At 45.9% G+C, this 71,799-nt stretch overlaps 1 protein-coding gene across 1 annotated transcript; it reads left to right on the top strand.

Moving 5' to 3' along the window:
- The first annotated feature begins 29,219 nt into the window (after positions 1-29,219).
- Positions 29,220-62,294, top strand: LOC111146938 (solute carrier family 15 member 1). Its single transcript, XM_022502688.1, has 22 exons — positions 29,220-29,234; positions 29,650-29,731; positions 29,830-29,971; positions 30,886-31,005; positions 35,622-35,721; positions 35,946-36,036; positions 37,889-37,972; positions 39,197-39,279; positions 42,260-42,346; positions 42,901-42,990; positions 45,131-45,175; positions 45,329-45,361; positions 45,448-45,536; positions 45,989-46,070; positions 47,818-47,937; positions 48,927-49,070; positions 50,105-50,154; positions 58,588-58,695; positions 58,817-58,928; positions 59,583-59,726; positions 60,823-60,930; positions 61,841-62,294. The coding sequence occupies exons 1-22, from the start codon at positions 29,220-29,222 to the stop codon at positions 62,030-62,032; spliced, it is 2,121 nt and encodes a 706-aa protein (XP_022358396.1). The 3' UTR covers positions 62,033-62,294.
- Positions 62,295-71,799: the final 9,505 nt, after the last annotated feature.

Raw genomic sequence — 71,799 nt, 5'->3', positions numbered from 1 at the left:
ACTTAGGACTTGTGTCCATATTTCTGATTTGTCACAGCAGCAATAAGAAACTAATACAGGACAGTCAATGCTCAGGATTTTTTATATATTCCGTTGCTCTTTCCATTTGTTTGTTTCATGCATTAATTATGAACGTGAAGAATGGATTTGATGCTATCCAAATATGTTTATCTTGTTTGCCATCCTGATTCCTTCTAAGAAAATATTAGCTCATGCTAGCAGGATTCAGTTAAATGTGTTACCCCATTTAACTAGTATTAAGAAATGATCCAGGCTTCTCAATCACCATGGTATAAGGCGATATTCTAGCCTTCTTACTACTCATGGTGGACAGCAAAATGCCCTCCACCAGCACAAAGATGTCCATGTCCAAATCCCCAGAATCTCAGGGAATATGTTATAGTGAATGTCAGAAAGGACTTTACAGGCATGATTAAGTTAAGGATCTTGAGATGGGGGGATTATCCTGGATTATCCAGGTTGGTCCAATGTAAACACAAGGGTCTTTATAAAACGAAGGCAGGAGGTTCAGAATCAGAGAAGGACATATGATGAGAGAAGCAGAGGGGAAGGAGAAAAAGAGTTGAAGGTACCATGCTGCCGGCTTTGAGGATAGAGGAGGGGCCCCAAAACAAGGAATGCAGTTAACCCCTAGAAGCGGGGAAAGAGCAAGGAAACATTCTACTCTAGAGCCTCAGAAAGAGCTGAGTTTTGCCAGCACCTGGCATTTAGCCCCATATGATGACCCTTTTTGGATTTCTGACCTCTGGAACTATAGTAAATTTGTGGGGTTTTTTAGAAGATTTATTTATTTGAGAGGGGGGGGGTGCAGAAGGAGAGGGAGAGAATCTCAAGCAGACTCCCTGCCGAGCACAGAGCCTGACACGGGGCTGGATCTCACAATCCTGAGATCATGACCTGAGCTGAAATCAAGAGTCAGTCACTTAACCGACTGAGCCACCCAGTCTCTCCTAAATTTGTGTTGTTTTAAGTCACTAAGTTGTGGTGATTTGTCACTGCAGCAATAAGAAACTAATACACTGTCGCAGAAAAAAATGATCTGTCCTCTCTTTTTTGGCTAGTGATATAGTTTTGAGTGATATAAGGTTTGAAAGATAAATTCAGTGATGTGTTATAGAAATACCTGAATTTTAAAAATCTGTGCCATCCGTGGCATTTGGAGGGATGATATGTTTTTATGAATTCTAGAAAAGAAGTTTGAATAATTATATATGAGTAAATCACATGTCAAGAGTGTGTATTTACTCACAAGGAATTTCCAGACTCCACCATCTATATATATAGTATTTCAAATGTGTAGTAATTGAATAAAGCAGATCACTAAAGGGGGCACTTTGACAAATTCTGGTTTTGTATAATTAAGCCTGAAGTAGATAAATGGGGTAGTTGTGTCCATATTTCTGATACCAGACGATAAATAAGTTGTCATATTATTGGCACATAAACCAATAATGCTTAAGACAGTACAAGTCTTATGGCTTGGCAGTTTGGGATAATTTCTGAAAGCAACTACTAATGAGTTTCTTTTTTAAAAAAAATGAAGAGAGTACATGAAGAATTGAAAGTATTTCTGCTTCCCTTTTTATTTTGATATGTCCCAGGGATTTTATATTCATTGGAAGAAATTTTTCCAGAATACATCTTTTGAACACTTTCTGAAATAGAGACATTCCAGATAATAAAAAGCTTCCAGCATCTACTGCGGGTACAAGGAATGCTTTTCCATTCTTTTCTAACTGCCTAAGGAAGATAAACTATTTGAGAATGACAAATGTATTATTTAATTATGTCATTTGGTCTCATCACATATGGAGGTGAAGAATCATTTGATGGCCTTTATTCCACCTCCCCAAAAAGTGATATGTTTTTATATCAAAAATAATTTGATCTTTTTTTTGTTGTTGTTGATTTCCTTCTTATTTGAAGGAAGACAGTTGTGTACTCCTTGGGTTGTGACAAAGATAAGACTGTTCAGCATTCCTAGGTAAGTACCAACGTTTTCTCTCTTTGTTGGGCTGAGTGTACCAGTTTGGGATTGTACATCCTCACTTCTCAGGCTATGCTGGTGTCCCTAGGTGCTCTAACTTTCCTCTCAGCAGCTGGTAGAGCAGGCTGTGTAGTGAAGATGAAAGAGGAAGTCAAGGAGAAACTAGGACTTGAGCCACACCTTGGCCACTCCACCCAATGTCATGGGGCCTGCAAATCTTGTGCATATGAGGTGGCTGTTGTGCTATCACCTCCTACATGCAGGGAAGGAACTCTAGCTTCTAAAGACTTCTTCCCTTCTCTGGATTTCGCAGTTAGGGTTTCCTTTTTTTGTTTAAATAGGTGGCTTTCCCCCCACTCTGTTCAAATGCAGATATTCCGAGAAAAATTAACACTAAGGCTTATCAGGCATTTATTTCGTAGCGTGGGTAGGTTTCCAGGTCCCTTCCTGAGAGTAGATTTTGAGGGAGAGGGAGAATATGAAGACTCCAACAGCTGAGGAACAGGAGGCATTTGTGGGAGGAAAACAAAAAGAGCAGGCTGTTCTTAGAGAATCAACATTTCATAGATTATCCAAAAATGGACCTTTTGTTCAAATAGAATGATCTGTTCATTCTTTATCCTTCATCATCTGTAAATATGAATGATGCCTTCTCTACCCCCATGACCACTTTCTCCCTCTTCTTCACATTCCCCAACCCCCGTGCTACCCCCAAGGAAAGGACATAACCCAGTAACTGCTAACACAGATGTCTACACTTGCATTACAATTTGGGGAAATGGAGGAGCCCACCTGGCTCTAAAGAAAACAGGTTGAAGAAATCTTTCAAATGCTTTCATTAACATTAAAATATATTAAATATGTTTAAACTGTTATGTAAATACATGAAAATATATGTAAAGATATTTTAAACTATTAAAAATAAGTAACATCCTTTCAATACCCGTTAGGATGGCTATAATCCAAAAGACAGATGATCACCGGTGTTGGTGAGGATGTGGAGAGATTCAAACCCTAATATACTGGTGGTGGGTCATAAAATGGTGCAGCTGTTTTGGAAAACAGTCTGGCAGTTCCTTACATGATTGAATATAGAGCTCCCATATGACCCAGCAATTCCACTCTGAGGTATGTACCAAAAAGAAATAAGAATACATGTCCACACAAAAATTCATACACATATTTTCATAGTAGCAAAAAATTCATAATTGCAAAAAAGTGGGAAGAACCCAAATGTAAAATAAGAAAGGAAGGAAGCAAGCAAGCAAACAAGGAAGCATGGAGGAAGAAAGGAAAGAAAAAGAGAAAAAAGAACCCAAATGCCCATCAAGGCATCCCTTGATGGGTTAAACAAAATGTGGTCTATCCACACTATGGCATACATTCAGCACACGCTACAACGTGGACAAATCTTGAGGACAAGATGTGGAGTGAAAGAAGCAAAACACAAAGGACCACATGTTGTATAATTCCATTTATATGAAATGTCCAAAGCAGGCAAATCCGTCAAAAGAGAAAGCAGAGTAACGGTTGTCTAGGACCGGGGAGGAGGGTGACTGTTCATGGCATACTGGGATTCTTTTCAGGGATGATGAAAATATTCTAAAATGTAGTGTGGTGATGGCTGCCCAGCTTTGTGAATATACTAAAAGCTGTTGAATTAAACACTTGAAGTGTGTGAACTGTATGGTATGTGATTTAAATCTCAATGGTACTGTTACAAAAAAGGAAAGAGAGAGAGAGAGAGTAACATGACCACAGAGGCTAGAATCTTTCCATGTACCATGTTGAGGAATTTGCAAACCATTTTAATTCCCTCAGGAACTCAGTCAACCCAGAGATGCTGGGCCCTCACTCTCGCCTTCTCCCCCATGGTACCCCAAGATTCTAGGGAATCCCATAAATCCAGGTGGCATCTTGCCCAGGGGCCTGTGACCACCCCCACCCTTAGGTGCAAACGTCATGGACCGCTGGTGTTAGGGCTGTTGCTGAAGATCATCTTGTAAGGTTTTTATTAAAGAGAAAAGTTTGTATTTACAGCTGATACATCTTATAAACTATATATATACATATATACCCACATATTTTTTTAATATACATATATATCCCCCTTTTTTATTAACATATAATGTATTATTTGTTTCAGGGGTACAGGTCTGTGATTCATCAGTCTTAAACAACACACAGCACTCACAACACATACCCTCCCTAGTGTCCATTACCCAGCCTCCCCATTCTCCCACCCCACTCCCCTTCAGCAACCCTCAGTTTGTTTCCTAAGATTAAGAGTCTTTTATGGGGGATGCCTGGGTGGCTCAGTGGGTTAAGCCTCTGCCTTCGGCTCAGGTCATGATCTCAGGGTCCTGGGATTGAGCCCCACATCGGGGTCTCTGCTCGGTGGGGAGTCTGCTCCTCCCTCTCTCTCTGCCTGCCTCTCTGCCTACTTGTGATCTCTCTCTCTCTGTCAGGTGGATAAATAAAATCTTAAAAAAAAAAAAAGAGTCTTTTATGGTTTGTTTCCCTCTCTGGTTTTGTCTTGTTTCATTTTTTCCTCTCTTTCCCTATGATCCTCTGCCTTGTTTCTTAAACTCTGTGTATCAGTGAGGTCATATGATAATTCTCTCTGATTGACTTATTTCTCCTGGTATATTACCCTCTTGTTCCATCCATGTCGTTGCAAATGGCAAGATTTCATTTTTGATGGCTGCATAATATTCCATTGTATATATGTACCACATCTTCTTTATCCATCTGTTGATGGACTTCTGGGCTCTTTCCATAGTTTGGCTATTGTGAACATTGCTGCTCTAAACATTGGGGTGCAGGTGCCTCTTTGGGTCACTACATTTGTATCTTTGGTGTAAATACCCAGTAGTGCTATTTTTGGGTCATAGGGTAGCTCTGTTTTACACGCTTGTATATTTAATATCCACGTATATTTTTTTTAATGTGGAAAGAGGTTGATCCACAACATTGTAAGAATGAGTCTGTCGGTCACATAGCAGATATTTGTTGAGAATTTACTAAGCGCCTGTAGTGGGGGACACAGATGACAAGAAGGCAGCATGAGTATTTCTGACAATGATTCAGATCATAAATAATTACTTTCCAACAGTGACAATAATCTCTCTTTCCCACAATAAACCCAATACCACAATCAGCCTCTACTTTGGAAGAACCTTCGTGAAGAAAATGAACCCAGTTTTAGAGAAGTCTCTCTGGGTGACAAGAGAGGAAAATAAAACCCATCAAGGGAAGGCAACTCACTCAAGGTCACGTGGGTGGCGCCATTGAACCAACAACTTTCTCAAATCAGTTGTGAGGCTCTTAAAACCCTGGGAGTGAACCACTCCCTGACCCAGGGAAGATGCTCAGAGAACATTCTATGTTGTCGTCTAAGCCTTTCTAACTACAACATGAGTCCACCTCCCAACCTCACACTAGGACGTCATCAAAAACTTGGAGTTGCATTGCCCTCTCCGCCGGCTCTCCAGGCTGTGCGCTCACATCCAAGGCGCCCACAACCTGAATCGGGAGTCCATCATTCCCTCACTTTAGGAAAGAGTTTGACCAGATCTAAATACGTCCAGCTAAAGCTGTTCTGGAGCATTTGAAAGAGGGCATGTTAAAGGAGAGGAAATATCCTAGATTTGTATGTATCCCCATGTTGCCCAACAGGTGCTCAGAGCCGGGTGTAGGGCGCTCCTTTCCAGCAGACGGTGACGCAGGCGGGATCTCCAGACAAGCACCTTGGAATGAATTTGGCCCAGTTGCTCGTTGTCTTCTCCAGGCACTTTTGGTCTGAATAGCTTTCCGTACCTGTTCATATTTCAGATTCCTCCTTCCCCTGCCTCTTCCCATTTCTCAGAATCTCTCTTCTCAGATAGATGGATGGCCGTGGGACCCATTTTTGGGTTTTTGTTGTTGTTGTTGTTTTTGCTGGGGTTTTTTGTTTGTTTGTTTGTTTTTTGTTTTTTCTTAGAGTCTGCCCCTTAACCATCAGCATCTCTAGATGCTTGATAGGTAAGGAAACTTCTACTCAATTTTCCTCTGAGGCAGAATTAATTAAAAAGTCTTTACAGCCAAGCAATCTGAGGGATAGAGCTGGAGAAAATGATACTTTATTACTCCATAAAGTTCACAAGCTGCCTTTTGAAGGCAGCATTCTTACTAGAATAGAGTACTACAGAACTTCGTACCATTTAAGTGCTTCGGTAAGTAGAAAATAAGGAAGGGTCTAGGTGTGGATGACTGTCCCTGCTGCCATCTTGTGCTGATCTCATCATTACCACTAACATTCACTTCTCCCCAGAAGTTTCTCATAAGGCCTGTCCTCTGAGGCCAAACCACAGTTCTGTTTCTCTAGGACCAGCTTGCCAATTCTGCATATTCTTAGACGTGGAGCCCGTTGGAGAATGTCGTGGGTTCAATGGTGTCCCCTTCCCCCCAAACGTTCATCCACCTGGAACCTATGAATGGACCCTACTTGGAAAACAGAACTTTGCAGATGGAATAAAACCTCTTGAGATGAGATCATCTCACTTTAGGGTGGGCCTAAATCCAGGGACAGGTACCCTAATAAGAAAAGAGGAGACTCAGGAGCAGGCCATGTGAAGCCAGAGGCAGAGACAGGAGCGATACCTCCACGACCCAAGGAACGTCTGGAACCAAGAGAAGCTGCAAGAAGTGAGGACAGATCCTCCCTGAGAGCCTTCGGAGCGAGCACACTGTCCACACCTTGATTTCAGACCCCTTTGCCTCCAGAATTGGGAGAGGATAACTCTGTTATATATCAGATGTGTGCTAATGTGTTATGGCAACCTTGGGAAAGCAGCCCCCAGGGTACTGAGGGGAAGGGAGAGGTACAGAGGGGCTTGTCCACGAGGCTTCCAAGGCAGGGACTCCCTTAAATACACAAATGCCAACGACTGTCAGGTGAGAAACGTGTGGCCTCCAAGTCCAGCCCATCCCAGAAATTCTAGTGGATACTGGGATTTGCTGATCTACTCAGGATCGGTAGAGCTTGTCTCTGGTACCTCCTCCGTGTTTGTCCTTCATTCATGCTCCTCCGTCTTGAGTAACTTGCCCCTTCACACCCTTCGAGAAGGGAAAGCACTCGAGCTCTGTGGGCGCGGGGCCATTCGCCCAGTGCCAGTGGCTACCGCAGCAGATTGTACCTAGTGGTGATGAACAGCGGCCAAATGAAGGATTCAGTTCACAGGTGGAAGAAATAGCATTTGCCTCACAGCTTCTACAAAGTCACCTGCACCCCATGCCCAGAGTTCCTGATTCAGTAGATCAGGGTTGGGGCCCAAGAATTTGCATTTGTTGCAAGTCCCAGCTGATGCGGAGTCTGCTGGTCCGGGAACCCCACTTTGAGAACCACTAGCCTGGACCAACCGTCGCTTTCCCATGGCTCAGGATTTCAGGCTTTACGAGCTCAACGGAAGTACCACCCCACAGAGAAAACTGTGGTCAAAACCAGCTGTCACAACTTCACCTGACCTGTGGCTTCTCTGGTGACAGGCTAACAACTAGGAATAGACTTCTGACTCCACCGAGCCAGCGTCCTCCCCTCAGTGCAGGCGGCCTTGCTCTCCTTGATGCAGTCGCTTTACCTGCAGCCCCCAGGCCTCCAGGTAACACCACCGGCTGTCCCGCGTGTAGCCATTAAGCCTTCACCTGCAGACACTTCTCCTCCCCGCAGCTCCGGGAAGAAAGCCCGAGAAGCGTGGGGTCCAGCCGCTGCTGGGGAAGCGCTGCAGGGCTTCTCCGCGCGCACCAGTCTTCCAGCCGGCGTGCGGAGGGGACACTGCTGAGACGAGGACCCCAGAGACACGAATGGGCGAACAAGATGCGGTGCGCACACGGCCCGGTGGGGATCCGCTTGCGAGGGGGAGGACGGCCCCACATCTGCGCGACGTGGATGGATCCCGCAGACGTTAGAACAAGGGAAAGGAGCGCCGCGTGATTGCACCTATCGGAGGCGCTTGGAGCGCTCAGATTCGTGGGGAGGGAGAGCAGAATGCTGGTGGCCGGGGCCCGGGAGGGAGGACCGAGAGGAAGAGTTCCGTGGGCAGAGTTTGCGTCTGGAGCGAGGATAAAGCCCCGGGGACGAGCGGTGGTGGCGGCTGCACGGCGACGGGAAGGCACCCGGTGCCACTCACTGTACACTTGGCAGTGACAATGTACGTTTTCCGTGTACTTTGCCATGATTTGAAAAAATAGAAACTCCCTTCATTTTCCCTTGTCATGTTCCCTCTCAGTATTTGCAAAGCACAACCCCGCTTTCCCTCGAGTCAGACCAGGAAACAGAAATGATCAGGAGATCATAGCCCTATTATCATTATCATTTTTGTTCTCGTTATTCTTAAAGGAAGGTGAGGTAGAGTCTTCCAGACACTCTTTGCCGGGTTCACACCCCAGGTAAAGCCCCACACGCGCGCGTGCACACGGACCACGGACCAGGGTTGCACCCAGTTTTGCTTCCTCACACAGAAGTGGTGTTTCCCCAGCCTAGTGGTTTCCAGCGTGGGGTCCCTGGAGCAGCAGGGGCATCCCCTTAGAACTGGTTAGAAATGCAGATTCTCAGGCCGCACCTTGCCCTACCGAGCCAGCCAATCGGCGGGGAGGCCGGGGAACCTGCATCGTCACAAGCCCTCCTGGCGGGGACCCGCTGGACGCCCACGTTGGGGCGTTTCTAGCCCGGGTTTCTGGCCGTTGCTCCTGTCACCGGCGCTGTGCACGCCCCCAAGGGCCTGGGGCGGGACGGGGGAGTCCCGGGGCTGAACCCTGCAGGCTGTCCCCTCGCTGGGGCTCAAGGGGCGCTCACCTCTGCTCCCTGTGGGCCCCCGCCTCCGAGGGTGGAGCCTGGCCGCCCCGCCTGCACACCTCCAGCTGCACAGGTGGATGGGCAGGGCCTGGAAACAAAGTTATAAGAGCAACACCTTAAAAAAAGAGAAAAGTCCTCTCTCCTGGACTGCCCGCTCGCCAGTCGTCCCCGGAGCCCTCGGAGCCGCCACCATGGGTAGGTGGCGCGGCCAGGCGCGGGGTCTCCGGGGAGCGGGGCGGGGGGGGGGGGGGGGGGGGGGGGGGGGAGTGCGGGGGCTGCCCGCTGGGGTCGCTGCACAGGGGGCGCCGCGGGGCTCGGCTCGGCTGCAACGCTGGTCCCCGCTGTCGCCGGCGGCCGGCAGATGTGCGCGCGGAGCCGGGAGGCCTGGAGCCGCGGACGGGTGCACGCCGCGGGGGTGGGAAGCGACCAGGGGTCGGGAGAACCACGTCCCTCGGGCTGCGGGGAAGTCGCCGGCCCCGATCTCGGTCTCTGCGCCAAACCGGGAGAGCCGGAGGCGCCCAGACTCGGAGGTGGGGGAGGAATCGATACCGTCACCTTGACCTGGCCTCCTGCTGGGAATCCCGGTCCCCGTGTTCTCAGCCTGTGGCTGGGATTGGGCTTGAAACTGGACGGGGTCGCGCACGTGATGGCAGGACCCCAGACCCTCTAACCAGCGGGCGGGCGCTTAGTGGCTGCCTTGGCACCTCCCTTGCCCGTGGCTGGCCAGGCGACCCCGCAGCTCCCTGCCTGGCCCCAGGGGAACTGGGGGCCCTCGCTGGCCCTTCTTAACCATCTTGCCACGGTCCTGAGGCTTCAGCAGAAGGCCCTCAAGGAGAGTAGCTAGTCCCCGCGGGCGTGGAGTGTCCGCAGCACCTGGAGGAAAGATCTTAATCCCGCCTGCTTCAGAGCAGACCCCGGGGACAGGATGCAGAAGCAGAGAGCAGAGCCCATCGTCCCAGCCCTCTTCTCCCTTAAAGATGGAGAAAGCAGATCAAGGGACTCCCCCAAAGTCATGCCCGGGATGAGCCCAGGCAGGTCCAATGTGGCCGCATGGCTGAGAGAACCAGGTCCGGCTTTGACCAGCTCGCAATTCTGTTCCCGTCTACCATGTGCTAACGTCTATGATTTGGTGTCAGTAAATTAAACTCTTTGGGCTTCGACTTCCTCAGCCACTAGAAGTATTGGTAGCAACCTCCGTGGTTGTATCAGGCTGTGTACGAGTGTGGAACCAGGGGGTGCACCACTGTGACAAGCTCAAATGTCTCACTGTACCGAGATGCGTCCCAGTTCACACTCGGGGCTTCTAGTGGTGGCCACCTGTGCCTTTTCCAGAAAGATGCTACAGCCGCCCTTGGGGAGGGAGAGGCTGTCAGTGGTGTGTGCTTCACCAGCTGATAAACTCCTGGGCTGGAGTTCTGGATCCTTACGTCCCCCGTCATTTGCTTGTCACTCCATGTGACTTCTCCAGGAGGTGCTCTGAGTAGTTATTCGATTTTTAGATACAAATACCTGAGAAGCATCTGTGCTAAGTTTGGACTTTCCTAAAATACTTCTGATCAGGCTAGCTGTGGGCAGCCTGGTTACCGGTGAATGCACACTGTTAGCTTCTGAAGTGTCGTCCTAAATGAATTCTTTCCAGTTTGCAAATCGGTCCTTCAGTGGTGGCTTTTTTGTTGTTGTTATTCCAACTGAGATTGGCGTAGCGTGTGAGTAGCGTTATACCCACTCACCAGTTTTATGTTTACTCAAGTCCTACAGTTTCAATATCTAAGTTTAGGTAATAAGTAGAACAAAGGATTTTTTTAAAGGATTTTTAAATAAAAGGTAGCAGTAACCTCTCCTCTTGAGAATAGATCTTTGGCACTTGGATTGTGCCAAAGTTGCTTCAGGGCCCCTCCTGACTGAAGAGGGAACACCTGGGACGCTTGGTGAACCCGTCAGGCGGCCGGGGATGGAGTGGGGGAAGCCAGGCAATGGGGCTTAGACACACTTTTGCTTCCAGCTGATTCTGTCCCATGTGAAACTGGAACTAGTTTTCACACCAGGCTCTTTGGCTGACCCCGGGAATGGGGAGCAGAAGTTGGGATGAAGTAGGAAAGTGAGGGGTGCAGTGAGAGTCAGAATTATACCATTTGTTAGACTCAGTAACCCAGTGGCAAGAATCCACAAGAATAAAGTGGGTGAAGAGTCGGTTTGGGCATCTCGATGCAGAGCTAAGGCTGGCTGCGGTCTCCAGTCTCCAGTTAGAATCACGGACTGCAGATCCTTTGCTTTAAAGAGGGGTTGGCAAGCTTTTCCTGCGAAGGGCCAGATAGTAAATGTTTTCAGCTTTAGGAGGTAGCCAGTCTCTGTGGCGACACTCAATTCTGCCCATGAAGTGCGAGATATATATAAACACACGGGCAGAGCCGTGTTCCAATAAAACTTTACTCACGGGCACGAACATTGGAATTTTCTATAATCTTTGTGTGTCACGAGATAGTTTTTAAAAATTGTTCTTCAGTCATTTAAAAACATAGAAGCCATTCTTAGCTCGGGAGCCGTAGAGAAGCAGGTGGCGAGCTGCATTTGGCCCATGAACCATTGTTCGCCTACTCATGCTCTAAAGTCTGGGTGTACTTCTCAGAGCCAGGGATGGAGAGGAGGCCGCCCTCCGAGAGCCGTCTCGTGAAGTTAGGCTTCTGGCTGGCGGAGAACCTCTCAGATGAGGCGTTGTGGGGCTAGGGATGCTTCTGCTGAAGATTTCCCATATCCTTCCCTTCCCCAGAGCTGAGCAGGAGTCTGCACTGAGGTTGCCGCTCTTAACTAACCACTTCCCGTATTTGACTTTGAGAAAATGAAGTATGAAGAGGCTTCAGGTTCTATGAAGGAAGCTCCTGCCAGATCCTCCAGGCCGTTTTGAGGAATTCATTCACTTAATGAAGAATGGTTGGTTATAGTCCCGTCCCCCACCCCTCAGCCTCCTGCTGGCCTTGTGGGATTCTGATGAGCTTTTCCGGTCAGCTTCCTGCCTGGGCATCAAATGGTGGACTGGTTTGTTTGTTTGTTTGTTTTTAAGATTTTATTTATTTATTTGATAGAGATCACAAGTAGGCAGAGAGGAAGGCAGAGAGAGAGGGCGAAGCAGACTCCCCGCTGAGCAGAGAGCCCGATGCGGGGCTCAATCCCAGGACCCCGAGATCATGACCTGAGCCGAAGGCAGAGGCTTAACCCACTGAGCCACCAAGGCACCCCAGTGGACTGGTTTTGAAGGTGCCGCAAACCTGGTCACTTAAAAGTTCTTCCACATTCTTGCTTCTTTCTAGAAGGTCTTGGGTAAACCAAAGAACGGTGCTGAAGTCTCAGGGAGGCTGGCAACCTGCTGTGGGCTGTAAGTGTCCAGCTAGAAGCTGGAGTTGTTCCCAAAGGGGGCCCTGGGCATCGGACCCTTGGGGGAATCATGGGCCCCTCAGACAGCAGGAAGAGAGAATTTCTGACCCGGGGTTCTTTCAGGCTGACATGTCTGTAGGTCAGTGGTCTTCAGTCTTTAGTCTACATCACAATCACCAGAGTGAGGGCTAATTCCAGCATGATGCCGGGCCCCAGCCCTTGAGTCTCTGCTTCTGGGGAGGCGCTCAAGGGTCAGCATCTCTACAAGTTCCCACGTCCTGCTGCTGCTGGTCCCAAGATCCCACAAGGAGAACCACTGCTCAGAACGACTCTCATTGACGGGCTCTGTTTTTCTCAGGCCGCACACATGCCCAGACATCGTTGCTGTGCCCCGCAGCTGAGATCATGGCAATAAGATCTCGTGCAGTAAGTTAGTAGCTAGAATTTGAAGATTAGCTTGTGCAGGCTAAGACTGTAGGGTAGGAAAGAGCAGGAGAGATGAATCCAGTGGCTGCTGGGGGAGGGGGCCGGTGGTGAGCTTGCATCCCCGATGACGCCTGATGAGTTTCTTAAAGAAACTCATAGCCTCGGGGGCAGGAACACAAGCCCAGAAACAAATTTTTCCACACTGTGGGGCTTTACTAGTCAGTGAAAGCAGCAGCTAATGGTGTCTCGTCAAAGCTGGAGGGTGCGCTGTCTTCGTGCTGAATTTTTGCCCAGTCCTTTACACCTCTACAGAATGCCCAGGGTAGAATTATTCCACGTTTGATTTATTTGGATTTTTTGATTAATACTTTTCCTGCTGCCCTTTGAGTTACTGGAGAACCAGGAGCCCGTGAGGGATTCCTTAGCTAGCTAGTTCACTAGCAAGAGGGACCGCCATCTGTTCTCCAGGGTAGGGTTGTGCACGGCAGGAACCAGGGTGGGGCCAGGGTGGGGGTGGGGCATGGGTCACTCAGCTGGTCACCCTCACACCGCTAACACCTCTCTGTGCTGTGGCTGCTCTCTGACCCAACGGCATCTCGATCCTATCCCTGGCAGCAGAGAATGTGGGTGGGTGTCCCAGGTGAGCTGATGAAGGATATAAAAACAAGGGTGGACTCTGAGGAACATTCCACATTCTTGTGTGATGATAGTGAAAGAATAAGAGCAGTATTATCTGCAAACGAGTGAGAACCACTGACTCAGAATCCTGGGTTGCAACATAAAGAACCCGGGAACCTCTGTTTTGTAACGTCGTCTCTTGGTTTCAGAGCCCAGGAATGTATCACCTGGATGATGGGTCATCTCATGGGGTTGCTGCGAAGGGGGCCAGGTCAGATGGGCCATGCTGTGCCTCTGCTCACCCCCATGCCTCTGCTCGCCGCCAAGCCTCAGAACAAGTGCGGCTACCATCTGTAGGTGGTGCAGAGTTAAAGGACAGTCTCAGCAGCTAGAAAGTGGCCCCAAGGGGAAGAGATAGCATCTTCCACAAACTTTCTGGAGAAGGAGGAAGACCTAGTTCCTCTGAGCCTGGACACCAGCCAGGGCCTCCCATGCGGCTCCTGAAAGGAGCCTGTCATTGGAGAGGGTGTAGAGCCATCCAGTTGTTGTGTGGGGACATGTGAAACTGAGCACATACCCCAAGGAAAGCTTGGTTCAAGAATTAGTCTTAAGACTAGAAAATTTGTAGAATGTACTCACATAAGAAGACCCATTGAAAGCTCACAGACCAGGCTCTTGAAACTTCTACATTCTGCTTCAAGGGGCAAGATTTTATTGTAAGCTCTAGCAGGACATATCAGAAAGTCCATTTGAGATGTTCTTGGAAGAGCAAACCTTTTTCCTCAGTTCATCAAAACATGTCCGCTCACACAGTGTACGAGTTTCCTGTGGCTGCTGTAACAAAAGTATCACAAACTGGATTGTTTGAAACAGCAGAAGTGGGGCGCCTGGGTGGCTCAGTCAGTTAAGCAGCTGCCTTCGGCTCAGGTCATGATCCCAGGGTCCTGGGATCGAGCCTTGTGTCGGGCTCCCTGCTTGGCAGAAAGCCTGCTTCTCCCTCTCCTTCTGCCTGCCACTCTGCCTACTTGCGCACTCTCTATCTCTCTGTCAAATAAATAAATAAAATCTTTAAAAATAATAATAGCAGAAATGTAGTCTCACAGTTCTGGAGGCTGGAAATCCAAATTCAAAGTGTCTGCAAGGCTATGTGCTCTCTGAAGGCTATAAAAAAATCTACTCCAGGGGAGGAGTCAAGATGGTGGAGAAGTAGCAGGCTGAGACTACTTCAGGTAGCGGGAGATCAGCTAGATAGCTTATCTAAATATTGCAAACACCTACAAATCCAATGGGATATCGAAGAGAAGAAGAACAGCAACTCTAGAAACAGAAAATCAACCACTTTCTGAAAGCATATTTTCCTGGGGTTGTTGCCACCCTTTTAGTATTTTACTTGCTCCTTCATCTACTCTTATCTGGACAAAATGACAAGGCGGAAAAATTCACCACAAAAAAAAGAACAAGAGGCAGTACCAAAGGCTAGGGACCTAATCAATACAGACATTGGTAATATGTCAGATCTAGAGTTCAGAATGACGATTCTCAAGGTTCTAGCCGGGCTCGAAAAAGGCATGGAAGATATTAGAGAAACCCTCTCGGGAGATATAAAAGCCCTTTCTGGAGAAATAAAAGAACTAAAATCTAACCAAGTTGAAATTAAAAAAGCTATTAATGAGGTGCAATCAAAAATGGAGGCTCTCACTGCTAGGATAAATGAGCAGAAGAAAGAATTAGCGATATAGAAGACCAAATGACAGAGAATAAAGAAGCTGAGCAAAAGAGGGACAAACAGCTACTGGATCATGAGGGGAGAATTCGAGAGATAAGTGACACCATAAGACGAAACAACATTAGAATAATTGGGATTCCAGAAGAAGAGGAAACAGAGAGGGGAGCAGAAGGTATATTGGAGAGAATTATTGGAGAGAATTTCCCCAATATGGCAAAGGGAACAAGCATCAAAATCCAGGAGGGTCAGAGAACCCCCCTCAAAATCAATAAGAATAGGTCCACACCCCGTCACCTAATAGTAAAATTTACAAGTCTTAGTGACAAAGAGAAGATCCTGAAAGCAGCCCGGGAAAAGAAGTCTGTAACGTACAATGGTAAAAATATTAGATTGGCAACAGACTTATCCACAGAGACCTGGCAGGCCAGAAAGAGCTGGCATGATATATTCAGAGTACTAAACGAGAAAAACATGCAGCCAAGAATACTATATCCAGCTAGGCTATCATTGAAAATAGAAGGAGAGCTTAAAAGCTTCCAGGACAAACAAAAACTGAAAGAATTTGCAAATACCAAACCAGCTCTACAGGAAATATTGAAAGGGGTCCTCTAAGCAAAGAGAGACCCTAAAAGTAGTAGATCAGAAAGAAACAGAGACAATATACAATAACAGTCACCTTACAGGCAATACAATGGCACTAAATTCATATCTCTCAATACTTACCCTGAATGTTAATGGGCTAAATGCCCCAATCAAAAGACACAGGGTATCAGAATGGATAAAAAAACAAAACCCATCTATATGTTGCCTACAAGAAACTCATCTTAAACCTGAAGACACCTCCAGATTTAAAGTGAGGGGGTGGAAAAGAATTTACCATGCTAATGGACAACAGAAAAAAGCAGGAGTGGCAATCCTTATATCAGATCAATTAGATTTTAAGCCAAAGACTATAATAAGAGATGAGGAAGGACACTATATCATACTCAAAGGAACTGTCCAACAAGAAGATCTAACAATTTTAAATATCTATGCCCCTAACATGGGAGCAGCCAACTATATAAACCAATTAATAACAAAATCAAAGAAACACATCGACAATAATACAATAATAGTAGGGGACTTTAACACTCCCCTCACTGAAATGGACAGATCATCCAAGCAAAAGATCAACAAGGAAATCAAGGCCTTAAGTGACACACTGGGCCAGATGGACATCACAGATATATTCAGAACATTTCATCCCAAAGCAACAGAATACACATTCTTCTCTAGTGCACATGGAACATTCTCCAGAATAGATCATATTCTCGGTCCTAAATCAGGTCTCAACCGTTATCAAAAGATTGGAATCATTCCCTGCATATTTTCAGACCACAATGCTCTGAAGCTAGAACTCAATCACAAGAGGAAATTTGGAAAGAACCCAAATACATGGAGACTAAACAGCATCCTTCTAAAGAATGAATGGGTCAACCAGGAAATTAAAGAAGAGTTGAGAAAATTCATGGAAACAAATGATAATGAAAACACAACGGTTCAAAATCTGTGGGACACAACAAAGGCAGTCCTGAGAGGAAAATATATAGCGGTACAAGCCTTTCTCAAGAAACAAGGTCTCAGGTACACAACCTAACCCTACACCTAAAAGAGCTAGAGAAAGAACAAGACAGAAACCCTAAACCCAGCAGGAGAAGAGAAATCATAAAGATCAGAGCAGAAATCAATGAAATAGAAACCAAAAAAACAATAGAACAAATCAACGAAACTAGGAGCTGGTTCTTTGAAAGAATTAATAAGATCGATAAACCCCTGGCCAGACTTATCAAAAAGAAAAGAGAAAGGACCCAAATAAATAAAATCATGAATGAAAGAGGAGAGATCACAACTAACACCAAAGAAATACAGACAATTATAAGAACATACTATGAGCAACTCTACACCAACAAATTTGACAATCTGGAAGAAATGGATGCATTCCTAGAGACATAAACTACCACAACTGAACCAGGAAGAAATAGAAAGCCTGAACAGACCCATAACCAGTAAGGAGATTGAAACAGTCATCAAAAATCTCCAAACAAACAAAAGCCCAGGGCCAGATGGCTTCCCGGGGGAATTCTACCAAACATTTAAAGAAGAACTAATTCCTATTCTCCTGAAACTGTTCCAAAAAATAGAAATGGAAGGAAAACTTCCAAGCTCATTTTATGAGGCCAGCATCACCTTGATCCCAAAACCAGACAAGGATCCCATCAAAAAAGAGAACTACAGACCAATATCCTTGATGAACACAGATGCAAAAATTCTCGCCAAAATACTAGCCAATAGGATTCAACAGTACATTAAAAGGATTATTCACCACGACCAAGTGGGATTTATTCCAGGGCTGCAAGGTTGGTTCAACATCCGCAAATCAATCAATGTGATACAACACATTAATAAAAGAAAGAACAAGAACCATATGATACTCTCCATAGATGCTGAAAAAGCATTTGACAAAGTACAGCATCCCTTCCTGATCAAAACTCTTCAAAGTGTAGGGATAGAGGGCACATACCTCAATATTATCAAAGCCATCTATGAAAAACCCACCACAAATACCATTCTCAATGGAGAAAAACTGAAAGCTTTTCCGCTAAGGTCAGGAACACAGCAGGGATGTCCATTATCACTACTGCTATTCAACACAGTACTAGAAGTCCTAGCCTCAGCAATCAGACAACAAAAGGAAATTAAAGGCATCCAAATCGGCAAAGAAGAAGTCAAACTATCACTCTTTGCAGATGATATGATACTATATGTGGAAAACCCAAAAGACTCCACTCCAAAACTGCTAGAACTTGTACAGGAATTCAGGAAAGTGTCAGGATATAAAATCAATGCCCAGAAATCAGTTGCATTTCTCTACACCAACAACAAGACAGAAGAAAGAGAAATTAAGGAGTCAATCCCATTTACAATTGCACCCAAAACTATAAGATACCTAGGAATAAACCTAACCAAAGAGACTAAGAATCTATACACAGAAAACTATAAAGTACTCATGAAAGAAATTGAGGAAGACACAAAGAAATGGAAAAATGTTCCATGCTCCTGGATTGGAAGAATAAATATTGTGAAAATGTCTATGCTACCTAAAACAATCTACACATTTAATGCAATTCCTATCAAAGTACCATCTATTTTTTTCAAAGAAATGGAACAAATAATCCTAAAATTTATATGGAACCAGAAAAGACCTCGAATAGCCAAAGCAACATTGAAAAAGAAAGCCAAAGTTGGTGGCATCACAATTCCGGACTTCAAGCTCTATTACAAAGCTATCATCATCAAGACAGCATGGTACTGGCACAAAAACAGACACATAGATCAATGGAACAGAATAGAGAGCCCAGAAATAGACCCTCAACTCTATGGTCAACTCATCTTCGACAAAGCAGGAAAGAATATCCAATGGAAAAAAGACAGCCTCTTCAACAAATGGTGTTGGGAAAATTGGACAGCCACATGCAGAAAAATGAAATTGGATCATTTCCTTACACCACACATGAAAATAGACTCAAAATGGATGAAGGATCTCAATGTGAGAAAGGAATCCATCAAAATCCTTGAGGAGACCACAGGCAGCAACCTCTTCGACCTCAGCCGCAGCAACATCTTCCTAGGAACATCGCCAAAGGCAAGGGAAGCAAGGGCAAAAATGAACTATTGGGATTTTATCAAGATCAAAAGCTTTTGCACAGCAAAGGAAACAGTTAACAAAACCAAAAGACAACTGACAGAATGGGAGAAGATATTTGCAAATGACATATCGGATAAAGGGCTAGTGTCCAAAATCTATAAAGAACTTAGCAAACTCAACACCCAAAGAACAAATAATCCAATCAAGAAATGGGCAGAGGACATGAACAGACATTTCTGCAAAGAAGACATCCAGATGGCCAAGAGACACATGAAAAAGTGCTCCACATCACTCAGCATCAGGGAAATACAAATCAAAACCACAATGAGATACCACCTCACACCAGTCAGAATGGCTAAAATTAACAAGTCAGGAAATGACAGATGCTGGCGAGGATGCGGAGAAAGGGGAACCCTCCTACACTGTTGGTGGGAATGCAAGCTGGTGCAACCACTCTGGAAAACAGCATGGAGGTTCCTCAAAATGTTGAAAATAGAACTACCCTACGACCCAGCAATTGCACTGCTGGGTATTTACCCTAAAGATACAAATGTAGTGATCCGAAGGGGCACGTGCACCCGAATGTTTATAGCAGCAATGTCTACAACAGCCAAACTATGGAAAGAACCTAGATGTCCATCAACAGACGAATGGATAAAGAAGATGTGGTATATATACACAATGGAATACTATGCAGCCATCAAAAGAAATGAAATCTTGCCATTTGTGACGACGTGGATGGAATTAGAGGGTATCATGCTTAGCGAAATAAGTCAATCGGAGAAAGACAACTATCATATGATCTCCCTGATATGAGGGAGAGGAGATGCAACATGGGGGGTTAAGGGGGTAGGAGAAGAGTAAATGAAACAAGATGGGATTGGGAGGGAGACAAACCATAAGTGACTCTTAATCTCACAAAACAAACTGAGAGTTAATGGGGGGAGGGGGGTTGGGGGGTGTGGGATTATGGACATTGGGGAGGGTATGTGCTATGGTGAGTGCTGTGAAGTGTGTAAACCTGGCGATTCACAGACCTGTACCCCTGGGGATAAAAATATATGTTTATAAAAAATAAAATTAAAAAAAAATTTAAAAAAAAAATCTACTCCATACCTTTCACGTAGCTTTGGTGTTGTCCACAGTTCTTGGTGTTCTTTGGCTTAGAGATGGGTCACTCCAGTCTGTCTTCATCATTACGTGGCCATTTTCCCCCCACGTGTCTTCACGTCACCTCCCCTCTGTGAAGCTGTCTTCACAAGCCTGTCTTCTCTTAAGAACACCAAACATGTGGGGTTAGGGACCCACCTTTTTCCAACATGACCTCATCCCAACTCATTATATCTAGAAAGTTCCTGTTTTCAAAGAAGGTCACAATCTGAGATTCGAGAAAGGACATGAGTTTTGGGGGACACTATTCAACCCTGTGCATGCGGTAATAAAATATTGTTCTGAAAGATGTATGTCACTTATATATGACTTTAGACAGGAAGTATCCTTCATGTGTAAAGAGGACGCCACTGTGGTCTCCATCTTCAGCTAAGGTGCTACATGTAATGACTAGTATCTTTCCTAGCAAGACAGGTGGATTTGGGGGTATAGCGCTGGTCAGTTCTAAACAGCCATTTATTGGGGCATGTGGGTGGCTTAGTCATTTAAGCTTCTGACTCTTGATTTCAGCTCAGGCCATAATCTCAGGGCTGTGAGATCATTGGGCTCCACACCCAGTGGGGAGTCTGCTTCTCTCTCTCTCCCTCTGCCTCTCCCCTCATTCATCTCTCTTTCTAATAAATGAATAAATCTTTAAAATGCACATATTTTACCATTCCAGAAATTTCTTAGAGATATTCTCATGATAGGGATGAAGCCATGTACAGCCTAAATATCACCGGGGATGGGGGGAGTGGAGGTGCTGTAGATCACTTTGTAGCCTAACTTCACACTTCCTGTGATCATAAGCATTTTTTCCAGTCATGAACTAACATCTAAGAGAAAAAAAACAAAAACAAACAACAACAAAAAAACCCACTTTGTGTCTAAGATTTAGGATCTCAAATAAATAAGTAATGCAATTTAGGGCCCCTAACTGAATGGCCTCCAAAACATACCCCCCAAAAGACCAGGAGGTTGGTTCCTTCTGATTTGGTGACACTTGCATGCCTTTGGCGTTGTTCTCACCTGTGACGACACACGGTATTTCAGGGCTGATGCTGCGGACTTGTTTTAGTTACCTGTTGGGCAGTTTGCTGCTGTTTCCTGTGCTTCCCACTCTTGCTTCCGCCTAGAGCCAGCTGGAACTGAGTGACCTCCCCTGCCCACGCCTGAGGCAGAACTTGGGCCTGGCCCTGGGCGCTTTCTGTTTCGCATAACAGCTTACTACACATTAACCTGTGGCACTCTCCGGCCTGGGGGAACTTTTCCTTCAATTGGGAAGTAAACAATCTTTGAACCCGTCAAAAGTCAGGAGGCTCCTGGGGCCCAGAGGGGTCATTTCTTTCTGAAGGAGAATGGGAACAGCCCTCAGGGATGCATGTCTGTAATTCTGGAAACTAGATGCTAAAAGTCACGGGTTATGTATAAAACCACCAGAGGCGGCCACTGTGGCCTCTGAAGCCTATGATTTTAGACAGTCAGTCCTGTGTGGAAATCTTTTTTGAAAGGTAAAAGGGTGCCTGTAACCTACAGCAATGGGTGTGACCTATTTGGAGATGGGGCCTTCACAGATGTAATTAGTTCAGACGAGATCATCCTGGAATACCAGGGGGCCCCCAATCCAATACAACCGGTGTCCTACCAAGGGGACATTCGGACACAGGCACACACACAGGGAGAAGACGGTGTGAGGATGGAAACAGAGGTCTGGGTAGAGCTATCATGAGCCAGAGAACATCTAAGAGGGTCTGTAACCCCTAGAAGCTGGGGAGAGGCCGGGACAGATTCCCCTCACAACCTCAGAAGGAGCCAACCGGCTGACACGTTGGTCTCAGACCCCCGCCTCCTGACTGTGGGAGGACACGTCTCCATCGTGTGAAGCCACTCTGTTTGTAGCTCATTGTCATGGCAGCCCCGGCAAGCTAATGTGCAGACCCAGGGCTGCCTCCCTCTGACCCGACCGCGGGACCCCCAGGCTGAGGGACGAGGTGGTGGAGGCGCGGCGGTCAGCCACGCCCAGGACGACTCAAGGGTGAGGCTTGGCTGCTCATCATCAGAGATCCGAGGCCGACCCGCCAGGGAAGCCCGGTCCCAGCAGTCCCGCTCCCGCAACAAGGGGGCGACACACTTGTGAACCACATACAGCTGAGCAGTTCTCGACTCTGCTCCTATCTTCTCACCGGCTGGGCTCATCATGCCTCTGGCCCGTGTGGCCTGTATGGAAACAGCGACACCAGCGCCCCCAGACTGAGCTGGTCCCCTCAGTGGCACCGTGCCAGCGTCACTTAATGAGACCTATATGCTCCCATCAGCCTGGTTTCCCCGTGTTTAGCTTCATGTAATTCGGGTTTAGTTGACATTCCTAGTTCTCAAAGGAGCAATAACTGAACTGGCATTCTGGAAACCGACATCTGTGTGTCCTGGTGGTGTAGTCGTTTGCTGACGGAGCAGAGGAAAGATAGATTGTCCTTTAGTGGGGAAGACCGTATTTGTGGAAAAGAGTATTTCTACTAAAAACAACAACAAGAACAGAATAGAAGATGGGCAGGACCTGGCCATCGACGTGCAGGCAGTACCCTGTGTGAGGGCCCGTGGGGCTGGAATGCGGCCCGTGCTCCACCCAGGGACACCTTTTCTTGTTGGACCCAAGCCACAGTCCTCCTGCCCAGCCTTGCCTCCCCGGGGCAGTCTCCGGCTTAAATAATCACGGTCCTCTCACAGGCACACAAATGCCAGATGGAGCAGCAGGGGCCCTTAGGGCGGGAAATGAGGCGACGGAGCCAAGTAAGAAAAATAATGATCAAGTCGGGCAAGAAACAACCTCAGGATGGATCACTCCAGAAACCAGGGCCTGGACGACAGGCACAACACTTGTCCTAAAGCTAACCTGACCACGGTCCGGGACTAGCCCATTTCAGAAAAGAAGAGTGCTGCTTCTTAATCAAAGGTGATCGATTTTTGGAAAAAAACCAAGTGTGTCACACAAGGCACTCAGCCCCTTCCTGCCTGCCCCCAGCCCCCATGCCTCCTGTCACCTCAACTCAGGTCCACCGCAGTGACCCTGAGCCTACACCCTGCTGGGATCTTTTTGAAGTGGTGCACACTTGATTTCCACACCGGAAAGGTGGGGAGGGATCTCTGGTATGTAAGGCTCTATGACTTCTGTTGGTTCAGAAGTCAGAACAATGGCGCTCTGTCAGGGCAGTTGTAAAAAGACTAAAGAAATCTAAAAGGGGGTACCTGGGTGGCTCAGTAGGTTAAGCATCTGGCTTTGACTCAGGTCCCGGGATCGAGCCCCGCATCAGGCTCCCTGCTCTGCTTCTCCTTCTCCCTCTTCCCCTCCCTCTTACTTGTGCTTCCACTCTCTCTTTCTTTCTCAGATAAATAAATAAACTCTTTATTTAAGAAAAGAGAAATCTAAAAGGAAGAGAGAGTATCTGGGAGGCCAAGGGGAGGGGTGAGATGCTAACTGCCCTAATGGCAACAGAGGCTCTGAAGGAGCCTGGTGTGGAGAGAGAATGGAAGTCGTGCAGCCTGACGGGCAGGGTGGGGGAAGGTGGAAGTCGGATGCTGGAGGGCTGGTTATGCTGTGCCAAGTGGCAGGTCTGACCTTACAGGCACCAGAGAGCCATCCTGAATCGCTCCGTCTGAGTACGCTCAGGTCCGCTGGGGTGGAAGGGAGACGGGGAAGATTGGGACAAAGCATCTGCTCGTTACAGCCAGAATCACATCAGAGGAGCCAATCGCCTGGCCCCGAGCCACGACATACCTTCACACCGGACCCCTTCCTCGCCTGCTCCCCAGCATCGCTCTGGAGCAATGAGGGGCTCCCAGACCGCGGTGGGCCTGATCCTATACAGATGGTGGGGCCTTCCCCGGGGATTTTCGAATTGGGTAGGTCTGGGATGGACCTGAGAGTGTGCACTCCTGATGGGTTCCCAGGAGCTGCTGCTGCTGGGCCAGAGATCACACTTTAGAACCACGGCAGCGGGGAATTAAACAGCATCCCGAAACCCCTACAGGCACACGCACATGGCACACCGTAGTGCCGCTTGTTCGAAAAAGCAGCTTAATTAAAAATCAGTGGTTGTTCCTGTGGCTTGTGTTTAAGAAGACTGGCTTTCCCCTGTCCACAACCTGCTCATCCCCATGGCCTCGTTTCCCAGGACAGTGTCATAAGGACTGCCTCTTTCTTTGAGGGCCCTTCTCAGCCCTGCCGGGGTCCCCCATCGCAAGGTCTTGCCCATATTTTCATCTTATATCAGTCCCTGCCACACATCTGTCTTTCCAGGATGCCGTGAAGAGCAAAGTTCATTTCATTGCGGCAGATCTGATCTTACCAACCAACTTGCAAAGACGGTGTCAGCATCTCTCGGTGAAGGAATGGCGGGCCAGAGGTTGACCACTTTGAATCCGTAAAGCCACACGATTAGGAAGGGTGTCCCCAAGTGGAGGCTTTCCTCCCACTCCCCACGGCCCATGTCCTTCCACCTAAAAGAATCCAGGCTTGATCAACTTAACTTATTATCCTCCTGGTTTATGAAACCATTTTCAGACCGCCTCCTTCTTTGCAGTGGCCCTGGAAGGCGGCATCGTCTATACGGCCAGCTCCTGGAGAGTAGACCTGCAGATCTTAGAGCAAGGAAGGATGCTACCAGATCCCATTGAACAAGCATGGGATGGGACTCCTGAACCCCCAGACAGAAAATGTAGCTAAGGGAAAGAATTATTTGAAAAAAGAGCACTTTGCAGGCAAATAAGACTTGCTGGAGGTTTGAGTCTTAGTTCTATGTGAACAGTGAGAGATTGAGCGATAAAGACCTCCGTGTACAGAGCTTGCGGCAAATCCTTATTTATTTCCTATCAGCCGTTGTCACACACTACCACAAAGTTAGTGACTTAAAAACACGGATTTCTTATCTCGCAGTTCTGGAGGTCAGAAGTCTGCATGGGTCTCACTGAGCTAAAATCTAGGTGTCCGTAGGGCTGTGTTTCTTCTGGAGGCTATGGGGGAGAATCTGGTTCCTTGTCTTTTCCAGCTTCTAGAAGCTGCCACATTCCTTGGCTCATGTTGGCCTTCTAGAAATCACCATCGCTCCAACCTCTGTTTCCTTCTTCACATCTCCTCTTTTGGCTCTTTTAAGGACCCATGGGATTACACTGGGGCCACCAGATAATCCAGGATAAACTCCCCATCTCACAGTCTTTAACTTAGTCGCATCTGCAGAGTCCCCTGGCCATGGAAGGTAACACATCACTAGCTCCAGGGTCAGGACACAGACATCTTGCGGACCACTGTTTCTGCCGGCCACACCATGCAGGAGTTTCATTCCTAAATGCGATACGTAGCTTACTCCCTCAATTTTGCTCTTGGTGGTGGTGGAGAGGAGTTTCCTCTCTGCCCAAAGGTAAGAGCTGCTCAGACAGGGGCAGCTTCTTCATTCCTTCCAACCTCCCAAGTCCAAGTCCTAGAAATGCACTCTTCACGCCCACCATGTTGCTGAGAGAATTCTTAATTTCTGAACATGAGCCATTACAGTTAGAATTTCCATCCCTAAATGGTCCAAAATACGGAATGTGCTTTGTTAGATAGTAAGAAATGAAATGAAGAGATTTCGTTAGGTAGTGGGAAATTACTAGTAGAGCGTCTTTCTTGGTTTTGCCTCCTCTCTCTCTAAGCCAGTAACCACAGAAACGTCTAATGCACACTTATCTTATTAAATTCTTTAGCCAAAAGGAAGACAAAAGCACTGCTAAGCCTTGAATAACAATAGGAGCCAGAGCGGACTCTGTGCACGCTCCTGGCACACCTGATTCTAAGCTGCTTTATTGACTCCGATCAGCATTCACACCCAAGTGACCCACGGATGATGCCAGCACCGCCGGCCACTCAAACTCGCTGATTAGATGTACTGTCAGGATACGGACGGATAAGGCTCCCCGTCCACGCCCTTGAGCTTTCTCAGAGAGCGACTCTGTTGACACAGATGTGAGATGAGAAATGCTGACTACACTGTCCATCCACCGGGAGCCCTGAGTTCCGCAACAGGAGAGGTTGGCAACCTCTGACCCCCAATAATCAGAGTTGCTCTTTGGAATGCGCACCTTTCAGAAAATAACGAGCGTCCTGGGCGATGGCTGGGTACGAAATCTCAGGTGTTCACCGGGGTGAGCTTAGGGGTTTCACCTGCCATTTCGTAGTTCTGAGTGTGATGGTTGCTGGAACAACAGCAAAGCTCTCTTTTCCATAACCGGTTATGTTTGAAGTAGACAAAATCTTTAGCGCCCACTGTTCGCCAAATAATAATGGTAAACAGTATTTTTTTCCCAAAAAATGATAGGTGTGGGGCACCTGGGTGGTTCAGTTGATTAAGCGTCTGACTTGGTTTTGGCTCATGTCATGATCTCTGGGTCGTGGGATCGAGCCCCGCGTTGGGCTCCACGTTCCACGGGGAGTCAGCGTAAGGATTCTCTCCCTCTGCCCCTCCCCTCACTATCTCTTACTCTCTCTAAAATAGATAAATCTTGAAAAAAAATTATAGGTGCTACTGTGTCCTGAGAAACCACAGGGGAGGAACAATTGCGGAGAAGCTCCAGGCTATCTCTGTTGGGTTTGTGTCTTTGGGCCTCCCTCCTGCCTTTCTGTCAAGGCCTAGGGCAAAGACCTGTCTGAACCCAGGGCAGGGGTGCTCAGCTTGCTCCGTCCGGTCTGTGGGGAGACAGTAGGGAGAGCACGTTATCGGGAGCAAAACCAGGCAGCGCATCTGCGGTTTCCTCTAGAAGACGGGGCTCTGCCGCAGTGAAGCCGGCCTCGTCAGTGGGCATTTGTTCAGAAATGCGTGCTCCTAACCGGGTCTTTTATTCCCCTGGCGAGTGGCAGTCCCCAGGCTGGCGACAAAAGCTGGCTTGTGGCCTGCCGCAGTCATGGTCCCATCCGGACACAGAAGGCACACTCGGAATAGGAGGGATTAGTCACACACACACACACACACACACACACACACACACACACACACACATTTTGGAAAAGGCTGGGGGAGGGGTACAGGGAGCCATCGATGTCCGTGCAGGTGCCCGGAGTAGTGGTCTCAGTGACCACCCCCAGGAAGTGGTTCAAATCTGTGACCAGAGCCTGAAAAGAGGGTTGTGTGAGGAAGGCCTACTTCAGAGGAGCCGCGACTGTGTCTTGAGGGTGTAGCTGTCTGAGGTGATTTCTGGGGAGGAGGCAGGGACCCCTCTGCTCACCCACCAGGGCTCCCCACTGGCCAAACCCTGTGGGGGTCGCAGGGACGACATGCACGTGGGCGGCCTCACAGGCAGAAGGAGGCTGGGGCCAGGATCCGAACGTGGGACGCCATGATGGGTATGAATGATCCTCTGGAATACTTACTCATTCAACAAACACTCGATTTCCACCCTGTGGGGCGCTGAGGACTCCGAGGTAGCAGCATCTTCCTGAGTGAGGCACCAGGCTTGGGCTGGGGGCTTCACACTTGGAACTGTTACACCGGTCCTGTGAAGGCCATGTTGTTGTCTGCCTCTGACAGGCGGGCTATCTGGAGGGAAGCTGGGCTCGTCCCCGGTCACAGCTGGAAAGCCACACGAGTGTGATTCAGCCACACGTCCTCTCCCCAAGCCCACACACTTCACCTGCCGCCTCTCCAAGCAGCTCCTGCCCACAAGGAAGTCTGACTGGGGAGACAACCAGGCTATCCGTGTCGAAGAATCTCCTTCCAGAACTTTATAGATGGCAGGAGTGGGGCCTGGGGCCCCGGGTGCCCAGGACAAGTTCTTCCCAGCCTTAGGACAAGGACTGAAGGAGCACCACTGCTCTCGAGATGGCAAAAGCAAGACCTTGTGGCGTGAGGCCTGGGGCCACGCAGACCTGGGGAAGTGCCGGTGCCCACAGCGCAGCACGACCAGAATCAGGAACCAGGCCCCGGCCCACAAGAGGGGTGGCTGGGGGCCTGGACCACCGCCAGGGTCTGGGCCAAGCACAGGGTTTTGTTTCATGTGGGCTGGGGCTCAGGGCGGCCCATAACGAGAATGCGAGGCGACAGGCCAGCTTCTGTATTGGCTTCCTGCTCCGGGCAGCAGGGACAGGGTGTCTCTGCGGGGCTTGGGGCGGGGGAGGTAATAAAGCCGACTTCTGCGGATCAGTCAGGCAACATCGCAGCCTGTGGGTGGTTCTCCGGCGTGGGGGGTGTCTCTGAACCAGCGGGGACATCACCTGTGGGACTTGTGACACATGCAGACTCCAGGGACCGTCCCCCCACCCCAAAGTCAGCTGCTGAGAGTGTGGGTTTCGGCAACCTGCTCTCACAGGCCCTCCTGGTGATTCTGGGGCCCACTGAAGTTTGAGGACCATTCCGTGGGGTCACTGATGTGTAACAGAGGCAGGGAGCGTTCAAGGGTTCCCCAAAACAAAGGATTCTAGGATCCGGGGAGGGGCTCTGTGACAGGCACGGGTAGCTACAGGACCTTGTTCTGAGGCAGGGAAATGCCTTGAAACAAGGTATGGGTCAGCTGTCATCAAATTTCAGGGGAGACCAGAGCAGGGGCTGGGCCGGTGGGCATGACGGGTATGCCTAGGATCTAGAAGGTCAAGTCAACAACGCTGGGTTTGCACTGGCTCACTTGGAAGCTCATGTTTTTTTCCTTCCTGCTCTTCCAATTCCCTCCTCGGACAATAAGGCCCTGCTCTGTGGTCGGCACTGGAAACGATGTCGGGGGTGGGGAGATGGACACCCCTAGAGGGAAGCCAAAGATGTAAACCACTGAGCTCTGGGAGCACAGGGAGGCAGACAGGGCTCTGTGAAGGTCCTCTATGGCCAGGTGGATGACAGGTGTAGGAAGGGGCCGGGGCTGACCTAGGAGTTACGTACTGTCTTGTGCATTAAGGACTCTGGGTGGGCGCCCCACGTGCTCAGCAAACTGAGAGCTGGCAAGGGCAGGAGGCCTGTCTGTGTGCCGAAGGGGCTGGAAGGAAGGCCGTCACAGGTAAGGGGAAAGCTGGTCGAATCCTCGCTGTGTTAGGCCCCCTGTGGCATTTCATATTTCCCTCACTGTATCCCCACCAAAGCCCACTGACCGCGTGAGATCATGAAAGGCATGCAAAATGGTTTGGATTTCACCCTGTGGCCAATGAGCAGCCTTTGAAGTGTTTCAAGGAGGAAATGGCTTTGGCACCATTCTCGAAGCCTCTGACTTTCAAGTCTGACCACAATGAGAATGGCCTGCAGAGCTAATTAAAAGAAAATCCGATGCCAGGCCCCACTCGCCAGAGAGAGCTGGAAGGGTCTGGACAGCACGTCTGTCTGCCGGAGAAGTCAGAGAGTCTGAGCGCGGCCTTAGCAAAAATATTTTAATTACCTAATAGTGGTGTTTTGGTTTTCTTTCAGGGATGTCGAAGTCTCGGGTGAGTATCCCTTTTTTTTCTTCTCTGCATAGCTTCATTTGGCAAATTCCAGTCCATTCTGCTCGTTTAAGTTCACAGCTGTGCTCCCTTCACTTACCAGATGTCTATCATCCACGTGAATCAGTGTGAGAACAGTCCTGAGTTTCTGTGTGACATTTCTTCTCTTGAGGAAATGCTAATGTCTAGTCCTTCTCGAACGAACGAAAAAACTAGATGCTTTATTTCACTATTGTATCTGTGTGGTGTGTGAGGGCATAAAAATTTCTGAATTCTAGATCCACTTCGGGTTAGTCAGTCAGTGCCAAGTTACTAAATAGGCATCAACTACTTTCATGCCGTTAGCTTTGTCTGTGACCGTGGCCCAGTGAGGAGCATGTTCAATCTTACACGGTTTCCTTTTCCTTTCCTTTGTCAGGGTTGCTTTGGTTATCCCTTGAGCATCTTCTTCATCGTGGTCAATGAGTTCTGTGAAAGATTTTCCTACTATGGAATGCGAGGTAATGATTTTCACCCTTCTCCCCTTGAGCAAAGAGCCTGAGTTACCACAGTTCCTAACTTTGTCTCCCCTCCCACTCCCCTTGCCCTCTGCCAAAAGCCCTCCTGATTCTGTACTTCAGACGGTTCATCGGATGGGATGATAATCTGTCCACGGCCATCTACCACACGTTTGTGGCTCTGTGCTACCTGACGCCGATTCTGGGCGCGTTGATCGCTGACTCCTGGCTGGGAAAGTTCAAGTGAGTGTTTATAGCTTCCTTGTGAAGAAATAAGCCCAAAGGAATGATAAGCTTTGTGGTTTGGAATGATGGATGGTGGGAACAAAGAATCAAGGCACATCAAACTCTTAGGAGAGCCTGCTAGGCAGTGTTTTGGCTCAGATCCTATCCCCAGAGTCTAGTACAGTGCCTGGCATTGAGCAGTGAGAATGCAGGTAACGCTGGTGAGTTTTTTCCCTCCTCCAAACAATGATAACATCTTTGTCTCCACTTGAAATAGTAGCAGGGATACTATCCATCATTAATCATGTGTGAGGCACGGAATTAAGGTCTAGAGAACACGGAAGTTCCCCGATATATATGCTTGCTACTGGAAGGCTCACATGGCTCACTGGGCAGAGAGGACATGGGGCACTCACCCAGATCTGGAGGAACAGCTCCAAGAGTGCACCCAATAGATAGTTACCGAGAAGTCTCTAGGACTTAATGAGCGAGGCAGTGGAGGCTCTTGTGGGCCAAATTCACGGACTATCTCAAAAGAATTCAATACAATACAAAAATAACCCATGGTCCACTCCAGGCCAAATATTGTTACCAGGCACAAGGTAAGTCTCTCTCACTGTTTAATCATAGATGTTCTCACTTCAGTAGTCAGGTAGAAGAAAACATTGTGTTTTTCAAGTAGTTCAAAGATGAAACAGACCTTTCCCCCTTCCCCTGGCTCCAACCAATGTTGCTGGACTCTTGCTGGCTGAGCGACGGATTGTCCAGCAGCCTGCCTTTCCGAGAGTTACCAGCCTGACTCAGGTTTGAGCAACGAGCATACGCATGACTGGGCTCTTGCGTTTTGAAGCAGGAGGACTTTCTGTGGGAGAAGAGGAAGTGGACGGGTCTTGCACAACTAACTTGGATTCTCTTAACCCGTTTCAACACAGGACGATTGTGTCGCTCTCCATTGTCTACACCATTGGACAGGTGGTCACCGCAGTGAGCTCAATTAATGACCTCACGGACTTCAACCACGATGGAATCCCCGACAACCTTTCTGTGCATGTGTGAGTTGACGTTACTTGTTGCCCTACCCCACCCGGCCACTGGTGGCTTCCTTGGTGCTCGAATGTTTGGTCTTTTTCCTTGAACTTCACCATAAGTGTAAGGAGGTCTTTCCTCCCTCATGAGCAGAGAGAAAGCTGTTTAGTTGACTAAGAGTTGGGTCTTCCAATGTCACCATCCTCAAAGTTGTCCGGAATCACGGCTCGCTTGATGGCTTGCTGTCTCGGGTCCATCTCAACACGAGACATGGTCAGCGTACGGAATACTTGGGTTAATCTTGATCTTCCCTAGAGGGACATAACTCCCATGAACGTGGATCTCTAATTGTGCCAGGTTTCCTCAAGACTCTGTACCTTTGGTTGTCTTCTCGTACCAAACTTCTACTTATTTTTCAGCAATTTGCTTTTGTAAGTATTTGGTCCAGCCCTGTTGTTCTGAGTTCTTGATAGAAAGGGCTATTGACAAATGTTCCTCTGGGAGATTAATTTCCCATTACTGCAGTCTGGCCCAGTAGACAACTTATAAGGATTTATTTTGCTTCTGGTTCTTGTGCCTCAGTTCCTTGATCTATGACTAAACCATCTTATGGGTTGAGAAAGTAGTCACTGAAATTCAAATTAGTCTCTGTAATTCCTACGCTTCTGGTCTGTCGTTAGTCAATCATATTACTGTTTAGACCAGGTCCCTCGTGGCAACACCCGTGGTGCCCACAGTGCACTGTGTTGGTGGAAGGGAGTGGCTTCATGCCCAGGTGGGCAGCTCAGACTTCCAACATCTGATGCCCAGCTACCCACGGAGGAGCCGAAAGTTCCGGGCAGCCCATCTTCCTCGTGCCTCCGCTTTCTCTTCTATAATATCAATTAACAACAGGGACTTTGGAGCCAGGCTAAGTGGGTTCAAATGCTGACTGTGCCTTTTACTAGCTGTGTGACCTTGAGCAAATTTCTTAACCTCTGTGCTCAGGTCTTCTCGTTTTTACTGCTGCCTACCTCGTGTGGGACTCTTGTAGTCCAGGTGAGTGCCTACACGTGGCCTGGCAAGTGAGAAGTGCTCAAGAAAGCTTAGCTACTGGGTGTATTTCGTGGAGTTAGAATTACGGCATGCCTACAAGAGTGCAGGGAGTATCATATCCAATTGGTTGTTTTTGGTTGTCATTTAAAATGCTTGAAGTGAAGAAAACAAAAAAGAAGAAAAACACGAAATAAAAAAGAATGCTTGGAGTGACAGCACAGAGCAGAAATTCTATTAAAAGGCAAAGGAAAGAAATCCTTCAATTAATTCAAGTAGACAAGCATGGTACTTTCAAGGGTCCTTTCTATGTGTAGTATCTTTCTTGACTTTCTCTGTTCCATGAAATATTTTTTAGCATTTTAAAGCCATATTTGCAAACAGGAAGGTATGGAATAAATACTTACAAAACCTGTAATTTGTAGCACGTACTGTAAATCCAACAAAAATGATAAAATGAGGGTTGGTAAATTCTATGAGTGATTTTTTTCTTTTTCAATTCAGGAGGTAAGATACTTACAGATAGCTTAGAAAATAACAAATTAAAGTAACTAACGCTTGGGGTGCCTGAATGGTTCAGTTGGTTAAGTGTCTGGCTTCGACTCAGGTCATGATCCCGGGGTCCTGGGATCGAGCCCCACGTCAGGCTCCCTGCTCAGCAGGGAGTCTGATTCTCACTCTCCTTCTGCTACTCCGCCTGCTTGACTCTGTCTCTCAAGTAAGTAAATAAAATCTTTAAAAAAAAGTAACTAACCCTTAATCTCTTCTGTTACTATAAATAATCCCTTTTATTATTGTAAAAATTATAGTCATAAATCTTATGCTCTACTTCTTTCCTGTCTTCTGTACTCTGTAAACAGATTAAGCTCATCTATAGTACCTGATATTCTGCTTTGTAATTAAGTCGTGTTTTCCAATGTCTTCGAATGACTATTATGAGTCTATTATGACTGTACCGGAGACAGTGCTTAAATATTTCACTTACCCGTTCTTTTAGTGAGAATGATAAGGCTACAGAAGAATCCCATACATAAATCCTTGCTCAGTATTCAAGCTACTGCTCTGCATTTCCGAAATAGTAGGTAATGGCATTAACATGAAGGCCCATGAATTCAACTTTCATTCACCTGTCAAGACTACAATCCTGTGAATCATCTTCTCAAACAAGTTGAGCCCCTTTTCTGTTTAACTACTGTGAGAGTGTGATTTATCATAAAAAGTATATATTTGGTCTTCCCTGCTTGGGGCACAGACCTCCTAAGACCCTTGGTGGGGCGCCTGGGTGGCTCAGTGGGATAAGTCTTTGCCTTCGGCTCAGGTCATGATCTCAGGGTCCTGGGATCGAGCCCTGCATCGGGCTCTCTGCTCAGCGGAGAGCCTGCTCCTCCCTCTCCCTTTGCCTGCCTCTCTGCCTACTTGCGATCTCTCTCTCTCTTTGTGTCAATTTATAAATTTGTGTCAATAAATAAAATCTTTAAAAATAAATAAATAAATAAATCCCTTGGAATTCACTAAGTGAGGAGAGGGATGAAGTGTCTCTTGTTATGTTGATGAGGTAACTTTTGGTCCCCACCTAAGGATGGGGGCTGGCTGCCCAAAGAACCAATCACATGAGGGGTGCCTGGGTTGCTCAGTCAGTTAAGAGGCTGGCTCTTTTTTTTTTTTAAGATTTTATTTATTTATTTGACAGAGAGATAGAGAGAGAGCATAAGCAGGCAGAGTAGCAGGCAGAGGGAGAAGGAGAAGCAGGCTCCCTGCTGAGCAGAGAGCCCGATGCCGGGCTCAATTCCAGGACCCTGAGATCATGACCTGAGCCAAAGGCAGCTGCTTAACCAGCTGAGCCACCCAAGCACCCCAAGAGGCTGGCTCTTGGTTTCCATTCAGGTCATGATCTCAGGGTCCTGGGATTGATCCTTGTGTTGGCTCTGGGCTCAGTGTGGAGTCTGCTTGAGATACTCTCTATCTCTCTATCCCTCCTCTCTCTCTCTCTCAAATAAATAAATAAATGTTTTTTCTTTTTAAAGAACCAATTATGTACCTACCACCAGGCTCACCCAACTGGTGGTGGGTATTATGGAAGGCACGTATTGCATGGAGTGCTGGGTGTGGTGTATAAACAATGAATTTTGGAACACTTAAAAAATAATAAAATAAAATAAAAGCATTACATTCTAGAAAAAATAAAGAACCAATTATATGATTAGGGGATTGGAGCTTTCATTCACACGCACACCACTCCCCAACCTCCATGGAGGAGAAGAGGGGCTGGACATTGAATTAATATCCAGTGGCCAGTGATTTAATCAATCATGTCTGTGTAATGAAGCCTCCATAAAAACCATAGGACTAGGTAGGGAGAGCTTTCACGGTGAGCAAGTTCAGGTAGAGGGCAGGAGCGCCCTGGAGGGGGCATGGCAGACCTGTCCCCCTTCCCACCTACCCTGCCCTGTGCATCTCTTCCAGTTGGGTGCTCCCAAGTTCTATCCTTTCATAATAAACCAGTGATCTAGGAAGTAAAGTATTTCCTGAGCTCTGTGAGCAGCTCCAGCAAATTCCTTGGACCCTAGGAGGAGGTCGTGTGAATCACCGATTTGTAGCCAGTAGGTGAGAAGTACAAGTAACAACCTGGACTTGTGAGTGGCATCTGAAGTTCAAGGAGAGGGTCTTTGGAACCTCCAACACTTATCCATCAGTCAGAAGCCCAGGTGACCACCTAGGTTTGCACCTGGTACCTGATGGGGCTTATTGTTGGGGGGGGGCTGTCTTTTTTTTTTTTTTAAGATTTTATTTATTTATTTGACAGACAGAGATCACAAGTAGGCAGAGAGGCAGGCAGAGAGAGAGAGAGGAGGATGCAGGCTCCCCGCCGAGCAGAGAGCCCGACTCTGGGCCCGATCCCAGGACCTGGGATCATGACCTGAGCCAAAGGCAGAGGCCCCAACCCACTGAGCCACCCAGGCGCCCAGAGGGTGGGGAGGACAGTCTTACAGGACCAAGCCCTTCACCTGCGGAGGCTGATTCCATCTCTGGGTAGATAGTGTCAGAATGGAGTTGAATTGTAGGACACCCAGCTGGTGTCTGAGAAGTGCTTGCTGGTGGTGTGGGGAACTCCCTCCCTACATTGGAAATCGGGGCCAAGAACCCAAAAGCCACTGTGCCTGGTCTTCTGAGGGACATTAAAGGAGAGAGAGGCTCTTGCTTTTAAGAATCTCATATTTCGGGGCGCCTGGGTGGCTCAGTGGGTTGAGCCTCTGCCTTCGGCTCAGGTCATGATCTCAGGGTCCTGGGATCGAGTCCCACATCGGGCTCTCTGCTCAGTGGAGAACCTGCTTCCTCCTCTATCTCTCTCTCTGCCTGCCTCTCTGCCTACTTGTGATCTCTCTCTGTGTAATAAATAAATAAAATCTTTAAAAAAAAAAGAATCTCATATTTCTGGGGCACCTGGATGTCTCAGTCAGTTAAGCATCTGACTCTGGATCTCAGCTCAGGGTCTTGCTCTCAGGGTTGTGAGTTCGAGTCCCACGTTGGGTTCCACACTGGGTATGGAGCCTACCTTAAAAAAAAAAAAAAGAATCTTACATTTCTGCAATAACCCCTCTCCTTCCTCTAGGGCACTGTCCATGACTGGCCTGGCCCTGATAGCTCTGGGAACGGGAGGAATAAAGCCCTGTGTGTCTGCATTTGGTGGAGATCAGTTTGAAGAGGGCCAGGTAAGATCACGCGCCTTCATAGAAACTACATAAATGAGTTACAAACGTCCAGGAATCACATTCCCCTGACACAAAGTCTGTTCTCCATTTGATTCTTTTCAAGGACATTTGAAAGTAGGATACTGACCAAAACTAAGTTAGAAGTGAAGACAGATCATCAATTACATTTTATCCATTGATACATAGCCAGAGTCATATTGTAACTTTTTTCCTTCTTATTACAGGAAAAACAAAGAAACAGATTCTTTTCCATCTTTTATTTGGCCATTAATGCTGGAAGCTTGCTTTCTACTATCATCACTCCCATCCTCAGAGGTAAAAAATATATATCTGAAGAGGACTTCTGTTTTTCTCTTTTTAATTATGGAGAGAAAGTCAGGTGGAAAGCTTAAGTCCTTGTTCCGTGTGTTCATTTTGCCCCTCTTCTCCTGTTACACTTCCGCTGTGGGATACACGCTGTTCACTTTGGAGATTCAGAAGATGAGCTTCTTGTCTTTTCTGATCTTTATTGACCCCCTGATCCCAAGGACCACTGAAGAACCTAAAACATCCCAAGGATAGCAATCAATTTTTCTAAATGATTATTAATGCAAAGTCTTTGTTCACGGTCAAGAATGAGACAAGAGGTGCATTTGGAAACCTCACCTGAATGGGTCATTGTTGACATTTTTGCTTTTCAAGCTTTGCTCCTGGTGACGTTCAGTGAGCTAGGAAGGATTTAATGGGCAAAGTTTTATTCTTTGTGTTCCTCTCATCTCAGCTATTTCTAAAAGAACTGCCCAGGAAAGAGAATGAGACAGCAGCTATCAACAGCTCGCACATTTTTGTGCTGGCTGACACGCCACCGAGAGTTTGTGAATTTCCCACATGGAAGGAGGGAATATTCAGGGAGAGGCTGGACCCAAACAACCTCCTGGTAGACGCCATGCAAAACAGATTAAACGATGAAAGAAAACATTTTATGGGGATTTGTGTATTCCTGCATGGAGTAGTAATTTGACGATAACACTTAAACCCCATTCCAACTTGTTGTGTATAAACATTTATTAGCTTGCATTCTTGCATTAGTTCGCTCCTCTCCCCTCTCCTCCCCTGCCTCCACTTTCCACTAGAATACGTACTATGCACGTCTGAATTGCAGAATGTGTGGAAGGATCATTGAAAAGGTAAAGTCGTGGCTCTCATACAAATGTGAAAGCAAGTGCTGAGATTTTATATGGCTTATTAATTAAGGAGGAAACTGGAATACTGCCACGGTCAACCCAAATAAGCATTTGCTGGACGGAGACTGATACTCTTAACCCTTTTGCATTGCCACAAGCTGGAATCATTTGTACAGCTATGAACGAGAAACATTTGCGTGACTCTCGATTTTCTATGAGTTAACTTCTTTCTCTCCGGAACTGTGAAACAGCTAGTCAAAGACAGAGTCAAACCCCCTTTTGGATCAGATTATTCCTGGAGGCTTCGTTCCATGGAAGGAATTCCCAATAATCTCTGTTGCTCCTTCCGAAGTCTGTATTTTCCTCCTACCAGCCCTAGGATCTCAGAGCTAAAATAAATCTGCAGTCAGGGGTTAGCAAACTATGGCCGAGGGCCCAGATCTGGAAATCTGGACAAGACCATCCATTTGTCTATTGTCTATGGCTGCTTTCATTCTACAAAGTCAGGGTTGGGTAGTTGAAACAAAGACTAAATCATCCACAAAGTCTAAAATATTTACTACTTGGCTCGTCACAAAAAAGTTTATTGACCCCCACCCTGGGCCATCTAATTGCTTTCTAATTAGCATGAATTCAGGAATACACAATCTTGATTTCCCAGGGTACTTTTGGTTTTATTTACCGAGTCCCCTATCGTAAGTTACTGTATCCAGGTCACTTCTATCTCCCCCACTAAGCAAATCCACTTAAGGGTTCCCACTGATTTTGGCTTGGCTAATACCAGCATCTATTTCAGGTCTAAGATTAGAAGCTGTGTTCAGCTCCTACTCTTTTTACTCCAAAGCTGTTTGGCTCAGTGGGCAATGAAATCAATGAGGCAAATGGATGTGTCTAGAACATTAAGTGAAAACAATATGTAATAACCAGGTAGGGATTTTTGAAAAGGTAATCATATGAGCATTGCCAATGCCATCATGGATTTTAATCTTGTAATTTCTCCTCAGTTCAACAGTGTGGAATTCACAGTAAACAAGCATGTTACCCACTGGCCTTTGGGGTTCCTGCGGCTCTCATGGCCGTGTCTCTGAGTAAGTAGAAATTAGTTGAATTAATACAATCCTAGGATCAGGTCAGACCCTCCTGTTAATTATTGCAACCAATTTGTGGAAGGTCATGGGACAAATCGTACTAAGAATTCCCGGGCTCTGAGAATCAAAGTAGAGCTAGCGTATTGTTTCAGAGGGAACAAGGTGAGAAAAGGGTCTACAGGAACCGGGATCTCTTGAGCTGGGCACTGAAAGGTTTGATACTATTTAGGCAGACTAAGGTAGAAGTGATGGGCTCCGTTAGACTCGACGACCCCGGGGGCCGAAAGCATTTGTTCTCATCCACGTGTGCTCATCTCCAGCTTGCCCGAGACCAGGCAACCTGGTCCAATTCCTGCTTAAATACTTCCAGCGAGTGTCTAGATTTCCATAAAATATCGTCTCAAAGTGTTTCCACCAGAGGGGACGCCTGAGTGGCTCAGTCGATTGGGTTGTACTTTTCTCTGATATTTTTTTTTTAAAGATTTTATTTATTTATTTATTTGACAGACAGAGATCACAAGTAGGCAGAGAGGCAGGCAGAGAGAGAGGAGGAAGCAGGCTCCCTGCCGAGCAGAGAGCCCAACATGGGGCTCGATCCCAGGATCCTGGAATCATGACCTGAGCCGAAGGCAGAGGCTTTAACCCACTGAGCCACCCAGGAGCCCCTCTGATATTTTTTAGTTTTGAAGAGCGCTGAGTGTGCCCACTTTAACCCTGTTTGCCCAGGTTGTAGCCATCTCTCTTTATCCATGCACCTGTGCCAGAGCTCAATATTTCCCCCTTTCCTGTGCCTATTTTCTTCCATAATTCCAAACAGTGCCCCCCTCCCCTAAAAGGCTCATATATACCTTCTCCTCTCTGATGCTGAGTAAGGAGATAGACAGGATTTCAAAAACTACTGTTCTAGGCCAAACACTGTATTCAGTTGGCATTAGGTAAATTTTGATTTAATCCGTCTGAGTCATTCTAACATCAAAGAGTATGTTCTAGTAGTAATAAGCTTCAGTGTCTGTGTATGAGAACACAAATACAACATCGCTCGGAAACTCCAGCGAATGTTAGGACCCAAAGCACTTTCTAATCGGGGAGATAGGCAGGCAAGCCCGTTCTGTGAGTAATCTCAGTATATCCAAAACAAGGTTATAACTCAAATAAAAGCACATCTTCTAGGTCCCAGGTAGTTCTGTCCAATGCCTTGTTAACATGTCTTCTTTTCCTTCCCAGTTGTGTTTGTCCTTGGCAGTGGAATGTACAAGAAGTTTCAACCCCAGGGTAATGTCATGGCTAAGGTTGTCAAGTGCATTGGTGTAAGTATTTCGGTAGTTCTCTCTCTCTCGAAGACATTTAGTCACCCCAGAACCTTCTACTGCCTTTAAAGTAAAATGCAATGGAGCATTGACTGTTCTTTAAACATTTTATTATTGCTCTTAGCTGTTGCGATAAACTGAAGTTTCTTATAAAACTCGCCAAACGGAAAAGGACACAAATGGAACTCAAACAGGGAGGGATAGAAAGGGATTTTGAACTGTTCAGTTAGATGGGTGGTCAAAGAAAGGCAAAGCAGAGCGACTCTCAGTGATCAAACAGGCAGCCCCTGGCTGATGTCGGTCAGGAAGGCGTGAAGCCAAAGGTGGGAGTCATGGTTTCATGCTGTGTGTCATGGATCTGAAGTATGTAAAGTCTCAGGAATTAAGGCAAAGAAAATAAGTTTTTAAATGAACACACTAAATGGGGGCACCTGGAGGCCTCAGTTGTTTAAGCACCTGCCTTTGGCTCAGGTCATGAACCCAGGGTCCTGGAATCAAGTCCTACATCAGGCTCCCTGCTCAGTGGGGAGTCTGCTTTTCCCTCTCCCCTGATATGCTCTCTCTCTCTGGCAAATAAATCAATAAAATCTTTTAAAAATGAACAGATACACATATAAAGATTATCACTCTAATATTTATAACAGCAAAAATTCATAACACCAAATTGCTGGAAACAGAAGAACAGTGCTGAACTCATAGTGCATCTTACACAGCCATCGGAAGCCTTGTTTTCAGACTGGTGACAGGAACATTCAAGATATGGTTTCTTCTGTATGCATCTATGTGGTATATGTCCATACGGGTATACTTAAAGGCAGAAAATAAATGTTGAGTGTAGGGAATCTTCCTAAAAAGGAGTCAAATAACTCTCCTCCCTATATAGTCTCCATTTTTTTTTTTAAAGATTTTATTTATTCGACAGAGAGAGACACAGTGAGAGAGGGAACACAAGCAGGGGGAATGGGAGAGGGGGAAGCAGGCTTCCCACTGAGCAGAGAGCCCGATGCGGGGCTCGATCCCAGGACCCTGGGAATCATAACCTGAGCCGAGACTTTGGGACTCATAACCTGAGCCAAAGGCAGACACTTAACGACTGAGCCACCCAGGTGCAGCTATAGTATCCATTTTTTAAATATACAGACCATTGTGGAATCGGGGGAAATGTATCACTTATCTATTTAAAAAAAAAAACCCACATGTGTGGATAGTCTTGGGTGAAAAGACAGCCTTAAAATAATTTTAGCCCTGGGACACCTGGGTGGCTCAGTTGGTTAAGTGGCTGCCTTTGGCTCAGGTCATGATCCCGGCCTCCTGGGATCGAGTCCCACATCGGGCGCCTTGCTCATCAGGGAGCCTGCTTCTCCCTCTGCCTCTGCCTGCCATTCTGTCTGCCTGTGCTTGCTCTCTCTCCCTCTCTCTCTCTGACAAATAAATAAATAAAATCTTTAAAAAAAAAATAATTTTAGCCCTTTATTTGCCCTTTACTTGGCTTTATTGCATTAAATTATACATGTGTACGTTACGTCGTGAAATAAATGTGTCCTATCAAGGTCGGAAAACCTCTCTCCTCTTGTCGCTGTTCCTCCTGTACTTTCCCCTCACATGAGATCAATTCCCACTACAGATGTTTTTTTCTACGCTAAAAGCAGATCTTACCAATTCTCTCTCCAAGTCCTTCCTTAACAAGGACTTGACAACTTAAACAACGAAAGAACAAGAAGCTATTTAGAGTCGCAAGAATCGTACTTCCCGGTGTTCTCGAATCAGCTGTGGCTTTGAGTCCCTGCCCGGCGGTCACACGTGTGTCCCCAGCCACCTGGGGCATCGCTTTCTCTTGCTGCCTGTATGGTGGACCTGCGTCCTCAGCCTGGTAGCCACCAACCACGAGTGGCTGTCCCATGTTTGAAATGTGGCAAGTGCAACCGGAAACTGAGTTTTAAGTTGCATTTCATTCAAATTAATCTAAATTACATAACTTCATATAAATTTATTTCTGGATAGTGGGTTCTCAGTCTTAAATTTTAAAACCGTTGCTCCACTCAGTGAGTGGAATTAAGTATCTTTGGAACAATTTAGGTATATAAATTGACATTTCAAGACATAAATTTTATGAAAAGTAAACCCAAATCTAACATTTCTGATAAAAATTGAGCATCCACATTGAGATGTTCCAAAAGTGTAAGATATACCTTGGATTTTGAAGACTTGAAATGAAAAAAAAATGTAGAATTTCTCATTAATTTTAATATTTGGTAGGATTAATAATTGTTTCCATAATTATTTTATGATTGATTTACCATTACTGTTAATTTATTACCTATTAAGATCATATTTGGGGTTTATTGGGTTAAATAACAGAACATATTTAAAATTAATTTCACCTGTTTCCCTGTTACTTTTTTACACTTATATATATTTTTATTTTAATTATTTTAATTCTGGTACAGTTTTTTTTTAAGATTTTATTTATTTAAGAGAGTGAGAATGAGAGATTTTATTTATTTATTTACTTACTTACTTATTTGAGAGTGATCTAGAACCCTGAGATCATGACCTGAGCCAAAGGCAAATGCTTAACCGACTGAGCCACCCAGGTGTCCCTATTTCTCGTATGGTTGAGGCACTGTAGTATATCAGTTTCAGGTGTATCTGTGTATATTTTTAATACAGCTACCAGAAAACTAAAATCACAAATGGCACACATGATATTTCCATTGAATGCTCCTCTCCAGAGGGCGTGGAGAGTAAAGTGGTAACAGTGTGACTTTGTTTACCCCACTCAGAGTCTTATAGTTAGGAAGAGATTAGAAATAAATGCAGGTTATGCCTTTTTGTGTCATCGTTACACTAATGTATACAATTTTATATCCGTCTTTTCTCGGGAACACAGTTTTCCCTGAAAGGCAGTTTCATTGAAATGCATTTTCCTGGTAAAGAAGTTGGTTCTGTTTTGAAATTTGATTTCTCTTCCTTCTTTCAGTTTGCCCTCAAAAATAGGTTTAGGCACCGGAGTAAGGAGTTTCCCAAGAGGGAGCACTGGCTGGACTGGGCTCGAGAGAAATACGATGTAAGTGGTCAGTCCTGCCGTGGTGGCCCAGGGTCCCCCTCCAGGAGGCCAGCAGCCTGGGCGAGATTCCTGTGACTCAGGCCACATGCACAAAATAATCAGCTGTAGCCTTGTAAACTCGATTAGGGTTTTAAATAAGACTACGCAAGAGTGTTTTTTAATTTGGAGCAGAGCTTGATAAACAACGGGTAGAATTTCTCTGGAAACCATGTTATCTTTTCATAGTTTTTCATTTGGCGTAATCGGTCATTAATTATATGTGACTGTGATCACACAACTAGTTTGAAAACAGAAGAGTCGGTGGAGGGTGGGGTTTTCATTTCTTGGAAGTACATTTAACTTCTAGTAAAATGCCTTCTAAGCATTTTTAAATAGCTGAAGAGTTTGGGGGTTTCTCAAAAAAAAAAAAAAATCTGGGGTAGGATTCCTTGGAACAATTAGTCACCTCCCAGCTTGGCTCCGGTTGCAAGTAGGTCCAGCCTAAGACAACGTCGCTGATCACCGTGAGCGACGCAGGTCATGGCTGATTTGTCCTTTCCCCACTTCATCAACAGGTGCGGCTCATCTCTCAAATTAAGATGGTCACCAGGGTGATGTTCCTGTACATTCCACTCCCAATGTTCTGGGCCCTGTTCGACCAGCAGGTAGTGTGACATGATGTTTCAGTACAAATGTCTGTATTTAGCCGAGGTCCAGTGGATGCTACCACGGACTGGGTAGTAGCTAGTATTTACCTCCTAGAGACGTTCTCTTCTGGTTTCTTTTTTATGCTTCATTTATTTTTAGATCACACTGAGTTTCCTTTTTTTTTTTTTAAGATTTATTTGAGAGAGACAGAGTGTGTATGTGCGTGTGCACACGTGTGCCCGTGCAAGTTAGGGGAGGGTTAGAGGGCGAGAGAGAGCTCCAAGCAGACTACCTGCTGGGCATGGAGCCCAACCTGGGGCTCAGTCCCTCGACCCATGAGATCGTGCCCTGAGCCAAAATCATGAGTCAGATGCTCAACCAGCTGAGCCCCCCCAGGCACCCCACGCTGAATTTCCTTAAAACAAAACAAAACAAAACAAAAAATTCTAGATGGTTCTCTCCACATTTCTGTTGCAAAACAATGAAGAAAATTAGGTGTGTAAAGGAGACCTGGGAAAGATTTGATCAAGGTATGTACAACTCTTACCCATCAAACTAAGAATAAAGAATTAGTTTTTCTGAAACAGTATGCTCAGAGGATGTACAATATTGCCTTTTATGGGATCCATAGAACATTTAAGGTGAGAGGGGCTTGGTACCTCTCGTGCTAAAACAGAACGCATAAGATAGCAGTGCTTTCCAGGACTGCAGATGATTGCCCAAGCCATTCTGACCAGAGCAAGGAACTGGAACCCAGCTCACCACCTTGTCGCCCTGCTCTTACTCCAGCAGATGTAGAAATTTCTCAGATTTGGGTTAAACAACTCAATGCATGGTACTCAGTAACCAAAGTTATAAGATATTGTTTCTTCTAGAAACTGGAGCTTCAAAAAAATTTATAAGGTTTTATTGTGCAGGAAGGATTATTTTTTTAAAGATTATTTATTTATGAGAGAGAGAGAGAACGTGCATGAGCAGGGAGAGGGGCAGAGAGAGAGGGGGAAGCAGGCTTCCCACTGAGCAGGGGGCCATACACAGGGCTCCATCTCCGGCCCTGAGCTGAAGGCAGTAGCTTAATCAACTGAGCCACCCAGGTGCCCCCAGGAAGGATTATTATAAGGGCAAAACATCTCTTGGAAAAAATTTGAACAAACACACCAATCTCCTTATTGCAAGTATGGGATTTAGACCAGCATCTTACGCACAGGGAGGCAAATTTGCATGTCGAGTAAAAACCAGCTCTTGGAATCAGACCTGCACTAGAAATACACTCATTGCCTTTTAGTGGTGTGCCGAGGGGGAGTCCATAACCCTCCTGGAAGGTTAATCACCTGTGACAAGGCTGTGGTGATCAAATGAGAGACTGTGGATAAAGCGATCCATGGCTGGCATCTGTTAAGAACTCAAGTATGGGGCGCCTGGGTGGCTCAGTGGGTAGAGCACGCAATTCTTGATCTCAGTGTCCCGAATTCAAGCCCCACGTTGGGTGTAGAGATTACTTTAAAAAAAAAAAAAAAAGAATTCAAGCAGTGGCCTATTTCCTGACTTTCCATGATGCCTTTTAAATGGAGTTGACAGATTATGTTGAAACTCATATGTGTTCAGTCCTCCATGGAAATAGTCATGTGTACGTGAACAGTCCTGAGTCTCCTTTATACAAAATAGGTTGAACGTAACTAGGCTGCCCAGGTTGAAATCCATCGCCCTCTGGACGGATTTCCACTGAGGACAGCCTAGACTGTCAGAAATGGCCCTTAGGCAATAATGATGTTCTTGAAGCTGTGATGCCAGTGAACGGACGCCTCCTCCACCTTGCAGGTGACGTCATGCTTTCCAACAGGTCTCAGATGGACATCTTGGTGTTTCCTAAGGATAGCTGCATCTCAGAGTAGCGCTTTGTAGGTTCTTCATTGGGGGTGGTGTGTGGAGGGGGCGGGGACAACTAGATGTCATGTTACTTTCCGCAGCAGAAACACAAGGGGTTTGGTTTTACCCAGTGTTCCAGTGCAGCTGGAAGATAAACTTGATGTTGGAAAAAACATTTAAATCCCATAACACTCCAGACTTCGTTCTGGATCTGGAAAAGACTCAACCTTGGCTTGTAAAATGTTTAAACCCCCGTCCCCAAATGATGCATTGAACGTATTTGTTTTTCAGGGCTCTAGATGGACACTGCAAGCAACAGCCATGAATGGGAAAATTGTAAGTCCGGGGTATCAAGCTTCTCTACCTCCCCCGGTCACTGCTCCTTTGCTCCAAACCCTTCGCCCCCTTTCCCCGTCATGATGTTCTTCATCCCCCCCAGCTGATCCTCTGTGGGAACCTCTCAGTAAGACTTGTCCCCCCTCTCTTTAGGGAGCTATTGAAATTCAGCCGGATCAGATGCAGGTAGGAAGAAAATACTTAAGTTGCCTTCTGAGTTCAAAGTCACCTTTGAGACCACGGCTAACGGTTCATGTCCGCTCCCCCCGCAGACCGTGAACGCCATCTTGATTGTCATCATGGTCCCCATCATGGATGCCGTGGTCTATCCTCTGATTGCAAAATGTGGCCTCAATTTCACGTAGGTGACTGGCAGGTTCGGGGTGGGGTGAGGAAAGAATGTGTCCCCTCCCACCACACCACCTAGATGATGGGGTTTTTAAAGAATTATACTAGAATTAGAGGCTGGTGTGCTGATGTTTCTGGAAATTTGCCCTTAAACTGAAAGTTCTATTAACGGCAGCCAGAAAATCCTCTAATTAAAGTGTTTCATATATGTAGACAATGGACATGTTAATGTTCATCCCAAGTATCCCCTGAGCTACAGTTTCTAGAAATTAAATGTAAAAATGCAAATTAAAGGCTCTATTACCATTACCCCTCTTAGTCTTGATCATAAATAAGAGAGCATGAGACAATTTCATTTGGTGTTTCCTAGGGAAGCTAGTTTTGTTTGGGTGGGTGGTGGGAAAGGAGCGTGATCGCTCGCTGGTATGAGGCTGGCGGAGAGTCATTCTTCCCTGTGTCTCCCAGCTCCTTGAAGAAGATGACAGTTGGAATGTTCCTGGCTTCCATGGCCTTTGTAGTGGCGGCAATCGTGCAGGTGGACATTGACGTAAGTTGCCCTCTGATTCCCCAGGGGCCTTTCCTGCAGGTCGGGTGGGGCATTCAGAAGGCGTCTTTCTCCGGGACCGCAGGGAGGCCAGGGGCTAAGGCAGGGAGGTCCTGGAGCTAGGGACCATGTGGAGACGCCACAGGGGCAAAACGGTCCCTCCAGGCAGCGTGCACCGTGGGTGTTCCGCACTGTGACAGGGCAGCCGGGAGGAGGGTCGGACGGCTGTGCTTTGGCAGGGGCAGGGGGATGGCAGTAACACGGGGAGTTTCTGTGGACACGGTTTTTGTAATGGGAGTTGGAGTTTGTAGAACTTCTTTCACAATCTGAACGCCTAGGAAGTCTGGGGAGAGGGTCATCCCTGTCAAACGGGCAGCCTTTTTAAATGTTCCAGCTGTCTTCGGGAAGATGCCTTTTGTAATCTCGTGTTTCTAGTGATATTAGTTCGTTCACACGCCGCGGTCTTCAGTCTGCCGGATCCGCGGTGGCACCAAACCAGACTCCTGGCGTCCTCAGTGTGAGAGCAGGCTAGAAGCGGGTGTTGTGTAGTGTGTGAGACAGGAGGTAAACGCTCTCCTCCTGCTTCTCCCCTTCTCCTTTCTCTGTCTCCTACCCTCAGTCTCTGTGTGTGTCTCTCTCTGTTTCTGTCTCTCTCCTTCCTTCCTTCTCTCTAATTTTTCTTTTTAAATTTTTAGGTGTGATAACATATAGGGAACAAAAATTTACCATCTTACCCATGTCTCAGTGTACATTCAGTAGTGTTAAATGTGTTCACGTTATTGTGTGACTCATCTCCAGAAAACTTTTCATCTTGCCAAACAAAAACTCTGTGCCCGTTGAAAAACAACGCCCCACTTCCCCTCCCCGCCCCCCACCAGCCCGGCACTCACCATTCTACCTTCTGTCTGCATGGAGTTTGTCTGCTGCTGGTACTTTCTGTAAGTGGATTTGTAGAGTGCCTGTCCCTTGTGATTGGCTGATTTCACGGAGCCTGATTTCCTCGAGGTTCATCCATGTCACAGCGGGTGTCAAAATTTCCTCCTTTTTTTTTTACAGTGGAATCATAGTCTACTGTTGGATGGACAGCGTTTTGTTGGTCCGTCTGTTGATGGGCATTTGAGTTGTTTTCACGTGTTAGCTACCGTGTGTAGGGCTCCTGCTCATGTGGGTGTACTCGTTTGCTCCTGAACTTGGCTAGCTTTGTGCAAAATGCATTGTGAAACTAGGATAGACTTTAGAATAGAATAGGTTGCTTTAGGGACCCTGGGATTGGAGAGAGAGAGTGCTGTGGGGAAAAGGCAGGAGCCCTGAACAAATGTATGGAGGCGGGAGGCATAGATCACTTGTGAAAGGAGGTTTAGGGCACGGTCAGGCCGTGGCCGTGGCTTCCAGAGTTAGAGGGGACGACACTGGCCTCCCAGGAGAGCAGATCTCCCATGCTATAGCAAGATACACACTCATTTGGGTTGTGTTTGCTCTGACCCTCAGATAGGAGGCTTCATTTCCTGGCATCCTTCAGCCTGGAGATGTTAGGACCAAGGGCAGCCTCTCTGTGATCACTTCCCTGTTCTGTATAAACATCTTCCTCTGGGTGCTGTGAGACGAGTGATGGGAAACCTCGAGGGGGTGTTTGATCTCTTGGCCGGGACAGCTTTCCACGGCTGGTGGGTGGGGGTGCTGGTGACGGGGCCAGGCTGATCTTCAGTCAGCATGGAAGACATCACTGCCAGCTTTCTCTTATTTTGCTCAGAGAACTCTCCCAGTCTTCCCCAAGTCAAATGAAGTCCAAGTTAAAGTGTTGAATTTAGGGGACAGTAACGTGACGGCATCTTTTCCTGGAATGGAAGTAACACTTCCCCAGATGAGTCAAGTAAGTAGAAAGAAATGCAACTTTCTCTTTTCTCTTCTGACCTGAGTTATAATAGGCTTGGGAGACACTGATCTTCTTGATCTTTATGTAATTCCTACAAGTATGGAAGTGAACTGCCTTAGTATCTCGGTCTCTTTGGGCTTCGCACTAGACCAGTGTGCCTCAGACTTTAATGGGCATGTGAATCGCCTGGGGAATTTGTAAAATTTTGCATTTTTAACATGCTCTCAGGGGAGGGGTGCCGTGGTTGGTGCGTGGAACCACACTTTAAATAGCAAGGCTCTGTCTGTGGTTCTCTACCATTTGGCCGCCTCAGGGACATCTGGCAATTTCTGGAGACAGTTTTCAGTGTCACAATGGAGATCCTGCTGCTATTGGCATTTCAGAAGGAGGAAACCAGGGAGGCTGACGCACAGTTCCACAACCTAGACTTATCTGGTCCCAAATGTCAGCCCAGCCCAGGCCGGAAAGCCCTCATCTGGATGGTCACTGGTCTGAATTAGAGGTTTTTAACCTGAACTCCATGTTAGAATCACCTGAAGAGCTCTGAAAATTCCAATAGCCCAGAGGTTTGGATTTACCTGGTCTCCTTCCTGTTCAGCCACAGTGAAGAGCTGCTCCCTTGGAGTTTATGAAACTGACGATCTTATAGAAAAAAGAAAAGTTGACTTCTGGTGCCTGGAGCAGCTCCAGACTGATTTCCTCCCGGGTTATTCCTTTATCCCTGATGCTGTTTTCTGCCCCATGGTAGAGATGATTTCCAGAACATGTATTTTCAGAAAAAGAAACAAAAAGTAAAGTGCTGTGCAAAAAGCCTAATTCTTGCGTAACACGAGACAACGTCATGATGGAGTCCGTGGTGGGGGAGGGGCGGTACTGAGACAATCCGACACCAGCTCCCACAAGACATTTTTTGATGCTTGTGAATGTGAACCGAGGCAGAGCGAGACTCTATGGTATTAACTGTGACTTCTTCTCTCCCAATGCAGACAAATGATTTCATGACTTTTGCTGGAGACAAACTGACAAGTATAAACATTTCTTCTGGTTCATCAGTCTATGCGGTGACTTATAACTTTGAGCAGGGCCATCGGCACACCCTTCTAGTGTGGGCCCCCAATAATTCCCAAGTGGTAAGTCATTGGACACCTACAGCTGATTCTTTACTGTGTGTGATGTCGGCGACAGAGCCTTTCAGTTGTGTGCATTGCTTTAGCCCAGGTAGTATTGTGAGAGTTAGTCCTCAAGTTCTTCCTTCTTTGAAGATACAAGTCATTTGACTTCGAAGAAAACATTGGTGGATGGGAAGGGTTAATATTCATTTGAAAATTAATTTAAAAATTTAAAAAGAACTTTTGTGGGGGAGGTGCCTGGGTGGCTCAGTCAATTAAAGTGTCCGACTCTTGATTCCAGCTCAGGTCGTGATCTCAGGGTTGTGAGATCGAGCCCTGCATCGGACTCCGTGCTGGGTGTGGAGCCTGCTTAAGATTCTTCCTATGCCTGGCCCCCACACCCTCCCTCCAAAAAAAAGAATCTGAGGGCACGGTGGAGGGTGTGTGTGAGAACATGCAAGTCACACAGAGTACATAGGTGCATTCTTAGCAACTTCTTGAGATAAAATTTTACATACATCTTAAATTGTATTGGTTAAAAAATCACACTGGGTAATTGGAAAATTAAAACAGTCTCTGAAAAGAATATAGTGAAAATATCAGGCAAAAGCAATAAAAATACATATGAGATATTTCATGACAAAATATCAGCATCTAGATGGGCCATGGAGCATATTAGGAAACCGTGGAAGTAGAGTTGAACTGAGTGGAGGAGTGGGAGGTGTTCTGTGAGGTGACCTTCTGTGACCTTCTAGAAAACTGCCGTATGGAATTAAGACTTCTTGGTCGTGTATTTTATTAGGGAGCTCTTGAGTGATTTGTTCTCAATTCTTGGATAGTCATGTTCTGTGGAAGCACTAGAAAGCAAACATCAAAAATTGTAGAGACTCATTTCACCTCCAGGAGAATGGGGACTGAAGGACGGAGCTCTGCAAATGTTATCATACGCCCTTAGCTCCTAGGATAAATGTCAACATCGCTCTCCTTCTCAAGTGCTGAAATGGTCATCTAAATGTATTCTAATGGATTAGATTTGAAAATGCTTTCTTTCTCAGGTAAAGGATGGCCTTAACCAGAAGCCAGAAAAAGGAGAAAATGGCATCAGGTATGTACTTTTCTTTAAAACTCAAGTCTTATCAGCTTCTTATGGAAGTAATGCCTTCCCATAGTAAAGTCCCACTGCGACAAGGCTGTAAAATGAGAGTATAGGAATTTACCCCAACAATGTAAGGCGGTTCAACATTCTTAAAAATATCAATCGATATCATCTATCATCTTAATAAATTAAAGAGACAAATCCGTATCATCATATCCATGGATGCAGGAAAAGCATTTGATAAAATTCAGTGTCCATTCATGATTTAAAAAGAGCCCTCAGCAAACTAGTAATTGAAGGGAACTTCCTGACTCTGAAAAAGGATGTCTAAAAAACCCAAGCTACCATTATAATGAATGAAGAAAGTCTCAATGCTCTTCCCATAAGATTGTCCACACCCTCCACTCCTTTTCAACATCCTTCTGGGCACCAGTGCAATGAGACTGGAAAAAGAAGTAAAGCATCTTAACTGGAAGGAAAGAAATAAAAACTATTCCTACTTACAGATGACATAAGGACCTGCACAGGAGGTCCCAAAGACTCTACCAAAAAAGTTCATAGACTCAATAAGTGAGTTTAGATATGAGTGTAGAAATGTTACAAAATATAAGATCAACAACAAAAATCATATTTCTATGTGCCAGCCATGAATGATTGGAAACTAAAAAATTAAAGCTATACAATAGCTCCCAAAAAAGACAAACTACTAGGTACAAAGCTAATAAAAACATATATGAGATTTGAGAACTAAAACTACAAAAGGCTTATGGAAGAAATTAATGACGAGTGAAATCAATGGAGAGATCTGCTGGCTTCATTGATTAGAAGGCTTAATAGAGTGACAATGTCAGTTGTCCCCAGATGGACCCATAGGGTTAGTGCAATTATTATCAAAATCATAGCGTTATTTTTCTATGATTTTTTCCAGTTTTACTGAGGTATAAATGACAAAATCAATTATATTTGAAGTGGACAATATGATTCAATGTATGTATCCACTGTGAAATATTTACCAGAGTCAAACTAACACAATCACCTTATAGTGAACTTGTGTGTGTGTATGTGTGTGTGTGTGTGTGATAAGAATGCTTAAGACCTAAAAAAAAAAAAAAAAGAATGCTTAAGATCTAACTGCTTAGCACATTTGAAGTATACAATGTAGTATGACGTACAGTCACCACATTGTACATTCGAACTTACTCATCATGGAACTAAATTTGTACCTTTCACACAACGTTTCCCTGCTTCCCACCCCGCGGGTCCTGGCAATCACCAGTCTACTCTTTTTTTCTATGAATCCAACTGTTTTTTAGAATCCGTATGTACGCGATACCATGCAGTATTTGTCTTTGTCCGGCTCGTTTTCACTTACTGTTTCTAGGTTCATCTATGTTGTCACAATGGCAAGGTTGCCTTCTTTTTAGTGGCTGAGTAATGTGTCCTTTTAATATATACATATAGATATGTAGATGTAGGTGAATTCGATTTCATTCAAACTGAAAACATTTATTCTGCAAATCTCACTGTTAAGAGAATGAAAAAGGTAAGCTACATGCTGGTATAAAATATTTACAAATCACATATCTGACTAAGTATCTGCATCCAGAATATATAAAATACTCTCGAAACATAATATTAAGGAAATAATCCAGTTTAAAAAGAGCAAAAGATTTAGACATTTCACCAAAGATATACAGATGGCAAAGAAGCACATGAAAACAGGCTTGACATCATTGGCCATTAAAAAATATAAATTAAAACCACAGTGAGTTGCATGACATACCTATTAGATGGATTTAATCATTTTTTTTTAAACTGACAATACCAAATGCTGGGGAGGAGACAGGACAACCAGAACTCCCATGCTCTAGCACGGGAGTGCAAAATGGTACAGCCATTCTGAAAAACAGTGAGGCAGTTTCTTATAAAGTTAAGGCTATACTTACCACACAACCCAGCTATCCGGTTCTCAGGTATTTATCCTAGAGAAATGCAAACTTATGTCAACATAAGAACCTAAACATAAATGTTCATAGAAATTCTATTCGTAATTGCCAAAGATTGGAAGTCACCCAATGACCTTGAGTGGGTGATGGATCAACAGACAATTGACTATAGACTATACTACATCCATACAACAGAACAGTCCTTAGGAAAAAGGAACTAGTGATACAGGCAATATAAATTAATTTCAAACGTATTGTGCCATGAAAGAAGCCTGTCTCAAAACTTACATAGCTACTGTGTAATTCCATTTATGTGACATTCTGGAAATGCCCCCCCACCAACAAAAGATAAGAATGTGGGAACAGATCAGTGGTTGCCTTGGGTTAGGAGTGGAGGAGAGGTTTGGCTGTGGGTCTGCATGAGGGAGACGCAGGGGCCGATGGAACTGGTCCATATCTTGGCAGTGATGGTGCTTCTCTGAATCCAGACATGTGTTCAAATTCATAGAACTGTACACCAAAAAGCCAATTTACTGTAAATATGCTTTTTAACAAAGATTTTATTTATTTATGTGAGAGAGAGCATGAGGTGGGTAGGGTTAGAGGGAGAAGTAGACTCCCTGCTGAGCAGGAAGCCCGATGCAGGGCTCGATCCCGATCTTGGGACTCTGGGATCAGGACTTGAGCTGAAGGCAGACACTTCACCAACTGAACCACTCAGGCAAACCTGAAAATATACTTTTTAAGTAAGATTAGAAAATCTGAATAAATTGGGGGAGAAACGAGGATAGGGCTCCTATTGGCCTCAACTCTTACAGCCAATCTCTGTTTCCCTGTGACACTCATTAACAATTTCAGATTTCAGCTTTTACCAGTTACCGGTGAAACATGAACTAGTGGAGGGAAAGTGTATGATTAGGAGGATGAATATTAACTTACTAATGGAAATTGTGAAGAAATGGAATTAACTTTTCATCTCTCTTTACCTCTGGCTTGTTTCACATTGTTAACATTTGTAATGTTTATCTTTGTGTGTTCTCCATGTGCTAGGTCAATTCTACAAATGATTAATAAACAGGATTTACAAGTTGAATATCAAAATATTAGTCACAATGCACTAAAAGCCTGAAAGGGAAGGAAATGTAACTTTATATCCTTGAAAATATATCCTTAAATGGAAATGTTCTGAATGTCAAGGTTAATTGGAATAGCCTATTACATACCCTGAATTGTTCCATGGTTCTACATCTTTAAACCAAGGTTTTCTTGCACAGCTTTTGGGTTTTCCTGTGACTCACTTGGCCTCTTGTTGACAAAAGCATATGAGCCTTTACCTCCTGGGTGATCCAGAGAATGGACCCAGGGAATTCACCTTCCTCTTTGAGAACCAACTCTTCAGCATGCCCTTTGATGTAACGAGGGCATTTTGCTCTGTAGTCCTGTGATGCCACTGTCCTCACAGAATTTTTACCATTTGTCCAGGTTAGTGTCTTTCTTTCATGAATTCTGGGTCACCTTTCTTGTTTGGCTGCAAACTTGTGCTCAGATATCTGACCGAGAAAATCTGTGAGGCAATTTGCAAGTCCTTGCTTGCCCAAAAATGCTTTTCTGTTCTGCTTAGTCATAGGTTGGCCGCCATTTTCTTCCCAGAGTCCTGGAGGCTTGTCTCTATTGGCATCCAAAACCCAATTGTGCTCAAACACACACACACACACACACACACACACACACACACACCATCTGCCACTCTCTGTAGTTGATTTAATTTCCCCCTCACCAAGCTTTGGGGATCTTCTTTCTCCTTGATGTTCTCACATATCTCTGTAGTAAAACTACATGTGAATAGTAGCCAGCACTATGTTCTTTTGATTTTTGGTTCCTTCTCATTTTCTTTGTTCTCTTCTGTATGAGTTTGCTAAGGCTGCCATCACAAGGTACCACAGGCTGGAAGGCTTAAACAACAGAAAATTATTTCCTCATGATTCTGGAGGCTTGAAGTCCAACATCAAGGCATTGGCTAGATTAGTTTTGTCTGAGGCCTCTCCCCTTGCCTTAGAGAGAGTTGCCTTCTCTGTCTTTACATGGTCTTTCTTCTGTGTGTCTGTGTCCTGATCATTTCTTCTTCTAAGAACACAAGTGATCTTGGATCCCTCATGACTTCATATTACCTCTTGAAAGGCCCTGCCTCCAGGGGCTCCTGGGTGGCTCAGGAGTTAAGCATCTGCCTTTGGCTCAGGTCATGATCTTGGGATCCTGACATCAAGCCCCACGTCAGGCTCTGTGCTCAGTGCAAAGTCTGCTTTTCCCTCTCCCTCTGCCCCTCCCCTGACTCACACACGCATGCACACACATTCTCTCTCTCAAATAAATAAAATCTTTGGAAAAAGAATAAAGACCCTACCTCCAAATAGAGTCACATTCTGAGGTCCTAAGGGTTAGAATTTCAACATATGAATTGGGGGAGGGGTGGAGATACAATTCAGCCCATAACATCTTCTTTGTGTCTTCTGGATTGTTCTTCTGTCCTGCACACATGCATATACGTACAGCTGTCCTAGCAGACCTGGAAGGAAATCCTCTGATGCTGGTCATCTGGCCCTTTCCTAATCTTTGCATCTGAGTCTCTGAGCTGGAAGTGCCTCTGGGATGTCCTCCGTGGCTCAGAACCATCGTTTTGATTTCTTCAGAAATGTCTCCAAAACTTTGGAAACTTCGAACAGTCTAAATTGTGGTACCCTTTCTTGTTCTCGTGCTATGCTAAAGCTTCATTCTTCTTTAAAATTTTCTTTGTTGAGATCTTGGGAAAGGACACATCAAATCAGCAACATTTTACCCCACCAACCCACTCATGTAGTAAAAGATAAGCCAGAAACTTTTTTCTTTTAATTGGCATCATCATATCTTCCGTGGATCAAAAATTGATTATTTCAGCAACGTCCAAGAGACAATCCATAAAATAGGGAAGTTCTGAAAAACCAATGTCAGAAACTAACTGATAAATAGAACAACTTTGAGAAAGTCAGGAGGTTGGATTTTGGAATAATATATGAATTAAAGAAAGAGTAGAGAGAATTTTAAACAAAGTGGAATCATTTTAATTATGTGGTATCTAAGTTGCAAGACTTCTGTGGACTACCTTCAACAGGGTCCTTTAAGTAAAGCGACAGGGGCGTCTGGGTGGCTCAGTTGGTTAAGTATCAGACTCTTGATTTCAGCTCAGGTCATGATATCAGAGACATAAGATCAAGGCCTGCACTGTGCTCCACGTTGAGCATGGAACCTACTAAAGTTTCTCTCTCCCCACTCTCCGTTTGCCCCTCCCTCCAATTACACATGCTTGCTCACTCTCTCTCTCTCAAAAAAAAAAAAAATGACAATACTGGGGTCAAAATTAGTTGAGAATTTGATATTGATCTTTCTCATGAATTTTTTAACATTACATATTGCTATATATGATTATATTTACAAACAATGTTCTTGAGCATGTTTTTAAACTTAATATATTATGGTCCTGTGTGTGTTCTGCAATATTATATATTATAAAGTACAGTATAAAATATTTTAATACTCATTCATATTTCTATAAGTATCCCTTATCCACTCACACAAACCACTATATAATATTCCATTGCATGTACATACCACAATTTATTTACCCATTGTTCAAGGAAATTTAGGTTGCTTCCATTTTTCCAAAGAGTACTCCAATTCCCATTCATATATATATATATTTTTTTGTCCCCATGTACAAAGTTTCTCTAGAGAGGTGGCCTTTAAAGCTTTTATCATGGGGTGCCTGGGTGGCTCAATTGAACAATTGCTTTCGGCTCAGATCATGATCTCAGAGTCACGGGCTCAAGTCCCACATTAGGCTCCCAGCTCCATGAGGAGTCTGCTTCTCCCTTGGACCTTCTCCCCCTCATGCTCTCTCTCACTTTCTCTCTCTCAAATAAATAAACTAAAAAATCTTTATAAAGCTTTTACCATATCCAATAAAAATATTTAAGCATACACCTATAATGCATGAACATGGTATCTTGTTAAAAATTACATATAATTATTATACCAAATTAATTTGAGCATTATAAGTAATTTAAAAATATATTAAGACAATGAGAAAAAATTTTAAAATTTTACAAGTATTTTTATTCATTGGTGGTACAAAAATCATTAATGTAGATGACGTGATTATATATGCTTCATTAATTTCTAAAAAGCTCAATTTCAGATTTAGAAAAATCTAGGCATAGGCTTGGTTTTAAGTTCGGTTCATTTCAAGCCTTGGTTTCCATGACTGTCATACTGAAAAAGATCCTTCAAGGAGGGAGTATGGTCATAAGTAGATTAAAGAGAAATCTTCATTTAAAGGTAGTTGTGGGTTTATTAAAATCATTTTGGTACTGAGACAACCAGATACCCACATGCAGAAGACTGATGTCAGACCCTACCTGAGGCCACACACAAAAAGGTACGCAGTGGATCATAAACCCAATATAGCTAAAACAATAAAATTTATAAAGGAAAAATAACAATAAATCTTTGTGACCTGGGGTTAGACAGCAGTTTCTTGGATATGAAGCAAAAAAAAAAAAATAGTCACTTGGGCTTTGTCACATGGAGAGCTTTCGTGCTACAAGTGATACCATCATGACAATGAAAAGACAGCTCACAGAATGAGAGAAAATATTTGCAATCATATAATTGATAAGAGATTCTGAATACAGAAAGAACTCTTCCAGCTCAAAAGTAAAAAGACAAATAACCCAATATTTTAAATGGGCAAAGCAAAGAAACAAAGAGACGTTTCTCAGGCGCCTGGGTGGCTCAGTGTGTTAAGCATCTGCCTTCAGCTCAGGTCATGATCTCAGGGTCCTGGGATCGAGCCCCACATCAGGCTCCCTGCTCAGCAGGGAGTCTGCTTCTCCATTTCCTGCTCCCCCCTTCTTGTGCTCTCTCTCTGTGTCAAATAAATGAATGAAATCTGCAAAAAAAGAGAGAGAGAGAGAGAGATTTCTCCAAAGAAAACACAGAAAAAGTCAAAAAGTCTAGGAAAGAAGCACAACATCATTAATTATTGGGGAAATGAGAATCAAAACCACATTGAGGTACCACTTCACACTCACCAGGCTCTAACCAAAAACCAAAACAAAAGCAACCAAAAAAAACGGTAATAACTTGAATCCTAAGTTCAGGGATTTCAAGTGTGGTGGGGATGTGGGCAAATCAGAAGACTTTTACACTGCTGGTGGGAATATAGAATGATAAAATGATGCAGACAATTCGAAAAACTGTTCCTCAAAACGTTAAACAGAGAGGTACCCTATGAGCCAGCCATTTCACTTGGAGATGTCCACCCGACTATGCGGCTCCTGCTGGCCTGGGTCAGGAGTCCGTTCTCCGTGAGGCAACTGTCACACTACACCAGGTCAAACACCCAGGGACTTTAGGGCCTGAGCTTAATTCAGAGAAATGTTGTCCCAGTACCTAGAATTTGACCTAGATTTCATTTCATTACTTGTCGCCGCAAAGCCGATGAAATGTGGCCACATGTTTTAGGAATGTACAGGTTAAATTGTTGTCTGCAGTCCTTGGGTGTACAATCTTATGACTGCCCATCCTTTAAATTGGATAATCTGCTGAAAGCTTTCCCTCAGCTGTCCAGGAAAAATCCACTAGTCGCATTGGGGGCAGCACCCTTCTGGCCGGTGTGCTGTAAGAGCGTCAGGGTCTCCTATAGCCTGGAACACTAAAGGAAGGGATCCAGTCTTCTGTCCACACTGCCGCCATCTTTATGGTCCTTTGAAGGCAAGCCACTTAGGCATAGAGGACTTTGCAGCCCCTGGAAGCCTTGAGACCCGACACCAAGGCTGTGGGTGCTACACTCCCATCTGAGCTCTAACAGAGCGCCGGTCACCATCGCTCTAGGTCCTGCAGACACAGAACTCCCTCTCGGAGGTGAGCTCCCCAAAAGTGTCTCTGGTTGCCAGACCGACCCTTTTGTTCCTCTCCACTCCTTGGGGCCCTTCCCTGCTCAGGCTCCTAGAGGTAAAGGACAGAAAATGGCCTTCCATCCCCAACCCCCAGAAAGAAGCCCGGACGGAGACTGTTCGGGTACTAAGCAACTTCTACTTCGATCCTTTAGTTCTAAAGCTTCTGAGCAAGGGACACAAAGCGTTGCCTTCTTGAAGGGGGAATCAGTTCCTGTTTCCATCCAGGTTAATATCCCAACACACCATTGAACTAGCTCCTAGTTACCAGGCGCTCAGAACAGGTCCAGCAGAAGACTGTGGTCAGCTCTTGTGGGTGTGTTCTCATGAGTGTGTGAACGATGAGAAACCTGGGGTGGCTTCCTTCTGCCTTTATAAGTCTAGAACTCTTCCATAAACATCTTAAGTCCCTTCCAAAAGAGATCACAGTCCAAGTTCAGGGGCATATACTGTGACCTAAATAAAATACCCCTTGGTCCAGTCACAAGACGGATGGTTTTCTGTTTCAGATTTATAAACAGTTTTGATGAGAGCTTCAACATCACCATGGGCGACAAGGTTTATGTGAATGTCACCGGTCACAATGCCAGCGAGTATCAGTTTTTTCCTTCGGGCGTGTAAGTACCTCCCTGGACACTGTGCTCCCAAGTTCAAGGATTTCAAGTATTTTTCCTTAAACACTACATTGAAGCTGTTAATACCAGGAAAGTTAACCTATATCATTCTTTCTTTCCACAGAAAACACTTCACAATAAGCTCAACCCAACAGATTCCGCAACAGTGTGAAAGAAATTTCCAATCATCCAACCTTGAATTTGGTAGTGCGTTCACCTATGTCATTGGAAGGACGGTCAGTGAGTCATTCTGTTGAATCAGAAGTTCTACTCAAACATTTAGGACTTGGTCATGACTGAAATGGAGGAACATTAGCATCTGTGTTTTAAACGGGCTTCGAATTCATTCAGTTGGTCACTAGTTCTTTAACTTACTGTTGACTTCAGTGTGCTGTTATTTTTAGAATAAAAATAAACAGACGACTGAGGCTGACTAAAAGCCCACGTTGACCAGCATCTGATGCCTCTTCCTAGACTATTTACATGGACTTACAAACTTTGAGTTCAAAGAGATGGCAATGTTTTAAACAAACCCTGACTTCCACTCTACTCTCTGATTTAAGAGAAAAACGCTAGTGAACAGATTTTCAAAACCAAGGCCATTTCATCATGAGGACAAAAGGCACTGTTGCATATTTAAAAAGGGTATAAGGGCTCGTATTGCATAGAGCGCTGGGTGTGGTGCATAAACAGTGAATGTTGGAAAACTGAAAAAGATAAAATTAAGATGTTAGATAAATAAATATATAAATAAATTAAAAGTGTATTTATTTGACAAATCGTATGACATGGTTCTAGAAGTCCAAGCTCCATTTGCCTGTTTGAGCAGTTTTTATTCTAGAAGCAATTCTCCATTTTAATATCTTCTCTCTTCTGCCGTATTGGTTTAGGATGCCGGCTGCCCTGAACTGCACATCTTTGAAGATATTTCACCCAACACAGTTAACATTGCTCTGCAGATCCCACAGTATTTCCTCCTCACCTGCGGCGAGGTGGTTTTCTCTGTCACGGGACTGGAGTTCTCATATTCCCAGGTCTCTTGGTCATTGTTTCTACCACCCTTCCCCTACCCCCACCCCTGTTGGAACCTAACTTCAATAAGCAATATATTTATAGTTTAAAAGATTCTGGGGGGAGGAGGGAAGGTTCTAGAAAGCATTATGGTATCTTCCATCAAACAAGGTGTTTGAGATACCCCAAGTCATGTTTTTATCAAGTAATAATATGACTCTGTTTAACTTCTTGGGTGCGTGTATCATATGACTCTGCATTCCCACATCCTATACCGGAGATTTACAGCCCTGAAGGGGGAAAGCTGTATTAATGATCGTGACCAGGGCCACGATAGGCAGCAGAGTCTATGTTCTGAAACAACTAAATGATATCAACTGTTCATTATGGTGTTCATTTCTGCGTTGTGTCCTCATAATCGTTAGGGCTCAGGTGAGATTTCTTCATAGCTACCAGTAAACATGCTGGTTAAAGACTAGCTTTTAAAAGTTAAAAGATGTTGCTTTCAACTGTTCAAGATGAGACTCATGAGGTAAATTCTGCTGATTAGAAGCTAGTTTCTCAACAATTTCATCAAAATACAGTTAAGGTCATTGTGACCCTACAACGCCTAGCACCTTTAAGTCTTGCCGTAAAGATCATAAATATGAGTTGGACAGTCCCTTTCTGTGATGACCTCACAATCAAATAAAATGACATATTATAGGTGACAAGAGGGGTGTCATGACGTGACAGGGAAGCTCACAGCAGAGCAAGCTCCTGGCCCAGAGAGTAGCCTCCATTTAGGGGAAAGAGAACGGGATGGATGGCTCTGCTTGGAAACTCTTCTGTAGACATAGAATTGATTCATCTATAGATTTGCCCATTTAACTCAGGACAACAACGTTGTGAGGATGTGGAGAGTGGGAAACAAGGAATTCTTGTATGTTCGTACATGAGTGTTTGGGGTGTCTTGTTATCCAAGTGATAAGCCTTTTTATATGTGAGCCCACATATTAATGCAAAACCCACCTTCGATGCGCATTTTTAGGGCGGACTGCCCAACTGAATGCATCGGTAAGTTGTATTCTCCAGCTGTGCCGTTGCCATCTAGAGACTGACTGTGTGTTGTTTCCCCAGGCCCCCTCCAACATGAAGTCAGTGCTTCAAGCAGGATGGCTGTTGACGGTGGCTGTGGGCAACATAATTGTGCTTATCGTAGCGGGAGCAGGCCAGTTCAGCGAACAGGTACGGGGTGGGGTAAGAGACTGTGTGTGTCTGTGGTCATCATGACGACTCTCCCTCACCACCTCTGTATACACATGGTCATCTAAGCTAATGGTTGAATAAAACCAGCCAGAGAGGGTGATGACCAAATGCGTTTTTGGCCAAATGTGTGCCAATTCTTTGTATTTCTACTTGGTTGTGTACAGTTAGATAGTGACAGACAAAATACCAAGATTTGCCTTAACATACCTATAACCTAATGTGGTTTACTATCAAAGGAAAGATCTTTCCTAGCTTCTGTGAATGTTGCATAATGGCCCCAAGCCAGACATGTTTTCCAGAAAGTTTCATGTTACCTAAAGTTAGAGCCCTTCTGAGGGTAGTTGTAATTTTTCCAGCTAACATAAAATGAGAGCGTCTCTGAAACTGAAACCTTCTCCTTTAGCATTTCAGTATTTGTCTTGTAAGGGGGTCATCCCTTACCCTATCAGTTTGTTCACTTCCCCCTCCAAGTCCCATCAGAGCACGCACCCCTGCTGTGAGCTCGTAATGTGGGGGTCTTAACTTAGAACACTTCTCTGCATGTTATTTTCTGCTCAAGAGTACTGTATGCTGTTCTGTTGGTCCCCATCCTTCTAGAGGACAGCTCTGTTCCTTAACATGGGTTTTTCAGAAATTTTCTCTCATCCTCCCAGAGTCTTGGTTTCTGCCCTCCCATGCAGTTCCAAAAAAATGTTATCTTTGTACTTGGGCATTCAAGAAAAGCTGGCCATTCCGGATCTATGGTAGTCACCTACCAATTCTCCATCACAGTTCAATTGCAGAGCACCTCCTACCTAGACATAACAAGAAAATGTACTCCCAAAGCACACTGTAACATAACCTGTGTTGTTTTTGTTTCTTTCTTGCTCCAACTCTAATTCCTTCCAAGTGGGCTGAGTACGTTCTATTCGCGGCATTGCTCCTGGTGGTCTGCGTGATATTTGCCGTAATGGCCCGGTTCTATACTTACGTCAATCCAGCGGAGATTGAAGCCCAGGTTGATAATGAGGATGAGAAAAAGAATGTGGAGAAGATGAATATATATTCCACGATACATCCCGTCTCACAGACACAGATGTGAATGTCAGGAAGCAAGTGGAGGATGGACTGGGGTCCAGAACATGCCCTGACTTCTGTCCCCTGGTGGCAGGACACTCTGATGGGGAAGACTTTGGAATTGTGAACCAAGAAAGCTCTTTTCCAAGCAGCCAGCAATGAACCTAAACCTCAGGAAGAAGTCTTTTTCTTTTAAGAAAAGTCATATTTAAAGCATGTACGCACACACACACACACACATACACACTCATTTCTACAATGGCGAATCCATACCCTGCCTTTAACTCCTTTTCTACCACGTAAATGAAGTTGTTTTGGACTAACTAGTCATTTTCTGAAAGAGTGGCAAAGTTGTATATTGTTTGCATTCTAACTCTCTTTGGAAACACTGTTAAGTGAGGCAGGAGCCGGTGTGAAAAGTGAATTTACATGCTTTAGAATGGCATGTGATAAGCACCAGCTAGTATTAATGGATAACTTTACCTTTTGTTTTTTTGTTTTTTTTTTTTTTCCATGCCCTACCTCTTCTTAAATTTTGTGTGACTCAAAAGACCACTCAGGTAATGGCCAGTAATGATTTTTTGGAGTTTCAAAGATGAAATACATTCCTGTTCTTACGAATAGGAGTCTGTAAGTTTTGGGGGTAGGATAAAAAATCTGTGTCCCAATTCTAAAAGTTGTGTGCACTCAATAAAATGGCATCAGAAGTTGGAAAACAGGGGCGCCTGGGTGGGTCAGTGGGTTAAAGCCTCTGCCTTCGGCTCAGGTCATGATCCCAGGGTCCTGGGATCGAGTCCCGCATCGGGCTCTCTGCTCGGCAGGGAGCCTGCTTCCTCCTCTCTCTCTCTGCCTGCCTCTCTGCCTACTTGTGATCTCTGTCTGTCAAATAAAATAAATAAAATCTTTAAAAAAAAAAAGAAGTTGGAAAACAGTATGAACAAAAGCAATATCCACATACAATAAATTCCAGGAACGTGAATTTTTGTGAAGGTTTGTTTCTTCCTGGTCCTCTTTTTTCCCTGGGGAAATAGATACCCAAGATTCTCTTCAATTACTTAAGAGTTTTGTATATGCATATGTTTGTACCACCTTGAAGTGTTTTTCTCAATACAACCATTTTTTCTGCTCAAAAAAAATTCCTTTTTAAAAAAACATTTATTTCTTTTGCGGGGGGGGCGCACGTGGAGTGGCAGAGAGAGAGAATCTCAAGCAGATTCTGTGCTGAGTGCAGAGCCTGATGCAGGGATCGATCCCATGACCCTGAGATCATGACCAGAGCTGAAATTAAGAGTCGGATACTTAACCAACTGAGCCACCCGGGCACCCCTCAAACAAAAATTCTTATAAAATAGTGTAAATTATTCATGCTTGATTCATCCTATCAGTACTTCTTTCTGGTATCAGACCCAGAGTAGTTCTACTTTGTCCCTCTGACAAAAACAAGCAGCGGTTCTCAAACTTTCGCACAGCTCTGAACACCAGAACTTGCTCATGTGATCCATCCAGAGGAAGGGCCCGTGGTGGACTTCCAAGATGCTTCATGCACAAACTCTTCATCGCACTGTGGACGTGGACTGAAGGGGAGGCTCCAAACCCAGAGTGAGAAACACGATGTGAGTCAAACCCTGCTGAAGGCCTTTCCTACCCTTCGGATCAAGCCCTCCTTCCTTCACTGAGGCTTACAAGACTTTTTTTAAAAATTATTTATTTATTTATTTGACAGAGACACAGCGAGAGAGAGAGAACACAAGCAGGGAGTGGGAGATGGAAAAGCAGGCTTCTTCCTGAGCAGGGAGCCCGATGCGGGGCTTGATCCCAGGACCCTGGGATCATGACCTGAGCTGAAGGCAGACGTTTAACGACTGAGCTACTTAGGTGCCCCAAGGCTTTTTTTTTTTTTTTTTTTTTAAACTCATGACACATCTCCTTTCTCTCTGCTCACGTGGATCAGACCAACAGTGACTTTCTTCTGGAATGCATCAAGTTCTCATTTCCAGGTCAGGAGAAAAATCAAGTCCTGAGACACATTCTCTACCAGCTTTGCCCACCCAGGCCGCCTGGCTGAGTTCTCTTCACTTTCAGGCTTAAGGCCTCTTCCCCGGGGAGGCTTCCCATCCCCCAGCCCGGCTGTCCCACTCCCTACGCCCGGGTGGGTCCTCACTGTCCAGCTCTGTCTAGGATGAAAGCTGAAAGCTTGTGTCTTGTTCTGTGGAACTCAGGACCCTGTGTAGTCAGAGCGTCCCACACGCTGTTGCATGAAGTTTACAAGCATTGGTGCTTGCGACAACCCTATAATGTAGAGTACTGCAGTTATTTCCATTCCACAGAGGGAAACACAGCCGCAGAGTAACCAAGTAATCTGCTGAAGGTCACGTCCACAGTCTGGTTCCAGAGCCCAGGCGGCGGGCCACGCCACAGACCTGTCGATTTCATGGACAGCGTGGATTAAGTCCGTGTGAGCCTTACAACAATCCGAAAGAAGGCCTTATTTCTCCCATTTCCGAGATAAGAAAACTGAGGAACAACCAGCTGAAGTTACTTGGCCCGGGCCATCTCCCCAGCAGAGGGCCAAGCCAGGGTTTGAATGCAAGCCAGTGGGAACGGAAAGGCCTGCCTGCTAAGCCCCTGGGCTATTCTGTGTCCTTCCGCAGAGCAAAATGCAAACACGTGATGGGGCACCGGGTGAAGGGGGTCCCAGAAAGCTTTGGAGAGGCGGCCTTTCCCTCGAGGCCCAAGATGGACAGCCCAGGGCGGGGCTAGATGGACAGGACGGGCCGTCTGTGGGGAGGAGAGACTGAAACAGAAAAGATGAAACACAGTTTACCATCGTAGGAACGGGGCCTCCTCTAAGGCCTGGGTGATGTCCTGGAAACATCAGAAGCCGCTCCCAGGGGTTGCCAGTGGGAGGCCCAGCTGTGGCTCCTGGGGGTGGGCTTAGCTCTGAAGACCGCCTGCTGCAGTGGCCTGGGGGGAGGGGGGAGGCCTGAGCCACAGAAGGAGTGGTGGCCCGCGACAGCGCAGGAGAGAAAAGGAGACAGGGGAGTCACAGCAGGCAGAAGACAGCAGAGAATGTGCAAGCTGTCCTGAGTATTTTTTTTTAGTTGCGATAAAATACACGTCACAAAACTTGCCCTGTGGCCGTTCTTAAGTGTAGAGTTTGGTGGCATGAAAAGCACTGGCCTCGCTGAACAAGAACTCCCCATTCCCGGATGCCAGGCTCCGTGGGTTAAGTGTCTGCTTTGGCCTCAGGTCATGATCTCGGGGTCCTGGGATCGAGTCCTGCATCAGGCTCCTTGCTCAGCCGGGAGCCTGCTTCTCCCTCTGCCTGCTGCCCGCCTCCGCGCCCCCCCCCCCCCCGCCCCGGCTTGTGCTCACACACTCTCTCTCTGACAAATAAATAAATAAGAACTCCCCATTCCCAATCCTCCCAGAAGCCCCCAGAAAAATAAAAAGCAATTCTTCCACCCGCCTCCGCCCTGTGGTGTCAGAGGGCCTGCGGGCTTTCTAGATTGAAGCCCACGCGTCAGGGGTCTCTGACTCCAACCTGATCAAAGGCAGTGGAGAGAGGGCCCGGGCCTGGGGCTCTGAGGTCCGCCTGCGGAGACACAGCCCCACTCCAGCCCCAGGTTCCCTCATCCTGCTAACCCCTGCCAGTTCACGGCCGATGGAGTTTTTGCTGGATGTCAGCTCTGGTTCGCTCTAGCGCGACTTGGCAGCTCCGTGGGAGTGAAAGGAACCGGGGCTGGGTGTGTCGCGCTGCCCTCTCCGAGCCCCTGGAGCACAGCCAGGCGCGTCTTCCAGCCTGGTGGGAGTCGGAGGACCTTTGTGCCTGGGGGCCGTCGGGGCCTGAGTGCTGAGCCGAGAAAGTGCTTCCCTGAACCGTCCTCCTGAACCGCTCTCCGCCGTCCTCACCAGGAAAGAGAGAGAGAAGGGAGCTTCAGGCCACCTGTCGCGGAACTCGGTTTGAGAGCTTTCCCCAGTCTTGCTGTCACCCGCAAAAGATGCCGAGAACCCTTTCCTAAGCTGGACTTTGGGGCCCAGACGACTGCTGTTCAGCTGGGATTTGGGTCACGGGTCAGAATGAGCTAACCTTGGCTAAGTCATTAGACTTACTGGGACCCTTGGGGGCGCGTGGGTGGCTCAGTGGGTTAAGCCGCTGCCTTCAGCTCAGGTCATGATCTCAGGGTCCTGGGATCGAGCCCCGCATCGGGCTCTCTGCTCAGCGGGGAGCCTGCTTCCTCCTCTCTCTCTGCCTGCCTCTCTGCCTGCTTGTGATCTCTGTCTGTCAAATAAATAAATAAAATCTTTAAAAAAAAAAAAAAAAAAAGACTTACTGGGACCCTTGGTTCGGTTTACAAACCTGGAAGGAATTCTTAACAGGTCCCGCTCCGCTACCCAGAGTCACACTCAGGTGTGTCCAATGAGCATTAAGGACCTACAGCTGGCGTCCCCGGAACCAGGAACCAGGGAGAGCTTCTCGGAGGAAGTAGTGTTCTAAGAAGAGGAAGCGGGAGATTTCTCTCTCTCTCTCTCTGCTCTCCCTCCCCCCTCTCCCTCCTCCTCTCCCCACAACCCTCTCTGTTTCTCTCTCTCTCCACACAGCAAAAAGGCAGCTATCAGGGCATCTGGGTGGCTCAGTCGGTGAAGCATCTGCCTTTAGACAGATCTAAAGATCAGTCCTGGGATCGAGCCCCAAGTCGGGCTCCCTGCTCAGTGGGGAGCCTGCTTCTCCCTCTCCCTCCGCCCCTTCCTTCCCCACCCGCATCTTGTGTTTGCTCTCTCTCTTGCTCGCTCATTCTCACTCTCTCAAATAAATAAATAAAATCTTAAAAAACAAAAACAAAAACAAAAAGGCAGCTGTCATAAGGCAGGAAGAGTGGCCTCAGCAGAAGCTGACCCTGACGGCACCTTGACCTTGGATTTCCAGCCTCCAGAACTGTGAGAAAATTATTTTCTGTTGTCTAAGCCCCCAGGCCTGTGGTATTGGTCATGGCAGCTCATGCTGACGAATTCAGGGACCAACCGTCCCTGTTGGTCCGGGTCTAAGGGAGTTCCAGGGCCAGCCCTGGGAGTATCCTCACGATGGGTGAGACTGGGTATGGAAAATGCCTGGGCTTCATACAGTGCAAGGTATGCAGTAGGTGCTCTATAAATGCTAGCAATTATTATTTTATCCCTTCAACAACTACTTAGTAAGCACCTGCTCTGTGCTAAATGTGCTTTAAAATACTGGTGGTTACAAAATAGATAAATAGATAAACTTGGGAAGTTTACAAGCCTTTAGTTACCTGGACCAAATCACAGGGGTCTCGGTGTGACAGGGTTTATAGTGGAAGCCGCGTCAGACTAGGAGAACAAAGGCCAGGTAAGGTGGGGCTCAAGGCAGCTGGCCCTTAGGCACTTCTCTCAGCTGTCCCCCAGCAAAAGCCACCAAACCGAACAGTCACCTCCATTGCTTCCTGTTTCTAAAAAATGGGAGCCTAGGAAGATTGGTAGCACCAGGGCCTGGTCAGATGTGCACAGTGTTTGCCAAATGGCTCTGGCCAAACCTAGCCAAACCCAGCTGCCAGGAACTTCCCTTCTGACTGAGCCCAGGTATGACGCACGGTTTGTCTGGAAGTGCCGCAGCTTGGCCACAAGGTGGCGGACGAGAACACGCTTGGCAATGTGTGGCGCCAACAAAGGCTTTTGTAAATGTCAGAAAGGCTTATCATAAATTTTTCATGCATACACATCAGAAGGCCTCATCAGATACCGAGTGTCTGTTTCTAGAAGCTTCTTTCTTGGGACTGGCGCTAGTGGACTTCCATTCTGTCTGGGACTTGGGTACAAATCCCAGCTGGGGTCGCTGTTCCTCAGGATGGCACCAGGCAGTATAAGGAAGCAACTGGGCTTTTTTTGAGCTGGGAAGCAAACTCAGAGCACTTCCTTCATGCCTGAGTTTCATGATTTTATGTATATCCTCGTCACTCACCGATTCATTCAACAAATATTTATTAAGCTTCTGCTGTTTCCCAGGCATTAATGTCAGCCAGAAGAGTAAATACAAAACATAACAGCGGATGTTGATAAAGTGCTATGAGGTAAGGGGACAGAGACTGGGGAAGGCTGGTATTTTAAATGGAGTGGCCAGGAGGACCTCTCTGAGGAGGTGCCATTGGAGCAGAGACCTGAATGGAATGAGGAAACCAGATAGTCAAATGTCTAGGGAAAGAACATTCCAGAAGGGGCCCAAAAAGGGTGTATGTCCTGAGATGGTAATACGGTTGGTGTGTTTGAGCACAGCAAAGAGGTGCCTGTGTCTGGAGTGCAGTGAGCAAGGGTAGAGGGAGGGGTGACCCAGATTGATCGTGTGGGCCTTGTGGGCCACACTGGGGACTTGCATGCCTGTAGGAAACTCTCAGAACAGTGGTTTCTCAACACTGGCTGCTTCTTAGAATCACCGGAGAGTTAAACCATTCTTTAATACCAATGCCTGGGCCTCGCTCTAGACCACTAGAATCAGAACTCTGGGGTTGCAGGCCGAGCACCCATTTTTTTTTTTTTCTGGATGCTCCCGGGGACTCTAATAAACAACAAAGGTTAAAAACCCCAAGTGTTTGATATTGTGTAAAAGCACAATAGAAACCATGAAAACAGGCCAACACTATGATTAATGATAATATGTGCCTTTCTGGAACAACTTTAGATCTAGCAAGTGTGTGGGAATGTAGTATGGGTCATTAAAGACAGCTACTTAAACTATGGACTTTAGGTTGGGAATCCCGCCTCCCATCAACCCGAAGGAATCCTTCCTGGGGAAAATGCAATTTCTAAAGCATCATGGGTCACTAGAAGCTGCAATGATGGGCGTTGTAAACATAGTGATGGAGCTAAAACATGGGCCTGTCTCTGTTCTACAGACCTTCCAGGTTTGTGTACGTCTCACCTTCTCCAAGCCAAGGTCTGAAGTTCCTCCATGCTCTTGTAATAACGAGGGTCACAAGATGGTGGTCATCACACCTCTGTCAAGCACAACCCCCCCCCATCCTTGCCCTTCCTCTGGGCCCTTTGCTCTCTGGGCCTGTTCAAACCAGTCTGTGATCCCTGAGAATCTATGGAAAGGAGAATGCTAATTGATTTGAGCAAATGTGTGTTGGCTTTCCTCTGTGGGGGAGATGTGTGTTGGGGATTCCCTAAGAAGCCCGCTCAGTGGTGCTGGGAACCCCTGGTGCAGACGGTTCTCATTTGTACATCATTTTCTCCAGCCAGGTATGCCAGCCTAGGTCACTGTGCCTTTTCTTCCACGTATCACAGAACAACTGTGAATATTATATACAGATGCCCTGCCTGGGCCTTATTTTGTCACACAATAAAGGTGTGATGTGATTCCCTTCACGCCTGAGTGAGGCTCCTCGTCTTTGCCCTAGAAAGATTCCCATCTGGTTAAAATACTGCCTCCATTTGCTGGAACTCCCTGCAGGCATTTTCCTGCACCCCCCATGCCCATTGTCTTGGCCGTTCCCCCTTTCTGACCTTCTCCTGTCACGGGGCCAACAACATCGGCCCAGGCCCATGAAGCCTTACAGGTAGACGGCGTTGACGTGTCCCATCTTCAGGCTGAAGGTTGAAATCCATGTGGATAGAAACCAAGTCTCAGTTGGGTGTGGCATCTATCAGAGACTAAAGTGCATAGGAAGGCTTTTGACTGGTCTCTGAAATTTCTGTCTCCTTGCAGTTAAATCAACAAACCACAAAGAAGGGCGGACCCTACAGCAATATGGTTTGGGCAGCAGAAATAGGAACGAGCTCCTAGTGCGGTGTGACGAGCAGTCAGTTAACCGACAGTCTGGCAAGACTGTGCAGAGGCCCGGACCCTACTGCCTCAGCTCTCCTTTTACAAGATGGCGGCGAAGGCAGCCGGTCGGCTTCTGGAGCTCTGTGCGCGTGTCATCTCTCTACTGCCCACCTCAATCAAAATGTCTGTCCAAACTCAACCCACCACCCTGAATACTCTGTATGAATATAGCGCATTCTGAAAAATTAGTTTTTTATCCTTTATCGATTCAGTACGAGCAAAGTCTAAAAAGGCAAAGATCTCCACAAGACTTGCCTTAAAAAACAGCAATCCTTGGGTTTTCGTGTCCCACCAGGTTCCCACTCCCTAGGGGCAACCACCTTGAGCTCTTGCAACTAATTGTTTACCTCCAAATAGCCTGCTTGTTAGCTTTCCATATTAACTTCCTACTGGAGAGAAGGCGTAGTTGTCCTTGACGCACACCCTGTCGTTCACACAAGGGCTACAAATGCACACTTGCGTGAGACGAGGACGGGGTCCCCATCGTCTCAGCACAGCCACTGCTGATTTTAGTTCGATCACTATTCATTGGTCCATTGTTGTGCTTGCGTCAATGTGATCTTCACATAAGCCACACCATATGCTGGGATTAGTTTTCCCCTCCATGTTTTCCCTGGCCTGTTGGCCCTGGAGTTAATCATTCCTCTCTGAACTTGCTTATTTTTCTACAGATCTTCACAAATTCAAACTCCAGATCTTCCTCAGCTTCGTGAATCTCCTCTCAGTGTGATCAAATGCACAACATGTCCTAGCAATTTCTTCATCATCTTCAAGAGGTTTCTTCTGGAACCTACTGAGAGATTTGTTAAAGAGAAAATCCTGGGTCCAGGGTGGAGTCACTTGTTCCCAGGACAGCAAACCAAAACTTAAAGTCAGGTTCAACCTCTGCAGGAGTAGAATTTTAAGCCAGTGAATCTGGAATTTTCTGGTTAGCGTCTATGAGGTGGTCTTGCTTGGGCCCTCTCCATCCCCCAAAGGAAGAGGAGGTCTTCTTCACCTGCATGATAAGAAAGACCCCTAGCCCCTCCCGCAAAGGAAGTCCACCCTACCAAAAACAATCCTTTCGCTTCTTGAGCTAATAACTTCTTGCCGCCCTCCCCTTCCTATTAAATGCTTCCATTTTGTATGCCCCCCTTGGGACACCCCACCCCTCCTTGCCAGATGGGATGCTGCCTAATTCCAAATCACTTAAAGCAATTAGATCTTTAACCTTACTTAGTTGAATTTTTGTTTGGTTGTGTTTTGTTTTTTTTTAACAGATTCCAATCTGGAGGCAAAAAAGATCCTTATAAAACAATCTTCAAATCCCTATCACTTCTTGACTTTGGGACCTCCCCTAGTGCGTATTTTATGCCCTCTTCTCCCTTAGTTATTCCTGGTTTTGGTCAGGCACTTTTCTGTGGTTGATTCCTGAGAAGTGGACACGGGGGGTAAATTTTTCTAGGATTTTCCATGTCTGATGGGTTTTCATTCTAGTCTCCCATTGGCTTCACATTCAGCTGTATGTAGAGTTCTAGCTGGAGGCCATTTTCCCCGGGAATTCTGAGACCATCCCCACGGTCTCTGAGCTTTTCAGTGTCACTATTGAAAAGCCCAAACCATTCTGATTATTGATCTTTGCTAGGAAAATGTTTTCTCTAGAGGCTTGTAGGATCATCTCTTGGCTTCTGGGAATTTGAAATTTCATGGCGATGTAGGTTAGCGTGAGTCCATTTTTTAAAAAATTTAATTCCAGTTAGTTAACATGCAGTGTTATATTAGTTTGGGGTGTACAATACAGTGATTCAACACTTCCATACATCACCCAGAGCTCATCTAGACAAATATATTCCTTAATCCCCATCATCCATTTCAGCCATCAGCCCAGGCATGGGTCTATTTTTATCTGTTGTTCCCCTGGGTGGCTCAGTCCGTTAAGCGTCTGCCTTTGGCTCAGGTCATGATCTCAGGGTCCT

Source organism: Enhydra lutris, unplaced genomic scaffold (assembly GCF_002288905.1).
Source record: "Enhydra lutris kenyoni isolate GAN:26980312 unplaced genomic scaffold, ASM228890v2 scaffoldscaffold15, whole genome shotgun sequence".
NCBI lineage: Eukaryota > Metazoa > Chordata > Mammalia > Carnivora > Mustelidae > Enhydra > Enhydra lutris.
This window is presented reverse-complemented; position numbering and strand designations above follow the sequence as displayed.

What these genes read in the sequence shown, in the direction of transcription:
- LOC111146938 (XM_022502688.1), top strand. An exon ending in ATCAGTTTGAAGAGGGCCAG is followed by an intron (nt 35,722 to 35,945) that starts GTAAGATCACGC and finishes TTCTTATTACAG; the next exon opens with GAAAAACAAAGAAACAGATT. An exon ending in TTCAGCCGGATCAGATGCAG is followed by an intron (nt 45,362 to 45,447) that starts GTAGGAAGAAAA and finishes CTCCCCCCGCAG; the next exon opens with ACCGTGAACGCCATCTTGAT.